Source organism: Zea mays, chromosome 1, assembly GCF_902167145.1.
Source record: "Zea mays cultivar B73 chromosome 1, Zm-B73-REFERENCE-NAM-5.0, whole genome shotgun sequence".
NCBI lineage: Eukaryota > Viridiplantae > Streptophyta > Magnoliopsida > Poales > Poaceae > Zea > Zea mays.
The window spans coordinates 221,291,050-221,363,138 of record NC_050096.1 but is presented as its reverse complement, the minus strand read 5'-3'; the positions used below and the strand labels follow the sequence as shown (position 1 = coordinate 221,363,138).

Below are 72,089 nucleotides of genomic sequence, written 5' to 3'. Positions count from 1 at the left end.
TGTTATTTGTTAATGATAAAACAAGGGTGCAAATGCTCAATTGAGTGTTTTATGTAGCGTCTTTTAATACCCCAAAATTCTTAACCACATGGTAACTCATATGGAAATGCCTTGCACCCAACGGGCAACAAGAGAGTATTTAGGGTTGGTTTGGTGACAAAGAAATTAGAGAGAATTGAGTGGGAGGAAATATCTTTCTATTTAATTTTAAATAGTAAAGAATTTTCTCTCCCCTCAATCTCCTCTAATTCCTTTGTCATCGAGAGTTCCAGGAGCAAGGGAAGGGAAGGGTGCCAAGGCCGAGAGCAGGGAAAGGTTGCCAGCAAGTTCGATCAAGAAAAGGAAGTTGTCCCACCTATAAAGTTGGATTAAGAAGAGGAAAATATATGCGACAGGAGAGTAGTAGAAGACAAGTAAGCTCAAATTTATTAGTGAAGTTGTTTTCGGTTATTTCATGAGAAAATTTATTAATAAAACTAAAATTATTTTAGGGACCTATTTAACAAAATAAATATGCATATAAGAGCAACTCCAATAGTTTTCTAAAAGACTCTCTAAATCAATAATTTAGGTAGCTAAACTAAAAACTCCTCTTCAACAACTCTCTAAATGAATTTTCTAAATTTAGCTACTTCTCATCTAACCTCATTTTCTCCCTACATTTATCAACCATTTACCAACTCCCTACACAAAACCTAACGGTAATTTTTTATATTTTGGTGTATTTTTCTACTTTGTAGTAATAAAGATATATTAATAAAGACCATACGTCGGACGCCGACGACGTACAATTGCAGTAGGTCAACTAGAGATTAAACAATTGCCAATGCAATAGCCACACGTGCACATGTCAAAAATAAACGAATAAACAATTGCGGCAGTAAATCAAAAGGCCAACACGGCTCACCAAGTTGAATCTGTCTCCCACTTAAACTGGTGACATATTAAATTTCAACGTTTTTAGAAAGTAATATATAGAGAACTATTGGAGGAGATGACTTTTTTGTTTCCTTTATTATTTGAGGACTTGCTAAATCTAGGATTTAGGTAGTATAATTATACATAACTGTTGGAGTTACTCTAAATTGTCTTAAAATATGTTCTCGTCGATAGGGGTGAAAACAGAGGCTTATTCAGATACCAATTTTTTGGTTGTTTTTTTTATTGTGAATAAATAGAATATAGGATTTTCTATGCAAATTTGTATTCTGTTTTTAGCATTCAGCTTGTAAATATTTATAAAAGGTAAACCTCAAATTTATCATATAGCTTATCAAATGATAGATATAAAATTCACATACAATTTATATATAGATAATTTTTATATTTTTTATTGTAGGGAGCAAATAATGTATAAAACAATTTATGCATAATGTTTATTCTTATTTGTAATAATGAGCTCGATAACATAAGAAAATATTAGCATCATATCTCTACTACTTATTAAGGCAGTAAGGGGTAGGCCGATTCCCCCTCCCCGCATAGTCCATTCTCACCATTCCCTGTTCTGCCTTTCCGACTTCCCTCCCACAAAGCTCATTCCCATTCCCAACCCCAACGGAATTCGAACCCATGACCCCTCAAGTAAATGTGCTCATAGCTACCACTACACCACATGTGTATTTATGTCTACATCTATTATAGTAAAAACATATACTACATCTCTCCCGAAGCCCACCTGCTACCCTTGCACAATGTGTAGTAGTAGATAAATATCACCGAGATTATTAAATTATATTTTTGGATTGAGAGAGTAGTATTTAAAAAAGAGCCTTGCATGCAATTTCTTTTGTTTGAATAATGTTTTTAACTTAAATTCCTTTTTTGCATGTGTGACATTTATTCTCCGTAATATTTTTTCCATGGATCTAACTTATAAGTCATTTTCATAAACCAATGCCAAAGATGAATCTAAGTTCTTACTTGGAAACCCCGAACAAACACCACTAGCACGAGGCGCTCGCGTTGGCGTCGCTCATCGATGACGAGAAAAAACTTGGCGACTGCCAGTTCGACCTCTAGAAGCAGTCCTACGTGGCCCATGCACCGCCGCTTGGACGCGGTCCAGAGCGGCTGCCCCGCGCTGTCCATCGTCAAACATGGGGACCTCATGGTCGTCGCCAATGCCAACGACTCTCGGATTGTTCTGGGCACCGCAACCGACGACAGCGCCATCACGCCGTCCAGCTCATCATCCACCTGAAGCCCAATCTGCCACATAAGTCGCTACTGACCGGCCATGAATTCTTGTGCGCTGGGATGACGACCATTGTTGCTGTTATGTGAGTGTCCTCGAACAAGATGTATGTAGAGGAGTAGCACATCCGGTGGTGCAAACGGCCAGGTGTACTACCTCGCTGATGAGCCCGGGGTGCACTTCATTTGCCAGCTCAGCCAAGAGTCATCGGTACTCATCATGTCACGCGCGTTCGACGACTACTATATCAAGGATTGTGGCATCATCTCGGCGCCAAAGGTGAGCAGAGGAGGACCAACAACAATGACCACACGCCATCGTCAGGGTAGCTTTTGTGCCGGCATGCCTTTAATTCTCTTCGCAAACACACACTTGCATTTTTCGTTTAAGCATGTGTGTATGGTGGTGCGTGCCTGATGACTAACGATGTACGACAAAACTTCTACCGGTGTGGCACGTGCTCTCCAATGATGAGACCATGCAAATCATGACATATATCGAAGTTTGTATGATACTGATGGTTGCAATGTAGTAGTGAAACAACTAAATTAAAATAACAAAATTTATATATGGCTAGGATCACAAATGGATTATGAAATATTTTCTTATAACAATATAAGACACATTTTGTATATAAGTTATCATGATATTATATGTTCCCGTTGCAACGCACGGGTACTCACCTAGTTTTATACATATTTATTCTAAACTATTAAATTTATTCTAACAATTCGGATATCCACTTTCATCCTTACTCATCATCGAATCTTACCCAAGGCCCACAAGTATAAAGTACAGCTATGAAAGACTACTATTTTCTCATCTTTATTTCACTCCATTTCCACGTAAGACTTTGTTCGGTTATTCCAATTCCATGTGGATTGGAGTGTATTAGAATGGATTAGGATGTATTTTGACTTGCTATAGATTTAAACCGACCCAATACCACTCAATCCACATGGATTAAAGGTGAAGCGAACAAGGCATAAGAGTATGATTTATGGATGGAGTTGTTTTTAAAAGACATGTTTGGCAAACAAAAAACAATTTATAACAACTCATAAAGATGTTGATAAAGTTATGGCAGCGAAAATATTTGTGTTCTATTGTTTTGATTGTTTATTTGTCGCTACTCAAGTCATTATGGTTATTGCTTTGTTATATTACGTGCTGGTTTATGTTTTTTTCAATATAATTGGCATCGCTTTTGTTCGGTTCATTTCCATAAAAGATCTTTGTTGGGGGTCTATATTGCTGAAGGTCCTTTGTTTTGTTATGTCACATTATTACCTTAAGGGTACAAGGAAAGGTTTTGCCGAAGATCACTTGGATCCCGAAAATTACTTGTCTAACATTAGGCTTTGGTGATTAACAAGTGCATTTCAGGAATGTCCTTACAGGCGTACGAAGCTAAGCTTCATCCACAAGCCGAAAGGAAGAAGTAGCTGGCTACCGAAGGTTGGAACTGGCGAAGTCAAGAATAAAGAAAAGTAAACTACTGCCTTGATACCATTTGTAAATGACTTATATAAAAATAGATGGGCATTATTGTAAATTCGTACAAGGTTGGTTCATGTCCCCTATAAATAGATGGACAGTACTCTGCATATAGTACCTTTAGCCAGGTGCTACAGCTTCGCATAGCTCAGCCTCTGAAACACCTTCGTGCTATCTTGCATCAAGAAGCTGAAGGTATGATTGTAAACTTGTTTTATATGAGAAGAGAAATAAAATGCTAAGGCACATGAGATGAGTTCTAATATCTTTCTTTGTCATACTGTTGTGTATTCCGTTCGATTACATCCTACCTTCGTTTCTTGAGTAGTTATCCCGAAGAGGTATCACTTCAAGGACAAAGGCTTCTACTTTCTAACATTGTGTTACCTTGTTTTTTATTCTATATAGCAATTGAAAACAAGTGACCAACATTCTGGTCTAGTGCCCATCGAGAGCTCATTTTTAGCGGGTTTTTGGAGGAAGTTCCAACGGCTTATAGCCGCCTTTGGGCTATAAAAGGACCACCATTTTGACCTCCAAGGACAACCAAGTCACTTAAGAGCATACACATAACTCCTACGCATTTGAGAACCACATCGAAGCGATTTAAGCGCCCGTTTCTGAGAGATAGTGTTGTGTTGCTGCAGCGCGCTTGTACTTGTGTTCTTTCGATGTTGTTCTTGGGTTTGTGCTATTGTTTGTGTTCCTGTTCTCTCTATTGTTGTTACTTTAGAGTTGTAACCCCCATTCATCTTGTGTACGGCTGCAAGAGACTCCAACTTGTGGAGATCCTTGCGAGGAGATTGATATTGAGATTAGGAAGACCGTGGCACTCGAGTTGATCATTGGATTACTTGAGAGGGGTTGAGTGCAACCCTTGTCCGTTGGAATACCACAACGTGAAGTAGGCAAACGTTTAGGCTTGACCAAACCACATGACAGAAATTGTCGTGTGTCTTGTATTTGATCTTTGCGATTTTACTTTCTCTTCTCTCTATGTTCTTCACTTGTGAATATTGCTCAAGTTAATTCCACATCTTGTGAGAGCAATCAAGTAGAAGGATCTATCCTCCTTCTCACTCTGACTTGATCTTATTTTGCACTAACACCTAATTTGGATCAAGTCTTTTGTTTAATTTATGTTTTTCGGGCATCACCTATTCACCCCCATTTTGTCACTATCAATTGGTATTGGAGTCCGGCTCCTTAAAGGGAAGGGAAGGTGGCTAATGACCACAACGAGAAGGAAACGATATAGATTACGGGCCTAAAGGTGAGAAGTCTGTCGATTCAAGAACAAAGGAGGGCAAAAAGAAGAATCACATCAAGAAGATTGTCTACTACGAGGGATGTTTCTAAAACATCCGACTTATATCATAAATCTAATATTTTAACATATATATATATATAGAATTTAAAGCTAATTTTTGGCAATGTTATTAAGAATATTATGAAGTATTTAAATAAATTTTTGTATATTTTTTATGTACATTATTTTCTCTCTACAACAAAAAGGTGAAAAAACATCCGAATCCGTATTCGTATAGACATCCGAATTTTATATCAATTATTTAAAAAGATATAGAACAGATTTAATGTTTATTTTTTGTGAAGATTAATAGCCTCAATGCTAAAAATAAGAATATAAATTTACATAGCAAATTCTATATGTTATTTGTTCACAATCGAAGAAAGAAGACCAAAAAATTGACACCCGAATAAGTATCCGGATCCATCCCTGACTTCTACCTCTTCAACCACTTCGCACAAGGACGACTTCTCCAAGAAAAATACGGTTAAAACAAACTACTCTAAAATGTATTTTAGTTATTCTCGCATTCCTTACATTTCAAATGTCCGAATTATATTAAATCAAGTTGCTCATTTTATCTTCGTACAATGCTTAAGCTAATGTCTATGTTGAGTCTAGTAATAAGAATTTTATAAAGCTCATCAAAAAATAATATTGAGGATAACCCAGGGATGATTCATGAGGTTTTATCACAAGCTCTATAGATAGATCATATATCCAGACATGGTTCCACTAAAATTACTCATTTTGAGTTAGTATATCGGCAAGAAGTCGTGTTGTCTGTTGAGGTAAATTTGGATGCATATATGCTTGATACAAAAAATGATCTATCCATTGTTATGTATCATAACTTGATGGTGTATAATATTGATGAGATGACAAATAATAAAATAAAGACAGTTGAGGATATGGACAAAGATAAGGCTTGAGTTACCCATGCATATAAAGAATGTTAAATGAAACTCGTTCTAAGTTAGAAATTTAGTGTGAAAAACCATACCACTCATCAAAACATATATCTACTATGTCTTTTATATCCTCTCTTCTTTCCATTGTATTGTTTGTTACGTCTTTCAATGAAATTTAATGAAAGTGTCCTTACTGATACTTTAATAACCTCCACGTTTTCCCCTCAATAGGTATTGTCAGTAGATGACTCTTTGATCGGTTTTAGGTGTCGTTTGGTTCGCGAAATGTAACGTAAATGATAATGGTAACGATTCACACTCGAATACCGACGGTAACAAATTTGAATAAGACGGTATCCATTTGTAGTGTGCTATCGGTTACAGTTGAACTTAAACAAACATGATTTAACGTTATCGATTACCCATTACGTTACTAATATGTGAACCAAACGGCACCTTAGTTGTCCATCATGTCCTTGCTACGATCAAGATCAAGACTACTTATAATCGTAAATGTGCTTGCCTTGTAGTGACGGCTAGTTTAGGAGCTCTATTTTTCAAGAGATTCATATTTTTCTAAAGAAAAATAAACTAATTTTACTTGAAAAATAGAAAATTCTTGAAAAATGAGGTTTCCAAACTAGTCTATTTAAACTAGCCCTAAATAGGCGTAAACACGGGGTGAACAACAGCCCGTCAATATTGTGAGATTACTTAATTAGGAGGTGTTTGGTTTCCATGTACTAATTTTTAATTTCTTTATTTTATTTTATTTTATTTTATTTTTGTCTCCTGAACGACAAATACAGAAATTAAAACTCTATTTTAATTTTTATATTTGATAATTTATATACTAAAATGGAATAAAAATATGGGGACTAAAAATTAGCCCACAGAAACCAAACACCTATTACAGTTTTACTGGCATATAATCTAATTCGGAGTAAACACGGGTAATAACAGTCCGTCAATATAGCGAGGGAGAAAGGTACTCTCTACTCCGTCCAGCATATTCTTAATCCGATCAACGCAAAGTGGACTGGGTGCTACAAGATCCAGTGTGATCTTGCTCAGGAGGTCAGATTCTGCCATCATTATCTCCGGAATGGATGATTAATCATCCCATTACACTCGGTAAACTGCTCTTTGATTTGAACATGGTAGCATCATCCAGTAGTGATCATATCGGGCGTAATCGCATCCTATCCTGAAAGCGAAAAGGAGCTAGAAAAGTGATCAGACAAAAGCAGCGAGCTTTACCAGATACTCCAGCCATGATAGGGTGCTTCGATGGAAAGTTTGAGAGCATGGTGATAAGAAACTACTAGGGAACAGGCCCACCTTCATATCAACTCTCTGCAACAGACCCGGTCACCTCCAACTCCAAGGAAGGAGCCTGCACCAGCAAAAAACGGCACAGGGTCTATCTTTCTGACTCTGAGGAGGGCAAATTGCACAAGGCTGCAATTGCAAATCAGCTAGGTCACTCAGGCAAGCACAAGGTAGCCTCCCTCCACTTCTCATAGCAGCTGAAACATGTAAAACCATTAAAAAAAGCACAAATTGAAGGCGCAAACTAAAAGTAGAATGTTCTCCTAAATTCCATTCTCTAAGACCTAGTTTGGAAACTCAAACCTCCTTCGAGATTGAAGGAGATTTAAAGAGAAATAAACTAATTTTACACTCAACCCCCTCAAATTCCGGAGGGGATTGGAGTTTCCAAACTAGCACTAATGGAATATTCTCTATTTTTTACAGAACTCTCTAAAAAATTCTGTAGTTTATGTCATCTTCAGTAACATACCTTAAATTTGACCCTCTATATGTACAATGTTAAAAGACTTCATATACTACCTAACTTCTTTTACCATCATGCGCCCGCTTACGATTTTTTCCGAAAATTTCCTCGGCCATCATTTTGGTGTACCTAGGATTCTCACGAATAAGATTCAAATGACCTTAGCATTAGTCGAACAACGTCGTGATCCGTCCATCTTGTGCTTTCATAGCTTCTAATCTTGTTCACCAGGGTCTTGAGCTTGTTGTATGTCTCGGTTGCCTCCTCTCCCCTTTTCATGGCAAATCTCCCAAGTTCACCTTCCACCAATTCCATTTTGGTGATCAACGTGACATTGTTTCCCTCATAAGAAATCTTGAGGGTGTCCCAAATTTGTTTGGCGTTGTCCAAACCACTGACTTTGTTATATTCATCCCTGCATAGAGATGCTAGCAAAACAGTAGTAGCTTGGCATTTTATGAATTTGTTCATTAATTAAAACAGGATTGTCACTACTACCGAAATGCATTCCATTTTTCACTACTTCCCAAATACTAGGATGGAGAGAAAATATATGACTACTCATTTTATGACTCCAAAAAGAATAGTCTTCTCCATCAAAGTGAGGGGGTTTACCGAGTGGAATAGATAATAAATGAGCATTTGTATTATAAGGGATGCGAGAATAATCAAAAGAGTAGTTCTAATTAACCGTTTTCTTTTGAATGAAGAGTCTTCATCGTCGTCATCCATTGGTGAAGAAGAGGAGGCGTCATTGTCGTAGTAGATGATCTTCTTAATGTGCCTCTTCTTTTTCCCGTCCTCTTTCTTGTGACTCGAGCCTGAGTCAGTGGGCTTGTCACCTTTTGCTTCGTCAATGTTGAGAGTCTCCTTCTCTTTGTCGTTGATCACTATCCCCTTGCCATTAGGATCCATCTCTTTGGCCGGTTAGTCCCTGAATGAAGAGTACAACTCTGATACCAATTGAGAGCACCTAGAGGGGGTGAATAGGTGATCCTGTAAAAATCAAGACTAAACAACACAAACTTGGACTAATATTATATTAGTGAAAGCTAATGCCAAATTAGAGAGAGAAGAATGAGTGGAGAAAACTTCTTTACTTAATTGTTTTTCACAAGATGAGTATTAAACTTAGAGTAATTATGAAGTGAATAGAAGTAGAGAGAATCACACATGAATAAAGACAAGTGACACAATGATTTTTATCCCGTGGTTCGGCCAAGTAGAACACTTACCTAGTCCACGTTGTGGCGTCCCAACGGACGAGGGTTGCACTCAACCCCTTTCAAATGATCCAACGATCAACTTGAATACCATGGTTCTCTTTATCTCAAGTATATCCCTTTGTGAGGAATCTCCACACTTTGGTGTCTCTCACGCCTTACACAAAAAGGTTTCGAATGAGCACATGAGTAAGGTGGGAATAGCAACACACACAAAAGCGAGAGTCGCAGCACTAACACGCACACAAGATGAGAGCGAGCACACAAAAGCAGCACAGTGGAGTTACAACTCAGAAAAGTGCTCGAATCTCTATCACAGTGAATCAAATGCGCGAATGCGAGGTCTCAACGTCTTAGGATGTTCAAGAGGTGCTTGGTGTACTGCTCCATGTGACTAGGGGTCCCTTTTATAGCCCCAAGGCAGCTAGGAGCTGTTGGAGCTCCATTTGGAAGGCAATAGTTGCCTTCTGTCCGTGGGCGCTCCGTACAGTCTGGTGCACCACCGGACAGTGAACAGTGCACGATTTCCTTCTTTCTTTGGCAAAGCCGACCGTTGCAGCCACGGGTGAAAGGGAAATATGCCCTTGGGCAATTTCTATAAATATTTTGGTGATTAAGTGCCCAACACATATTCTTTAAGTCCTAATGTGCCAAAGATTGAAAAGTGCAAATCAAGGCATGAGGTATGTTTCTAGACTTAGTACATTTGTTTTTGAATACTAATGAGGTTATCTAAGTGCTAGAAATAGTGCCGAAGAAAAGAGAATCGAATTGCAAAAGTCTTGGCTGTGTGCAGCCAAACTCCAGTTCGGCCTGGCACACCGGACTGTCCGGTGGTGCACCAGGCTGGTCCGCGTGAACTTGCCGCTCTCGGGATTCGACGGCGGCGTACGGCTAAAATTCACCGGACTGTCCGGTGAGCCAACAGTCGGCCGTGAAATCTATGGGCAACGCGTGGCAGCTCCAACGGTCGGCGGGGTGCACCGGACAGTGTCCGGTGCGCCAACGGGCCTCGAGGGGAAATGGTTGGATATGCCTATTTTGGAAGGAGATCGTGCACCGGACTGTCTACAGGACCTGTCCAGTGGCGCACCGGACTGTCCGGTGCGCCACTCGATAGAAGGCCAGGATGGCCTTCCAAGTTGGTCTCCAACGGCTCCTAGCTGCCTTGGGGCTATAAAAGGGACCCCTAGGCGCATGGAGGAGTACACCAAGCATTCTCGAAGCATTCTAAAGCATCCAGACTCCGCTCCCGCGCATTCGCTTCATTGTGTTAGTGATTTGAGCTCCATTTGAGTTGCGAACTCCGTGTGTTGTGTTTTGAGCTTAAGTCGTGACTTGTGTGCGTGGTTGTGCTACGGATTTGAGTCTTGCGTGTGTTGCTTTTCTTTGTGATCTCTATTGTAAGGGCGAGAGACTCCAAGTTGTGGAGATTCCTCGCAAACAGTATAAGACTCTAAAGGAAAAGACCGTGGTATTCAAGTTGATCATCGGATCACTTGAAAGGGGTTGAGTGCAACCCTCATCCATTGGGACGCCACAATGTGGAAGTAGGCAAGTGTTACTTGGCCGAACCACGAGATAAAATCTCGTGTCTCTTGTGTTACTTTCTCTATGATTGTGTTGTTCACAAGAACTCGCCTCAAGGCTACTTAGTCGCACTAACATTTTTAATAACTAAGTCTTGTGGCTATTTAGTCTTTGATTTTACAGGATCACCTATTCACCCTCCGGGACTTTGGCTACAATCTGAGCAAAGTCCCACTCCTATGTGACAATGAGAGTGCAATCCGCATGGCGGATAATCCTGTTGAACACAGCCGCACTAAGCACATAGACATCCGGCATCACTTCCTGAGAGACCACCAGCAAAAGGGAGATATCAAGGTGTACCATATTAACACCGAGAACCAGCTAGCTGATATCTTCACTAAGCCTTTAGATGAAAAAAGGTTTTGCAGGTTGCGTAGTGAGCTAAATGTCCTAGATTCGCGTAACTTGGATTGATCTATAGCATACATGTGTTTTATGCCTTTGATCATGTTACATTGTGCATTTCAATCAATTCGTGTTAGTTATGGTGCTCAAGTTGTACAAGTGATCCCTGGACCTCACAAGTCCATATGTGAATGATGCACATATTAAGGGGGAGATGTGCTACAACTTAACCCTTTGAGACTAACCTGTTTGTTTGAGTACTCTTGATGTAGTCTCAAAGGTGCATTGAAAGGGAAAATGGACTTGGACGATGCAAAGACTTCCATTGCACTCCGGTATTCGTGTATTTAATTCCAAGTTCATTCTTATGCTCTATTTGCCTTTTTGCTCCTAATTGACATTTTTGGTGAGGCAATGGGGTTAAAGGGCCAAAAATGATCCCATTTTGGTGCTTAATGCCAAAGGGGGAGAAATTAAGGCCAAAGCAAATGGATCAGCCAACCACTTGCGAATTTTGAAAACAATAGAGTTAGAACTCTTGATTTGTCCAAAATACTCTTATTGCAAAGTTTGGTCTCTTGTGGGGGAGAATTTTGATTATGGGAAAAGGGGGAGTTTTTGGCACTTGATCAATTTTTCTCTTGGAATATCTCTCGTTTTGCCCAAACAAGTGTGTTTGACTTAGAGATAGGAAAACGAATTTGATTTGCAAAAACAAACCAAGTGGTGGCAAAGAGTGATCAAAATATACCAAATTATAGTAAAAAACAATTGGATCTTCAAATTGAATTGATGTTGCACGTTTTTTGTTGCTTTTTGAGGTGTTGGCATAAATCACCAAAAAGGGGGAGATTGAAAGGGAAATATGCCCTTGGGCAATTTCTATAAGTATTTTGGTGATTAAGTGCCCAGCACATATTCTTTAAGTCATAATGTGCCAAAGATTGAAAAGTGCAAATCAAGGCATGAGGTATGTTTCTAGACTTAGTACATTTGTTTTTGAATACTAATGAGGTTATCTAAGTGCTAGAAACAGTGCTGAAGAAAAGAGAATCGAATTGCAAAAGACTTGGTTGTGTGCAGCCAAACTCCAATTCGGCCTGGCACACCAGACTGTCCGGTGGTGCACCGGACAGTGTCCGGTGTGCTAGGCTGGTCCGCGTGAACTTGCCGCTCTCGGGATTCAACGGCGGCGTATGGCTAAAATTCACCAGACTGTCCGGTGGTGCACCGGACTGTCCGGTGAGCAAACGGTCGCCAGCGCCAACGATCGGCAGGGTGCACCGGACTGTCCAGTGTGCACCGGACAGTGTCCGGTGCGCCAACGGGCCCCGAGGGGCAACGGTTAGATATGCCTATTTTGGAAGGAGATCGTGCACCGGACTGTCTACAGGATCTGCCCGGTGCGCCACTCGACAGAAGGCAAGGATGGCCTTCCAAGTTGGTCTCCGACGACTCCTAGCTGCCTTGGGGCTATAAAAGGGACCCCTAGGCGCATGGAGGAGTACACCAAGCATTCTCGAAGCATTCTAAAGCATCCAGACTCCGCTCCCGCGCATTCGCTTCATTGTGTTAGTGATTTGAGCTCCATTTGAGTTGCGAACTCCGTGTGTTGTGTTTCGAGCTCAAATCGTGACTTGTGTGCGTGGTTGTGCTACGGATTTGAGTCTTGCGTGTGTTGCTTCTCCCAACCTTACTCTGTGATTTCTTTGTGATCTCTATTGTAAGGGCGAGAGACTCCAAGTTGTGGAGATTCCTCGCAAACGGGATAAGACTCTAAAGGAAAAGACTGTGGTATTCAAGTTGATCATCGGATCACTTAAAAGGGGTTGAGTGCAACCCTCGTCTATTGGGACGCCACAACATGGAAGTAGGCAAGTGTTACTTGGCCGAACCACGGGATAAAATCGCTTGTCTCTTGTGTTGCTTTCTCTGTGATTGTGTTGTTCACAAGAACTCGCCTCAAGGCTACTTAGTCACACTAACATTTTTAATAACTAAGTCTTGTGGCTATTTAGTCTTTGATTTTACAGGATCAACTATTCACCCCCCCTCTAGGTGCTCTCAATGGGCCCTCTGGCACACCAGACAGTCTGGTGTGCCCTGGTGACCTTTGGCGCGGGCCACACGTCGCCTGCTGATTGTGCTGTCGACCGTTGGTGCGGACACAACTGGCTCACCGGACAGTCCGGTGCCACACCGGACAGTCCGATGAATTATAGCCTCGACTCCCCCAACTTTTCCCGAGAGCAGCGAGTTCGTCGAGCACGCTAGCCTGGGCACTGGACACTGTTCGGTGCACACCGGATAGGCCGGTGCAAGTCTGGCTGGACTTAGCCAAACTTCTCCAATCCAATCTCATTTGATTTGACAAGATTCCTAGCACTTAGAGAAATATGTTAGAACCAAAAACAATTCACTAAGTCTAGAGTCATACCTTGATTCTTGATTTGCATCTCTTTAGCACTTAGCACATATCAACCAAAACAATATGTGTTGGGCATCTAGTCACCAAAACATTTATAAAAATGGCCCAAGGGCACATTTCCCTTTCAGCCACCCACCTAAGGAAAGGCGATGATTAGATCCCGGACTAGGGGCGCACAGACCCAGTCTGGTGGTGCACTGGACAGGTTCGATGTGCCCATAAACAAGAAAGTTTTTGCTGCTCTCTATGGAAGGAGGTAATGGCTAGGGGCTATAAAAGGACCCCTAGGCACCTCCATTCTACACCAAAGTACTCCAAGAGCACACCAACACTCCAACTCTCTGCAACAACACATTCTAGTGATTTTAGTGATATTCGAGCGCTAGTTTCGAGCGGTTCTTGTGATATTGTGTTCTCGCGCTCGTGTCTTTGTTTTTCTTGTGTGTGTTGTCGTGATTTGCTCTTGTGTGTGTACTCTCTCTCCCAACCTTACTCTAAGTTGTAATTGTGATCTTTTGTAAGGCTGCAAGTGACTCCAAGTTATGGAGATTCCTTGCGAATAAGAATACTTGAGATATAAGGAAAAACAGTGGCACTCAAGTTTGATCTACGTGATGAGTTGAGAGGGGTTGATTGCAAGTCTTGTCCAAAGGAGGACACCACAACATGGATGTAGGATTAATTGTCGAACCATGGGATAAAATCGCGTGTCTCACTTGTCTCTTTACTTTATTGCAATTTTTCTTCTTCTTAAGTTCTCTGCTTCTCACTTGTGATGATGCTCTTAGTACAATTCATATCTTGGATGAGCAGACAAGTGAAGGGAACTTTTTTTCTCTCTTCTCCTCTCTCAAACTTGGTTTTAATTTACACTAACTTTTATTATTAGACCAAGTTTGTATTATTTTTAAGTCATTTTGCATGATCACCTATTCACCCCCCTCTAGGTGCTCTCAATTAGTATCAAAGCTGGTCTCTTCCGTTGTCTCTAACAACCCAAAGAGATGGTGGGCAACGACTCTAAAGGGAAGAGCAAGGTGAGCGACAAGAACGAGAGGGTCCCCGTCGATGGCAATCTCAAGGACGATGCACCTGTCGACTCGGGCTCAAACAAGAAGGACGAGAGGAACAAGAAGCGCATCAAGAAGATCATCTACCACGATAGTGACGCTTCTTCCTCTTACCAAAGAACAATGACGATTCCTTTTCTAAGGAAAAGACGGTCAAACAAAACTATACTCGAACATCTTTTAATTACTCTTGCATTCTGTATAATTCAAATGTGCATTTACTTTCTATACCTCTTGGCAAGCCTCCTCACTTTGATGGGGAGGCCTATTCATGGTGGAGTCATAAAATGTGTAGTCATTTATTTTCTCTTCATCCTAGTATTTGTGACGTAGTAGAAAATCGAATGCACGCACTAGATAGTGATGATGAACACCAAAATGGAGCTCATCGAGAATGAATTTGGGAGGTTTGCCATTAAGAGGGATGAATAGCCAACATAGACGTACAACAGGCTCAAGACCCTAGTGAACCAAATCTAGAACTACGTGTAGCATCCCAAAAATTCAAATCTTGAAATTTTCTCAAACTTGCTCTAAATTCAAAATGAATTTTAAATTTCATTTCAAAATGTTTGTTTGCGAGTTGATATCAACAAATAAAATGTAGTGGTCTATATTCTCTCCAAAATCCTCCTCAAAATATCCTACAAATATTTCCCCGGTGATCCCCCTCAAATTCTTTCCAGAAATATTGCCCGGATATTTGCCCAGTAATCCCCCTCAAGTTCTTTCCAGAAATACTGCCCAAATATTCCACCAATATATCTCCAAATATTTTCCTCCTCACAAATACCTTCATAATCATTTTTAAAGTCCCCACAAATATTTTCTTCATAACTTTTCTCATGCTCATACATATACGTATGCCTCCGGTGTCATACGGTGAGCTCTACAAGCTAATTACACTCATATAAGACAAATCCATGTTAATCTCCCACTAATCCTCTCATCCTCCCACTAATCCTCTCATCCCTCCCCCTAATCCCCCACCATGGCTATAAATAGAGGGGCAAAGGCCTCCTCTCATCCCACCCCAAGCCATTTCATGGCAACTCTTCCCCCCCTCCCCACACACACGCCCACTCCACTTCCCACACAAGCACACACTAGCACAAGGATCGTTCGGTCGTTCTTCGATCGTTCGTCCCCCTGTTCTTAGTTTGTTTGTTCGTTCGATCATTCGATCGTTCGTCCGTTCGTTCATAGTTCCTATTCATCGTTCATCGTTCGTTCATAGTCCCTATTCATCGTTCTTCCAGATAATCTTTGTCCTGCCGTTATGCTGCCGAAATTCTGATCGTTCGTTCGTTCGATCATTCGATCGTTCATAGTTCCTATTCATCGTTCTTCCAGATAATCTTTATCCTGTCGTTATACTACCGAAATTCCGATCGTTCGATCGTTCGTCCGTTCGTTCATAGTTCCTATTCATCATTCGTTCATCGTCACTATTCATCGTTCATCGTTCGCTCATACGAACCATTCACCATCACTATTCGGCATTACTATTCACCATTACTATTCATCGTTACTAGTCACAGTTACTATTCATCATCGTTACTATTCATCGACACTATTCACCTTCGTTACTATTCACCGACACTATTCATCATCGTTACTATTCATCGATGATATCTATGGTAACTTTTCCGTCGTCACTATTCATCATTACTATTCATCGATCATCCGATCACCCCAAATTTCAACTACTCATCCATCATGATGTCCAGTCTACCTAAGACCAGCTAGACCCATATTCCAGTCATACGAACTCCAGTGACTGTGATTTTCCTTCCAGTAGGGAACTTCCCATCTGGACACCCATCCCAGGTTTCTCCAAGTTGAGCACGCTTAACTTTGAGATTCCTTCGAACCAGGCTTCCAAACTCAGATTCTAATAATTCTTGTTTCTAAATTCTTATCAAACTATTCCCTATCCAACCATGTCATCCCTTAAGCATGGTTCGTATCCCAGAAAAACTCACAAAATACTCTTGTCCTATATTCTGCCTATAACTCTCCTGTTCATACTAAGTCAGACGATTCATTCGTCACTATTCTCACCAACAGTGAACTTCACTGTGCTACACCACATACACCCAGCTACCCTCTCCCTCTCCACACACTCAACACCCTCAGCCAAGGCAAACACCCCACCCACTCAGTTACTCTGGTCTGCCGGCTACACGCATAGTGTCGCTTCACCTCCAGTCCACCCTCCTGGTAAGCATCTCCGCTCCACCACTAGTAGTATCTCAACACCACATGACACAGATTCTACTCAAGACTCTACCCATCCATATATCGCTATTCTGACCATTATACTAAATATTTGTTGGTATACTTGCTGGTTTGTATGTTTGCTTGTTCATGTTGCATAGTTATCAGAGTGTTCGTGCCATCTCATGGAGGCCAGATCTGCAAGTCTATGCTAGGCAGTGGAGCTAGAAGCCAGTTCTGCGAGCTCCCCTTCCCCCTTCGCCGGATAAGCACGGTAATCTCACTGGATCCCTTTGATGCATAAATTACCTATGATTTTTCAACCACAACCCTCAGCCTATTATTTTATGCATGATATGATTTTGAGACAAGTTATTATGGCCACCCAGCCGCTTGCCGCAATCAATCCTTGATATATTTGTTACAAATGATTTGAGAAAAGGTGAGAGTTTTCAAAAGAAAATGCTTTTCAAAATGTGTATGATGAAGGGTTTTCACCCTTATCACCTTTGAGTAGGGATGATCAGGGACTCCCTGGTTTAGGGGAGGGCCTAAGGTGATGGCTCAGCTGGTTTAGGCGTGAGCAGAAGAATTGTCCCCTCATATAAGGACCGGTTTGTCATCCTTCACTACCTGTACTCATGATAAGTACAACCACTCGAGACTGTATGGGCAGTCACTCAATCTGAACTCGTACGATCCAAACCCCAGGGTTATTAAGGCTGGGGAGCACCGGGAGGATAAGGAGGGGGAATGTTTTGTCCGGTTTGGGCATGGCGGTGGCCTGACTCCTTCCAGTATAACCGTTAAGGTAAGGACGTGCGAGGAAAGAAAGAGATTCGGTTTCGGGTCTCACTAGCTATGAGATCGCAGAGCCGGACTAGTGGGTAAAGTGTACACCTCTACACAGAGTTTCAAACCTATTCGAATAATCTGTGTCCACAGGAATGGACGAGTCTGGTGTGGTATGACAATTAGTGTTTTGTTTTCGAAAAAGGTGCTTTTGAGAAAAGTGGTTTTTTAAAAGGTCCGGCGGTTGAGCCGTGAGCTATGGTGGACGGAAAGTCCAGTAGCTGTTTTTGAAAATGAAAACCAGTGGGAAACTGCTGAGATACCTGGATGGTTTAGTCCAGGGGAGTTTGTTCTATATTGAAAAAAAAACTTCCTGCTCCTTTGGGAGAGGATGCGCTTTGAAAAATACAAAATGTTTTACAAAACAACCCTACATAAAATATTGCTATTTCTGCAAAATATCCTGAGCTCCACATATTCCATGCATTATATCTGATTTCCCCATTCCGCGGGTGAAGGTGAGCTGTTGAGTACGTTTGTACTCACCCTTGTTTATTTGTTGTTTTTTAGAAAAAGGAGATCGGGTAAGAGTTACGACTGTTCCCAACCTTGCATGTGGTTGTTGGACCACTGATTTGCTTCGCTGCGTATATCAGGCTGCTTCGGCCCCACTCTGATGATATGTCCCGAGTTGTGGACCAACTCTTAAAATTGATCGCCACCTTTATAGGTTTGTCTCGTGTAAGCAGATCTGGAATCATCTGTTGTATAAATGTGTTTAGTAGCCTCCTGGGACTAGTAATTGTATCACATTTGAGTCCCAGAGGGTTGGGGCGCTTCACTACGAAAGTACAAGATGTATGGATCATGACGTCGTGTGACTAATGAAAAGGTCATTTACCATTCTTGATCCTAATCTTGTAAACTTGATCTGTGGGAGTTCTAGTTACACAAAGATGACGCCCAAGGACATCCTTAGAAAATTCATGAGCAAGCGAATGATGGCCAAGAAAGCGAGGTACATCGACGAGACGATGTCGCCAACATGAGCCTCCCCCACTACAACGAACCTCAACCTATCACTCTCAAAGCGACAAACAACAAGGAGGCGCTCTCTGATAAGGTGTCACAAATTGAGGTGGCTAGCCTCAAAGAAGAGATGGTGCTTGTGATCAACCGCTTCAAGACCGCTTTAAAGGGGCATAAGGTCTATTTCAACAAGAACAAATCAAGAGGAAAGCATGCTTGCTTAAAATGCGGCAAGTCTAGTCATTTTATTGCACAATGTTTTGATAATGATGACTAGGTATAAGACAAGAACGTCAAGGGGAAATAAATAAGAAATTCCATAAGAAGAAGAAGGGGAGGCGACGTTGGCAAGGAGTGGGACTTGGATTATGAAAGCTCCCTTGTGGGTTTTGGTGGTTAGGATGACAACCCAATTGAAAGATTAATAGGTGTGTTAAGTGTTGGACAGGTGCTTAGTGCATAGGTTGTAAAGTTCAACACAAGAGATCAAGTGTGATGGTCCATAGGCTGAGGTGGATATGGACAATGGACATCACAAGCTAAGTGAAGATAAAAATTGCTTATGTGAGATTCGGTGTGCATAACTTGGAGACAGCTGGTCAAGCCAAGGATGGAGGCAAGAAGAGCTCTGAGGCACTGAGTGCATGGGAGATGGTCTAGGAGGTGGAGGAACCCAAAGCTAGGGGTGAAGAAGAAGACTTGAAAAGTCAAGGTTGATAGAGTTGAGAAAAGCCATGGTGCATCAAAGATCATGACTTAAGGACGTGACATACAACCAATGAGGTAATACCTATGTTTATGTGGTGTAAGTCATAAGGCTCAAGATCAAACTCAAGAATAGGACAAGGTCACTAAAAACAAGGAGTAATGTCAAAGCTAGAACCTAGAAGCAACCCAAAAGAGCTAAGTTCATTCTGATTGGGGTAGTCCTTGCTTCCCTTTAAAGCGGCCTTGAAGCGCTTGATCACAACAAGAACAAATCAAGGGGAAAGCATGTATGCTTCAAATGCGATAAGTTTGGTCATTTTATTGCATAATGTCCTGATAATGACGACTAGGCACAAGACAAGAGCACTAAAGGGAAGGAGAAATTTTATAAGAAGAAGGGTGATGCACGTATTGGCAAGGAATAGGAGTCGAATTGCTCATCCTCTGACTCCAACGACGAAGGACTCGTCGTCTCGGCCTTCAACAATTCAACTCTCTTCCCCAATGAGTGACTGTCACACCCGATTTTAGGGGCAAAACTGAATGCATAGCATATGTGTGCTAGGATCTATTTCCACACATATATTGATGTCACAAGTGTAAAATATCATAAGACAATGCTTGAAACATAAATAAAAGTAGAGTACTTATTACAACTTAGTTGTCTTAAACATTATTCCATCACATCACAACAGTTCTCATGGGTGATCTCCCACAGGAAGATGACCGACGCATCGCTAGATCTAGAACTCATCAACGTCCTCCTCAAAGCCTTCTTCTTCACATCCTTCTGATCAAAATTAAGTAAGGGTGAGCACACTTATGGTGGGAGCTCAGCAAGAGGGGGAAAATGCAAAGCTTAGAAAGGATGGCTGAGGGGTTGTGTGTTCAACATTTTAGTTGGTCAAACTTTTATTAGCAACACCTATTTACTATGGGTGAGCAATTCCCAAAACCCAACTAATAAGTATCATTAATCATCATCTTAAAACCACTTAAGAAAAACACTTAAGTGAACCACTTGAATCCAAAAGGAAACACGATTTAATCTCCATCTTCAAGTTCGATTATCATGTGAGGGTCCATGCCGCTCTTAACCGTGAGGACGACTGATATATCAGTTTATACACTCTGCAGAGGTGGTACAACTTTACCCACAAGTAGTGTATCACTTCTAGCCTAGGTTCGCGCATCCCATATTCACTTCCAAGGAGAATGACTAGTGATCCACTATGAGGCTTTCACAAAACATACTTAGTACGAAGCAACCCGCAAGGATTCCAAGTCGGTGTGGAGGCCCTCTAGGCAATGTAGCTTAGACAAGACTACGTACCCATGTTAACATGAGCTGCCACCATCGACCGCTTCCCCATTTTCCCATATTTTAGGTAAGGTTACTAAGCACTAAGCATATCAGGTTACTTGCCAAAGCTAGAGCCATATGACACTTGTGGTTGCACTATTTTCCTAGGTGGTCACTCCATGTTCCAATTAACACACATGTTCTTGTTAATTATCCAAATTAACAATAATAATAGCATAAGCCTAATCTTTGGGACATTAATAGCATAAAAGGAGTGACATCATTAATCCGAGTTAAAGCAATAACAACTAATATGCGAAGCATAAACCTAAGTTTAATCAAGGTATGGGCTAGTAAAGACTGATCAATGCTAACTAGGTAATCCCATCAAGTTATGCATATCATAAAATGGTAAACTTAATTATCATGATGATTTGCGATCAAATAGAGATGCACGGGAGGAAGTCCACTTGCCTTCTTCACAATAGTCTTGAGGGTCTTCTTCAAACTATTTTTTATTCTCTAACACAGGAGTGTCTTCTAATAACACACATGCAAAATAAGAAAACAAGCACCATTCAATAAAACATACACCATTCATTAACAAAAGAGGGTACAAATAATTATCTGAAAATAACCTACATTTGGGTTGAAGTAGAAATACTACAAAAACACTCCTAAAAGTTTTGGGACGATTTTAGGAAATTATCAAAACAAGAACAAATTTATTTGCACCTAAATGATCAAGATATAAAGAAAACCATGCTACATGGACCTATTTGTAATAGAAAAATAGTTTGCAAGGGCTGCTGAGAGAAATACAAGGGCCTACAGGCTTTTATTTTGAAAATAAAGTGGCTTGGTTGCAAAAGGGACAGGGTGGACGACAGGTCCTATTATATAAAAGTGTAGGGGCTAAACCATAAGATTCAGGACCTATCAATAAAGATCTTCGAATTATGAGAAATGACGGGTATAAAGATAATAACTCAAGGGCTCTTTTACAAATTTAATGGCGTGGCTCAAGCAAAAGGGTATTGGCCAGTGGTGACCGTCCGATCAAGATCTAAGCGCTACGATTTAAAACAGGCGAGCGGCTCGGCTTGACTAACGTTAATTGGTTGATCTTGATCCAACGGACTAGATCGGGTGGCTTGGTACGCGTGCGCTGCTCCGTGGGCGGTGAGCCATGGTGAAGGGACGCAACGAGGGGGACGCACAGCGCGTGGCGGTGCATGGCCGGTGGGCTCACCAGAGTTGGCCAGAACGGCGCTTCGGGGCCTAACATGCTGGGAGAATCGCTCAGGAGGGAGCTAGAGTGAAGGCGAACATGATCGGAACCTCACTGAGGTGCTCGAGGTAGCGGAGAGGGTCGGCAACGAGCAGTGGCAGTGTGAGGAACTCTAGCGGGGTCGGGTGACGCGGCTGGGCTCGATAGAGTGCTGGGAGAGCTTGGAGAAGACCGAAGAAGCAGCAGCAAGCTCCCGGAAACACGATGGCAGCCTTGGCACGGACGGAGGGACACCAGGGCCCCCTGGCCACAGGCTATGGCAGGTCGGCAGCGAGCACGGACAGAGGCAGCGATGTTTGGGGAGAGGGCGCCAGCGCTTGGAATCGACGGTGGGGGTCCGAGTGATACCTATAGGGGCGAGATTGAGGCATGCCAGACACCAAATCGATGGGAATCGGCGAGGAGATCAACTCCGGTCGGTTTCAATAAACGGCGACCGCAAAAGGAAAGAAATACTCGGTGAGGGGAAGGGGAGATTGATCGAGATCGAGGGGAAAAGGAAGGGCATCACAGTGCGCTCCACATCGGGCTAGGAATCAGACAAGGGCGGGTTGACGTGGGCGGCACAATGGTGGCAAGCTCTGGACTCGAGCACGAGTGCGGGGAAGAAGAAAGGAAAGGGGCTAACACGCGGGGCTTGGCTAACACACACATACACAGAGAGAGGGAGAACTGGAGAAGGGAAGGGGAGGCACGCTGATAGGCCTCCTGGGCCGAAAGCAGGCACGGGCCGGGGCAAGGAGAAGATTTCCTTTTCTTTTTCTTTGTTTTTCCAAAACCTTTTCCTATTTTTCTTTTCAAATAAGGAGATACAAAGATACTTTTAATTATTTTCCTAAATCATGAAAACCTTGAAAATAAAAATACTCCTTTGGGGAATAATACTTTTTAGGGTAGACCCCAAAACTCATCTAAAATATTCTCCACGTAAGAGAAAAAATTAATGCACCAAGTAAATTCCTTTTTGGAAATTCTTAATCAAAGAAAAGAAATGCTCCAAAAGATGAATGCACCACAAAATTTTAGATTCCACTTTTGAAAATAACTATCCCCTTCTAAATAAAACAAATGTTCTAAATGAAGGAATGGATGTGTTCACAAAACCTACCCCCTAAAAAGAATCTCGTCCTCGAGATTAAGAGTCTTCTGCAAAGAGCTGGAGAAATTCTGCTCTGAGTTCATCTTCTCTTTCCAAAGTTGCTTCATCTTCTGAACGGTGGCTCCGTTGAACTTTACACATGTTGATTACTTTACTCTGGGTGATTGTGCAAAACGTTTCCAATATTTTCACTGGATTTTTGGAATATGTTAAATCTTCCTTAATATCTAGTTCCTCCAAGGGCAATTGTTCCTCTGGTACTCTTATGCACTTCTTAAGTTGCAATATGTGAAACGCATCATGCACATCTGATAGTTGTGCGAGCAATTCCAGTCGATACGCCACTTCACCTTTTCTTTCCAAGACCCAAAATGGTCCGATGTAACGAGGTGATAGTTTTCCCTTAACCTTGAATCTTCTCATGCCTCTCATAGGTGAAACCTTGAGATACACATAGTCTCCAATTTCAAATACCAAATCTCTTCTCCAATTGTCGGCATAACTCTTTTGTCTCGACTGGGCTATTTTGAGATTTTCTCTCATGATTTGCACTTGCTTTTCTACCGCTTGCAGGATTTTTGGTCCGAACACTTGACTTTCTCCTATTTGATTCCAATACAAAGGTGTCCTGCACTTCCTTCCATAAAGGGCTTCAAATGGGGCCATTTTGAGACTTGATTGATAACTGTTATTATAAGAGAATTCTACATATGGAAAACTCTTGTCCCAACTTCCACCATGCTTAAGGGGACAAGCTCGTAACATGTCCTCCAGAATCTGGTTTGTTCTCTCAATCTGGCCATCTGTCTGTGGATGGTATGTAGAGTTGAAGTTGAGCTTGGTATCCATTGACTCGTGCAACTTCTGTCAAAAGCGCAAGGTAAACTGAGTTCCTCCGTCTGACACAATCTTTTTAGGGACTCCGTGTAAACACGCGATCCTGGCCATATACAGTTCTGCTAGTTTGGCTCTGGAATAGGTGGTCTTAACTGGTATAAAGTGTGCCACCTTTGTCAGTCTGTCTATAATAACCCATATAGAATCTGAGCCATCTCTGGTATGGGGTAATCCAACTATGAAATCCATATCAGTTTCCTACCATTTCCATTCGGGCACCTTCAAGGGTTGAAGCAAACCTACTGGCCTCTGATGCTCGACTTTCACTCTTTGGCATATGTCACAAAGAGCTATGTGAGTGGCCACATCTCTTTTTAAACCAAACCACCAGTACTTTTCCTTTAATGCTCGACTTTCACTCTTTGATACATCTTGGTACTTTCGTGATGCTCGACTTTCACTCTACTAGCCTTTGAAGCAAACCTACTAGCCTTTGATGCTCGACTTTCACTCTTTGATACATCTTGGTACTTCCGGGATGTATAGAATAAGTGGAGTCATGTGCTTCCTTCAAGATCATCTTCCGAAGGTGATCGCTTTCTGGTACACAGATTCTACTTTTGAACCAAACAGTACCTTGATCAACCTCTGTAATTTCTAGAGCTTTTCCCATTTTAATCAGGGTTTTGATTTTCTTAATCCTTTTGTTCGACTCCTGACCTTTGCGGATTTCTTGCTCCAAGGTCAAATCTATCTCCATAATGTCGCTTCTATGTGGGCGATCATACCAAGGTTAAGTCATTCCATCTCCCAACATAACTCTTTGGGCATCAAGTGAGCAATAACCATGTTGGCCTGACCTTTACAACTTAACACGTCGGCCACAACATTTGCTTTACTAGGATGTTACTGAAGATCCAAATCGTAATGCTTGATTAACTCAAGCCATCACCATTGCCTTAAGTTGAGATCCTTTTATGTGAATATATACTTCAGACTCTTATGATCCGTGAAGACGTTGCACTTATTCCCAATCATATAGTGCCTCCAAATTTTCAGAGCGTGCACTATGGCAGCAAACTCTAGAGATGGCCAAACGGGCCGGCCCGGGCCGGCCCGGCCCGGCCCGGCCCGGCCCGGGCCCGGTGAAGCCCGGCCAAAACCGGGCCGGGCCTGCTGAGCCAGCGGGCTTAAGTTTCTGTCCAAGCCCGGCCCGCAGCGGGCCTAAACGGGCCGGGCCGGCCCGTTTAGCACGAAAAAACGGGCCGAAAACCGGGCTAAACGGGCCGGTAAGCACGTTTTAGTGTAAAAAAACGGGCTTAACGGGCTTAGAGGTAAACAGGCCGTGCCGGGCTAGCCCGCCGTGCCTAGTTTCCTGTCCAAGCCCGCCCGCTTATTCTACCGTGTCGGGCTCGGACCGGGCCCAAAAAGCGGGCTTCGTGCCGGGCTCACGGGCCTCGTGCTTTTTGGCCATCTATAGCAAACTCCAAGTCATGTGTTGGGTAGTTCTTCTCATGCTTCCTTAGTTGCCTTGATGCATAAGCTATCACTTTGCCTTTTTGCATTAGAACACATCCAAGTCCCAAATGTGATGCATCACAATACACATTGAATCCCTTGTGGATGTTTGGCATGACCAATACAAGTGCGGTAGTTAGCCTCTCCTTAAGTTCCTCGAAGCATTTCTGACAAGCTTCCGTCCATTTGAACTCTTTACCTTTCTCTAGAGGTGAGGTAAGGGGTTTCACCAACTTGGATAATCCTTCAATAAATCTTCTGTAATAGCCTACTAATCCGAGGAAACTCCTAACTTTTAACACATCCTTTGGTTGCTCCCAATTCAGTATTTCACTGATCTTGCTTGGGTTTACCTTTATTCCACTATTAGTGATGATATGCCCTAGGAAAGCAACTTCCTTTAGCTGAAAGTCGCACTTTGAGAGTTTTGCATATAGCTAGTGGTCATAAAGTTTCTAAAGAACTAGCCTTAGGTGTTCCTCATGTATCTCTTCATTTGGTGAATACACTAGTATATCATCGATGGACACAACCACGAACTTGTCGAGATATTCCATGAATACTTTATTCATCAGGTTCATAAAATATGTGGGCGCATTTGTCAATCCAAATGACATAATGAGAAACTCGTATAGTCCATATCTGGTGGTGAAGGTTGTCTTAGAGACATCTCCAGCTCGAATCTTCAGCTGATGGTAACCAGATCTCAGATCCACCTTAGAGAATACTTTGGCTCCTCTCATTTGATCAAATAGATCTTCAATCCAAGGTAATGGGTATTTGTTCTTAATGGTCACTTCATTTGGATCTTTATAGTCGATACACATCCTTCTAGAGCCATCCTTTTTATCCACAAAAAGTACGGGGGTCCCCATGGTGATGAACTAGGCTGGATAAAACCTTTGTCTAGAAGTTCTGCTATCTACTTCTTTAGCTCACCTAAATCCTTAACATCCATCCTATGAGGCCTTTTAGAAATAGATGTGGTGCCAGGTTTTAACTCAATGGAGAATAATTCTATATCTCGACCGGGCGCATACCCGATAGCTTCCAACTTTTATTTAGATGGAAGGATGTTGTCTTGAAGAAAATGCTAGACTAGATTCAGTTGTTGATATAGATGCACATGTCGAGGATGGGAAGGTTTATTTTAGCTGGTTCTTTTGTGCTTTTGGCCCTTGCTTTCAAGGATTTTGTGAGGGATGCGGACCGTACATTAGCATAGACTCCATAACTTTGAATGGCAAGTATAATGGTCAGATGCCTTCGACTACCAGTGTGGATGGCCACAATTGGATGTATCTAGTTGCATTTGGGTCCTTTGAAGTCGAAACCAAAGAAAGTTGGATTTGGTTTATGGAACAACTAAACAAAGCTATTGGAGAGCCTGATCCTCTAGCTGTGTGCTCTGATGCTTGCAAAGGATTGACTCTAGCTGTGCAAGCAGTGTTCCCTAATGCTGAGAAGAGAGAATGTTTCACGCATCTGGTGCAAAACATCACTAATACTAAGCATTTTGGTGGATCCGAGCACATGTACCTCACAACAAGAGCTTACAGGACCGAAGTCTTCGAGCACCATCACTCCAATGCAGTAGCAATACCTGGAGTGGACAAGTGGTTAAAAGGCTGACATGGTTTGTTGTGGTAGAGGAGTCATTTCAACATTGCCATCAAATGCGACAACATCACTAATAATATTGTAGAAGTATTCAACAACTGGATCAAAGATTACAAGGACCTGCCTGTATGTCAACTTGCTGACAAGATAAGGAATATAATCATGGACCTATTTTTTAGGCGAAGGAGGATCAGTGTGAGGATGTATGGCAAGATTCTTCCAAGTATAGTAAATGTGCTGAAAGCAAGGGCTCGAGGACTAGGTCATTTGTCTCTAGTAATTTTTTTTGAAGCTACTTGTAGTTCCTTCAACTCGTATACGTTCATCGCATTTCTCGATTCAAGCTTCTCCTTGCAGACACACATGAGATGCTTCGCAGTGCTCTACATCATCTCAATGGCCTTGTTGGCGACTTAGTTTGGCTCCATCATCTGCAAAAATGTTCAATCATATGCGAAGCATAACTCCTAACTGAATGTACATAAACAACTAACTGAAAAATATTAAATCTATAAGAATCTACAAACTAAAAAGTAAATGCTAATTGAATCTACAAACTAGAAAACAAATGCTAACTAAATGTACAAACATAATGCTAATCTACAGACTTAAAACTAACTAGACAAAATCAATTACATTATTTATTGACTAAACACAGTTTGTAGATTCTTATAGATTCACTAAACACAAAACCATTTACATTGTTAATCTATACACTATAAGCTAACCCTAAACACACATAACAAACACACATGAATGATCCTGATGCATAGGCTAATGATAACCCTAAATAAACCAGGCCACATGATCTAGGACCGCCCCTTGGGTCGGGCTGATGCGTACCAGGTGCCGAGCCTGCTATCGATGCAAAGGGAACTGTGGATGCGACACTAGCGAATTGCGATGTTGGCGAAATTATAATGACAATAATTCCTCCTTCGTTCCCCATTTACAGTGTAAAACAATGCAAAAGGTGTTTTTGATGACCATATGGGTGAACTACTGTATATTACACCTATGGCCTTGTTTGGGTACACTCGTATTCACCTTAGTCCACATGTATTGAAATGGATTGGAGTGTAAATTAGTTTAAGTTACACTCCAATCCACCTCAATACATGTGGACTGAGGTGAATACGAAAGTACCCAAACAATGCCTATATGGTCACTAAGAATACTGTTTTGTATCGTTTTGTGTTGTAGATTGTACTGTTTATAGAGTAATTTGGATATGAGTATGAATATGGATAAATGAAGATGGTCTTATGCCAAAAGAACAACTTCAACGAGTCCCATTTTGGCAAGGCTTCGGAGTACCAAACTGGCGAATTGCGACGTTGGCGGAATTGTAATGGCAATAATTCCTTCCTCCTTCGTTCCCCATTTCTCCTCTTTCTAGGTTTCTACCCCTCATCGGTCCTCGCTCCACGGCCATGGTGAGGATGAAGCAGGTAAAGATCTCGGTAAAGAAGGACGTGGATTCGTACACAATCCGCGGCACTAACAAGGTCGTCCATGGTAATTCCCCGCATCCCCGATCCGGTTGTATCTTTTCCTGTGAGAGGTATCTGATGCTGTTGCAATGCCTGTGCTGGGAAGTGGGCGACTGCGTGCTGATGCGGGCGTCGGACTCGGACAAGCAGCCGTATGTGGCGCGGGTGGAGAAGATGGAGGCCGACGGACGCGGCAGCGTGCGGGTGCAGGTGCGCTGGTACTACCGCCCTGAGGAATCCAAGGGCGGTCGCCGGCAGTTCCACGGCGCCAAGGAGCTTTTCCTTTCCGATCATTTCGACCTACAGAGCGCCCACACCATCGAGGGGAAATGTGTTGTCCACTCTTTCAAGAACTACACCAAGCTTGATAATGTCGGGCCTGAGGACTTCTTCTCCCGATTTGAGTACAAGGCGGCCACCGGTTCGTTCACCCCTGACCGCGTGGCAGTGTACGGAGCTCCTCAATCCTTTCATTGTTGACTTTTTCTTCTCTGTGCATGCGTTTTGAGCCTGCTTGTGATAATTTGGGTGTGTGTATTTTTCTCTAAAGGTATTGCAAATGTGAGATGCCATACAACCCGGATGACCTCATGGTGCAGTGCGAAGCTTGCAAGGACTGGTACATTTGTCTCAATGATTTTCAATTTACATTTCACTGATATTTGCCTTTGTTCAGTCTATTTTATGCTTCTACAAAGCAAATGCTTTAAATCTCTGGATATTTAGTTTAGTTTCATCATCACTGAGCCACCATAGCTGGTAATCGCCACTATCATCCCCGCTACAACAGTGTGCTCAAGTTCACATATTTAAGTGCACTCTGCCTCTCTCTCACTTCCCACTACTCACTCTGCTGCAAAACGGCCTCTGATGCACCTCAGCTGGGGACGGCGTTGCGCCCTCCGTTGCACATGCTCATGGTCACGGTTGCACTCAGGGAAAGTGTCGTGGGGTCAGATGGCCATGACGCAGCAGGGACCATAGGGGCCCAGGGACACAGGTGGTGAGCCAGCAAGCGCCAGAGGAAGGACAGGAGGCACACTGCCAGTGGTCGGAGCACCTCATTGAGCAAAGCTTGGCGCTTTTGCGTGCAGAGGGGGGGAGCTGGCAACGAGTGGAGCTATTGTTGCTGCTGTTGTGCGCCGAGGTGGAGAGCTGGAATTAGACGATGCTGGATAAGGAGGTTCTCTTGTAGCTGTGGCAGGCAGTAGAGAAGGCCTTAGCCTGCTGCTAGAAGCGTTCCAACCGGAGTCATGTGAGGAACAATGAGTTTCAACAAAGTAAGTGGTGCTAAATCTAACTATTAGCACCTTTGATCACATAGTGCTAACAGTCAACTATCCTAGCCGCAATGTCTGGCTGTAGCGACCGTTATTGCCAGAGGTTTAGGTAATGTTTTTCCAGGGATGGGATGGTTCTAGGTGCGATGTCCCACCTTGTGTTCTGTTTGGTTCAGAGTCATCCAGAGACAGGACGATCCCACTAGGGAATACTCCTTTCAAATTTGTTGGTTGGTAGATGTTAGGAAAAATCTCTCTCGCCCTATATGGTCCCAAATAGGATAGTTTAGGAATTGAACTTTTGCTTTTGTCTTGAAGGATAACCTTTTCATCTAAAATTCAGTCTTATACATGACACTATACAATTGGGTGCTAGAGGATTCAAGATTGTGTGCCAGTATATTTATATTTTTATAGATGTATGAAGAGAATTATTATAACTTGTAGATTTCATGTTGCATTGGATTTGTGGCCACACAAGAAGGGATCGAATCCGGAATGATGATATACGTGAAAGTCTATGGGTAGTACCATTTGAAGAAAAACTTGTCCAATATTAGTTGAGATGGTTTGGATATGTCCAACGGAGACCTCGAAAGGCACCAGTGCGGAGTGGGATCCTAAGGCGCAATATCAATGGGAAGAGAGGGAGGGGAAGACCGAAGTTGACATGTGAAGAGGCAGCAAAAGGAGACTTCAAAGGATGGTATACACCTAAAGATTTAGCCTTGAATAGGAGTGCATGGAAAACATCTATCTATGTGCCCGGACCTTGACTTGTAGTTTCTGTTGGGTTTCACTCTAGCCTACCCCCAACTTACTTGGGACTAAAAATGTGTTATTATTGTTGATGTAGATTTTTCATGTTTCATTCATGATGCTTATGACGTTGCTTGTCATATCAGATAACCTTTTTAAAATAAAATTGAAATACCTGGGGCTTCCTCTCTCGGTCAAGAAGCTCCCTAGAAGTGTGTTCATGGAGCTTATAGATAAGATTGCTAGTAAGTTGCCAGGCTGGAAGGCTGCTGTAATCAATCAGGCAGGAAGATTGACTCTGGTTAGATCAGTTCTTACTGCTATCCCTATATATCATCTTATAGCATCCTCAACCTGAGACCGAGAAAATGTCTTTCTTAACAGAGCTGCGCAATATTCGAAATTTGATGAAGCCGGAATGGTTGATCCTAGGTGATTTTAACATGATAAGGAGAGCAAGGGAGAAAAACAAAGGTCCAATAAATAGACGAGTGTTAAGACAATTCAATCACACAATCGACTACCTTCAGCTTTTAGAGATTGATCTCAATGGTAAATTATTCACCTGGTCAAACGAACAAGACGACCCTTCGATGTCTAGAATTGACAGATTTTTGGCGACTACGGAGTGGCATGATAAGTTTCCTCAGGCCAATCTGCAAGCTATTGGGTCCATGACCTCGGATCATTGCCCTCTAGTTATGCAAGGTTGCTCGGATTTTGGTTTCTACAGGGGATTTCGTTTTGAGGTTTTTTGGACAAAATTAGATGGGTTCAGTGAGGTGGTTCAGCGAGCGTGGGCGTCTAGTGTTAGTTCCTCAGACGCCATTCTTCGGCTGCATGTGAAAATGGCCCGTACGGCTAAAGCTCTAAAGACCTGGAGTCGAAAGACTGTCGGCAATTTTAAAGTGCAACTAGCAATCATTCAGACTGTCCTTACTTTCCTTGAGAAAGCACAGGAATCCAGACAGCTCTCTGGGGATGAGCTTGAATTCAGGAGAAGTCTTAAATTGAAAATCCTCGGATTAGTGTCAGTTCAAAAGGCAAGAGCTAAGCAACATTCAAGACTCGTTTGGATGCGCCTGGGGGATGCAAACACAAAATTTTTTCACTTAATGGCAAATAATAGAAGGAGAAAAAACTTTATCAGATTGCTGGTTCGAGACGGCAGACTGCTCACTAGTCAGGAAGATAAAGTACTCGAGGCCCATAATCATTTCTCCCAAGTTATTGGCACGACGGGTGCTAGACAATGTGCTGTTCGTTGGGACAACTTAGGCTATAGCCCTTTTGAGTTATCAGATCTGGACTCTGCGATCAACGTTGATGAGATTAAAAATGTGGTTATGGGGATGCACTCTGAAAAGGCGCCTGGTCCAGATGGGTTCATAGGGTTATTCTATAAGTGTTGCTTTGAGCTGATTAAGGATGATCTATCCAATGCTATTCATGATTTCTATAATCATAGATGCAAAAGCCTGCATCTTGTTAATGAGGCAAATATCACGCTTTTGCAAAAGAGGGAAGGGGCTGACAGGATTGACATGTTTAGACCGATCAGTCTCATCAACAGTTTTATGAAAATCTTAACCAAGATTTTAGCAAATAGACTTGCGCCAAGAATGAACGAGATCGTCTCCACAACCCAAAACGCTTTCATTAAGAAACGTTCAATTCACGATAATTTCCTCTACGTTCAAAAAGTTGTTCAGAAACTCCATAAGAGCAAACAATCAGCGTTTTTTGTCAAGCTTGACATCTCTAAAGCGTTTGACTCCGTCAACTGGGCATATCTGTTAGAGGTTTTAAGAGCCTTGGGTTTTTCTCAGAAGTGGAGGAATTGGATCGCCACAATTTTGGGCTCTTCCTCCTCCAAAATCCTTATCAATGGTCAACAAACAAATGCAATCAGGCACATGCGTGGTGTTCGTCAAGGAGATCCGCTATCCCCGTTCCTGTTTATTTTAGCTATGGACCCGCTACAGAGGATGATTGAGATGGCGGCAGATGCTGGGGTTATGGGGCGGGTTCTACCATGAGCGGCAAAGCTTCACTGTTCTCTTTATGTTGATGATGCAGGAGTGTTTGTTAAAGCAGATAAAGAGGATTTGAAAGTTCTGAAAAGGATCCTGGAAGTTTTTGAAGGATGTTCTGGGCTGAAGATCAATTTTGATAAAACTGAAATTTTCCCAATTCGTTATCCCGAGACTCTTTGGCCAGATCTGATGGAGGTGTTTCCCGGCAAATACTCAAAATTTCCTGGGAAGTATCTTGGACTGCCTCTTCATTTCAGGACTGTTAGAAGAGTGGATTTTCAACCTTTAATTGATAAAATTACTAACAGGCTAGCAGGATGGAAAGGCAGGTTGCTCTCTAAGCCAGGCAGGGAAACTTTGGTTAAAGCGGTGCTTTCTGCTCAGCCTATTTACCATCTGACGATTTTTCCGGCGCAAAAATGGCTTCTTAAAAGAATTGACAAATTAAGAAGAAGCTTTCTTTGGAAAGGGAATAGTCCAGACTTTTGCAGCGGGGGTCATTGCTTGATTAATTGGCCCACAACTTGTTTGCCAAAGAATAGGGGGGGTCTAGGAGTATTGGACCTGGAGCGTTTTGCGAGAGCGCTGAGACTAAGATGGCTGTGGTTACGGTGGATGGTTAAAGAAAAGGCATGGGCTGGCATGCCATTACCGTGCGACAAGGTGGATGTAGATCTTTTCAACGCTTCAACAATTGTGACTATTGGTAATGGGAAGATGGCGGATTTTTGGGGTTCCAGTTGGATTGAAGGGCAGGCTCCAAAGAATATGGCACCAAATCTATACAAGAAAGCAAGAAGGAAAAACATCACGGTGTTCAAGGCTCTTCGAAATAATTACTGGATACAGTTCTGTGCACCGTTCACTCGGGATGAGGAAGTGAGAGAATTCGTCTCACTTTGGCATTCAATCAGCAGCACTCACAGCCTCAACGATCTCGACGACACCATTTCTTGGAGATGGTCGGCAGATGGGAAATACAGTTCAAGTAGTGCTTACAAAATTCAGTTCTCAACAATTTTCTGTAAAATTAATTTCAATCCCATTTGGAAAGCAAAAATAGAACCTAAGTGTCGTTTCTTTGTTTGGACTTTATTGCACAACAAAATCTTAACCGCTGACAATTTGCAAAAAAAGGGATGGCCCTGCAATCTTAATTGTTCTCTTTGTAACTTGTCTTTGGAGACAGTGTCGCATCTCTGTAAGGATTGCCCTTTCGCTATGGAAGTGTGGAGCAGGATTTTGTCTTGGGCTAATCTCCGGTTCCTTGTCGGGATTTCAAAGACGGGAACTATTAGCGATTGGTGGTTCAGGCTGAGGTTGCGCTCTGTAACAAGCATTCAAGAAAAAGTTTTGATGGCCTTCTATTTTATTTCTGGTGGAGCTTATGGTTGGAGAGAAACAACAGAATTTTCAAGGGTCAATAGAGAACGTCAGATCAAGTGGTGCAGATGGTGAAAGATCTTGTGGGTAGTGGTCTGGCCTACTAGTAGTGTCTGAGGGCCTGGCCAGAGGGTTAGAATTTTATTCAGTGGTGCTAGATAGGTGTTTGATTGTCTAGTGTTTTTTGGTGTTGGCGCCTTTTTTTGTGCCAGTTTTTGTACAGTGTTTTCTCCTTTTATCTAATATATTGGAAGGCAACTCTTTTGCCTCTCCCTTTCAAAAAAAAGCAACTCAATGCCCTAAATGGGTGCTCAAGGCAATAGACAAGATCAGGAGAGGTTTTCTGTGGAAGGGCACAAAGGATGTTAAAGGGGGTCATTGTGTTGTGAGTTGGACAAGGGTCTGTAGACCTTTGTGTCTGGGTGGCTTGGGCATTCATAATCTGGAAATTCTTGGTTGGGCGCTAAGTTTAAGATGGCTTTGGCTCTATAAAACGCAGCCAGACAAGCCCTGAGCCGAATTTGATATTCAGGTACACCCCAATGTGGTTGCTTTGTTCTCAGCCTCAGTTTGCTCTATAGTGGGTGATGGTTCTACAACTCTTTTCTGGTCTGACCGCTGGCTTCATGGTCAATGCATCTCTGATCTGGCCCCTTCTCTGGTGAGTAGAGTTCCTAAAAGAATAAAGAGAAGGAGACTTGTGTAGGAAGCTCTTATGGATAACAAATGGGTCGAAGACATTTCTGGTAGCTTGCCAGCTGATGTGATTATGGAATTCTTGATTATTTGGGATCTAACGCAGAACTTTCAGTTGCAGCCAGGAATCCCTGATGCTTGCCGCTGGCTTCCAACTGCTTCTGGGGAGTATTCGGTTAATTCAGCTTATCACCGTTTTATGGCTGGATCGGTGACCTTTGAGCCGACCGAGCGGATATGGAACAGTTGGGCACCCTCTAGGTGCAAACTCTTCATCTGGCTCACCCCCCTCAATAGGTGTTGGACGGCTGATCATTTAGCTCGTCGTGGTCTAAACCATCCAGAGAAATGCCTCCTTTGTGATCAGCAGGAGGAGACAGCCCAACACATCTTGATCTCGTGTCTTCTCTAGAAGCATATGGTGGCAGATCCTGAATAGGGTGCAGCTGCAACATTTGTCACCTGGATTGAATGAAGTTGTGTTCCAAGAGTGGTGGAGTATGGCTGAACGTCAGGTGCCAGCACCCCATAGGAAGGGTTTCAATTCCCTGGTCATTCTGGTGGCATGGTGGATCTGGAAGCATAGAAACACTTGTGTTTTCGATGGTGCATCTCCTAGTACCACCTCTATCCTCCAACATATTCAGGAGGATGTCAGATTTTGGGGCATGCCTGGTGCTAAGGCCCTTGCAAGGCTTTGGCCTTAGTTGGTGTTTTTTCTTGTGTTTCCTTCCTCGTTCTCTTTTCTTTTCTTCTGTCTTCTTTCTGTTTATTGTGTTCCTTGTTTTTTGTAATCTGTTTTGGTCTTCTTTAGACCTTCTCTTCTTGATATAATGATACGTAGCTCTCCTACGTATTCGAAAAAATGAAAATATGTCTGGATTTCCTTCCAGAGGATATTTGAGGTGTCAGGAACTCAGGATCCAGGAACATGCAAATGAACCTAAAGATATCAATTTTGTGAATGTAAAACATTTACTTTTTATGTACCTTTTATGCTGCCATTGCTGTTCTATTAACATATATTACTGTGTTCCTACCTCTTTCATGTCCTATGATACACAGGTTCCATCCATCTTGCATGGCTATGACCATTGAACAGGCCAAAAAACTAGATCACTTTGTTTGCTCAGACTGTTTGAAAGAAAATGGTTCAAAGAGACTTTCAAATGTATATGCCACTTCATCAAATTCTTAGCCCAAGGTAAGTTAATTGTTTGTTCTTTATATACTTTTAGGCATTTTCTTTTCTCTAGTTAATTTTGATCTTTTCTATCTCTAGATTATTTGATTCATTTTTGGAGTTTTTGAGATGTCGCCATTGTTTCCCAACAATTTCATATTCATACTATTGTAATGACTTAGCAAGCATTCAATAAGGCATTTCTCATTTCTCTATTTGCTTTGTTGAAAGCACCCGAAACATAATCTTTTGTTTATACCATGCATGCAACTTTTAGAAAGATGCATAGTATTCAAGGCGTCGCCTAGGCGGTAAGGCGAGCTGGGGAGGTAAGGCGTCCTCCTCGCCTTGGTCTGGAACCTAAGGCGGGGGGGGGGGGGGGGGGGGCGAAGGACGGCGCGACAAAGGGCGGCGTGGTGGAGGGCAGCGGCGGGGAGTGTGGCGCGACAGAGGGTGGCACGATGGAGGGTGGCTGGGAGAGAGAGGGAGGTAGCGGCTGGGAGAGAGGGAGGTCGGTGGTGGTTGGGTCTCGGACTTGGGTGAGGGAGGCGACTGGTGTTGGGAGAGATGGCTGGGGGGAGAGAGGGTTAGTTGGGCTTAACCTAATATTAATGTTCTAGTTGGGTTGAGTTGGGCTGGCTAGACTGTTCTTTTTGTTTTCTTTCTCTTTTTATCAATATTTTCTCTATTTATTTATATATATATATATATATATATATATATATATATATATATATATATATATATATATATATATAAGGCGTCGTGTCGCCTTAGCCTTACGCTTTACCGCTTAGACAATCTCCAGCAGCTTACCCATCCCCATACCCATATTTAAACTCCACTCTGTAAACAGTGCACTGTACAGTCCAGAACAATACAAAAACAATGTTTTGGGTAAACTATAGCTAATCTGTTGATGTGGGGTCTTAAAAGATAAAAAGGAGGCCAGTTGCCTTACCGCCTTAATAACTATGGAAATATGTTTTAAATATCTAGGCTGCTTATGCCTCAAGAAAGTTGATGTATTCCGACATTGTTCAACCTTGCTTCATAATTTCTATGGATGCATGCTTATTCTTGGGCCTTCATTGATTAGTTTGTTATGGATTTTTTGAAGATGCACTAGATATGTAGGTTGTTGTTGCTTGTACATCATGAATATTTCTTACTCCCTAATTTCTACCATTTTTTGATGTATGCTTATTTCTAAGCTTTCATAGGTTGGAGCTTTATGCATTTTTTGGAAGATCTTTTAGATTGTTAGATATCTTGTTTGCTCCTTGTCATGAATCCTTGGTTCATAACGGGATAAACAACGCTGGGAAGATAGCCGAGTGGAGTCGACTTGGGGGGACTAGACTATTAGAGAGATTTTGGACTAATTTTTCTTGATTGATTGATTGATTCCCCCTTAAGAGCTTGTTCGGTTATTTTCAATCCATATGGATTGAAGGGGATTGATACAGATTGGTAGGAATTTTGACTTACTAGGGATCAAAACCCCCTCAATCCATATGGATTGGGGTAGAACCGAACAAGCCCTAAGGAGGTACAACCCATCCTTATATAGATAGAAAGACTTGACCCTCAAGTAATAACACAATCTTATCTAATGTAATCTCAAGTAATAAATCAACCTTATCTAATCTAATCCCAAGTAACTAACTCAATCTTATCTAATCTAATCCCAAGTAACTAACTCAATCTTATCTAATCTAATCTTTATCCACTATTCCTAACCCTGAGCCTATCCCTATGGCCTCCATGCCCTAGGCTGCACGCCATGACATTCCCCCACACTTCGAAGACAGCTCGTCCTCGAGCTGTAATGGGGTGCATGGCAACACCCTTGCTGTCTAACTTGATTTGCACCTGAAAGTGCAACCCTAACTAGAAGCCTGTTACATCTCGGCTTTAATTTATTTGCAAATAAAATAAAGAACCTAACATATGCCAAGGTTGGTCCTCCTAGATCCCATGGGAACAACCTCGTCCAGGCTGCAAAGGCCAAGACGTGGCAGCTCACCAGTCCTACGGCCTGAGCTGCCGCGAGTTCCAGTGGATACAACGCCATCCAACCAGATGTGTTCTTGCTGTCCACATGGCTATGGATCAGGATGGTGAACTGGAGTGGAGGATCGGCCAACCCTGCCAAAGGCCTTGCCGCCCCATGTGCCGCGTGTTGTTCAACACACAATATCGATGCAAGTCGTCGTGCCATGGAACAGCGGACCGCAGCCTGTAGCCGGGTTGCCGCTACCACTTGCCGTGCTTGACGCCGCGTCAGGAAGCCACATGCCGTAGCCTTAAGACGACAAGCCGTTGCCTGCAGCCGCCGCTGTCGCAACTTGCCGCGCTAGACGCCGCATTAGGAAGCCACGTGCAGTCGTGTTGCCGCCGCTGATCGGCGGTCAGACTCCACCTTTGCCGCGGGTAGATCACGGAGCTGGAGGATAGCAGATCGGGCCTGCTCTAGATCTGCCCTGGCACGAGCAAGCTCCTCACGCCAGGTGTGGAGATCGTCCGCAACAGAAATCATGGTAAAGGATCCCTGACTCATGATACCAGATGTTATGAATCCTTGGTTTATAACGGGATAAACAATGCTGTGAAGATAGCCGGACGGAGTCGGCATGGGGGGACTAGACTATTAGAGAGATTTGGGACTAATTCTTCTTGATGGATTCCCCCTTAAGGAGGTACAACTCATCCTTATATAGATAGAAAGACTTGACCCTCCAAGTAACTAACTCAATCTTATCTAATGTAATCTCAAGTAACTAACTTAATCTTATCTAATCTAATCCCAAGTAACTAACTCAATATTATCAAATCTAATCCCAAGTAACTAACTCAATCTTATCAAATCTAATCCCAAGTAACTAACTCAATCTTATCTAATCTAATCTTTATCCACTATTCCTAACCTTGAGCCTATCCCTATAGCCTCCATGCCCTGGGCTGCTGACCCATGACGCTCCCCATGAATATTGATGTATTCAGACACTAATCAACAATTTCACCCCATGATTTGCACCAAAACCTTCACTATGTTTATTTCTGAGCCTTCATGGACTGGAACTTCATGCTATTTTTAGAAGATTATATATCTAGGCTGATGTTGCTTGTACCTCATGAATATAAACACTATTCAACTTAACTCCATAATTTGGACCTAAACTTTATGTATGGTTGGTGTAGGTGTGCCTGATTATTGGGCTGATACTAGAGCAACTTCGATTATTTTTCCTTTAAGCTATAGTGTCCATAAAAGAAAAAAAATGCAGTGAATCGATAATTTGCTGTCAGGCACCAACCAGCCTATATAACTAGATTAACACAGCAATATAATTATATTTTGTTTACTATAATTTTAGGGAACGTATCGGGTGCAAACCAACCCCTCCGTGCAACCGTGCAAACTTCTAATCTAGGCCACATGATGTTGATCCAAGGGACACAGAGGCGTGGATAATTTTACACTTAACCACCCACTGCTAATCACACTTTTTCAAATCTCCCCTCCCACCCCCGCACGCCACCTTGGATCAACATCATGTGGTTCAGATTAAAAGTTTGCACGATTGCACGGAGAGGTTGGTTTGCACCAGATACGATCCCATAATTTTATTAGGCACTGGCGCAAGGGACATATTATTAGTTGAACCACAAAGAAAATACGTGGCTTTCTATCACCGTTCTGCTGATGTATGTGTTGTTCCCTTGTGGCCGCTTGCCAATTGCAGGATGAATCAATAAGGCAGACGAGGTGAAAACTGAGTGCCAACATCCAGGGGAGATGTGCTGCTTCTGTGGCGAATCAGCCCTTGCACTGGCGAGAGCAGAGGTGTACAGTGCACTAGAAACCAGTGTTTGCTGTGGTTTGTTCGATGTAACTAGCCAGTGTGGCATGTCATGCAGTTGTTGGTAGATCAGTCATTGTGTTGACTTGGTCAGCTTAACTCAATACCCCCTTCGTTGATTACTTTGTTGCTATGGCGGTGCGGCATGATCGATTACTGTTCTATTAACATATGACTTTTATATGTTGATATAATTAAATTATTTTGATACTATAGAAGCATATACGATCCGATTTTAACAATCTTGTGATTGCGACACAGCAGCAGATTGGACTAGTGGCCCCTGGGCCCATGGAGTTGCGCGGGCCATCCGAGCCCGGCACTTCCCTGACTGTCCGCAGCCTAGTCTCGTTCCGCTGCCTGCCCCGCCCGAAGGCCGAAGCCACGTTGAATGCATATTTCCGTAAAGCGGCCTCCTTCGCGGAGCCGTGCTTTGGCGCGCATGAGTCACAGACACTAGCGAGTGGGTCTCACTTGCCAGCTGTCTTTCTCGTCTGAAGCAAACTCGTCTTTGAGTTCGACGTTGATCCGGCGACCGAGCGAGCTCCACGCTGCCTAGACTCGTCCCCCTTGCACCTATATCAGCCATCGCGAACCCCCCTCGATCCATCAAAGCTTAGAAGCCACTGCTGCCGAGATCGTGTGCCCCGAGATCGTGTGCCGGCGTTCCCGTGAACTCGACAAACTAGGCTCTTCAGTTTTCTGCTATCGGATTAGATACGTGTCGGGGACCATAATTAGGGGTACCCTCAAAACTCCTAAATCTCAGCTGGTAACTCCCATCAGCACAAAGCTGCAAAGGCCTAATGAGTGCGATTAAGTCAAGGATCGGTCCATTCGAGGGACGCGATCATGCCTCGTCCGAGCCCAGCCTCGGGCAAGGGCAGCCGACCCCGGAGGATCTACGTCTCGCCTGAGGACCCCCTCCAGCAACGGACACACCTTCGGCTCGCCCGAGGCCCAGTCTTCACCAAGAAGCAACCTTGGCCAAATCGCCACGCCAACCGACCAAATCGCAGGGGCATTTAATGCAAAGGTGGCCTGACACCTTTATCCTGACGCACGCCCTCCAGTCGACAGAGCCGAAGTGACCGCAGTCACTTCGCCGCTCCACTGACCGGTCTCACAAGAGGACAGCGCCGCCTGCGCCGCTCCGACTGCTGAGCCACTCGACAGAGTGAGGCTGACAGCAGCCAAGTCCGGCCCTAGGCGCCATGGGAAACTCCGCTTCGCCCGACCCCAGGGCTCGGACTCGGGCTCAGCCCCGGAAGACGACGAACTCCGCTTCGCCCGACCCCAGGGCTCGGACTCGGGCTCAGCCCCGGAAGACGACGAACTCCGCTTCGCCCGACCCCAGGGCTCGGACTCGGGCTCAGCCCCGGAAGACGACGAACTCCGCTTCGCCCGACCCCAGGGCTCGGACTCGAGCTCAGCCCCGGAAGACGACGAACTCCGCTCCGCCCGACCCCAGGGCTCGGACTCAGCCCTGGCCTCAGCCGACGGTCTCCGCCTTGTCCGACCCGGGGGCTCGGACTCGACCTCGACCTTGGAAGACAGACTCGACCTCGACCTCGGAGGAGCTTCCACCTCGCCCAACCTAGGGCACGGACCGACCACGTCGACAGGAGGCGCCATCATTACCCTACCCCGAGCTGACTCAGGCTACGGGGAACAAGACCGGCGTCCCATCTGGCTCGCTCCACTATACGAGTAATGATGGCGCCCCGCATGCCCTGTGATGACGGCGGCTCTCAGCCCCCTTACGGAAGCAAGAGGACGTCAGCAAGGACTCGACAGCCCCGACAGCTGTCCTTCCGCCAGGCTCCAGCGCTCCTCCGACGGCCACGACATCACACGAACTGGGTGCCAAAACCTCTCCGACTGCCACGATGGCATGTACTTAGGGCGCTAGCTCTCCTCCGCTAGACACGTTAGCACACTGCTACACCCCCCATTGTACACCTGGATCCTCTCCTTACGCCTATAAAAGGGAGGTCCAGGGCCCTCTTACAGAGGGTTGGCCGCGCGGGGAAGGACGGGACGGCGCTCACGCAAGGCCGCTCCCTCCCTCCCGCGTGGACGCTTGTAACCCCCTACTGCAAGCGCGCACCCGACCTGGGCGCGGGGCTAACACGAAGGCCGCGGGTTCCACCTCCCACGCCTGTCTCCCTCCGGCTGCTCTCCCCCCTTCGCGTTCCGCCTCGCGCCGACCCATCTGGGCTGGGGCACGCGACGACAATTTACTCGTCGGTCCAGGGACCCCCCGGGTTTCGAAACGCCGACAGTTGACGCGCCAGGTAGGGGCCTGCTGCGTGTTGACGAACAGCTTCCCGTCAAGCTCCAGATGGGCAGTCTCCAGCAACCTCTCCAGCCCAGGACGGTGCTCCGTTTCGGGAGTCTTGAGTTCATGTCCCTCGATGCCAGCTACGACATGATACTCCTTCCCCCGCCGCGCGACAGCGACAATGGCGGTCGACAACCCGCCCGCCGGCGGGGAAATCGACGACGCCTTCCCCACGTGGTGGAAGGACGACATTCGGGCTTGTCCCGTCCCCTCCCCCACCGACGGAGGAGGAGGCGGGGCAACCAAGGCCAAGCAGGAGGCGGCACCTCGTTGGCTATCGAGCGAGTCGATGGCGCCGACGACCCAACGGAGAGCGCGTCGGGCATCGGCCTCGCGTCTGAGACGAAGACGAGCGCCGTCTCCCCGCAACACACCAACCTCAAGCAAACGGATGACGCCAGCACGCTCGCGAAGGACTTGCTGGGCATCACCCTCGTACCTGAGACGACGGTGCAGTCAGTCCTTGACGCGACTTCGTCACCGCCCGTCGACCAAAAGGTACCGATCGATTCCCATCTCGCGCCTTTTGGATTCGGCCTCGACCCGCCAAGCAACTCCGCTTCGGTGGACATTCTCGTAGAGGCGAGTCCAAACCCTCTGGGGTATCGTGTGCGGTCACCCTGGGACCGGCTGACGGCCGTCTCGACCTACGGGCCCTCGGGGTCCGAGGAAGATAGCGAGCCCGACCTCTGTTGGGATTTCTCCGGACTTGGTAACCCCAGTGTCGTGCGGGACTTCATGACCGCATGCGACTACTGCCTTTCCGACTGTTCCGACGGTAGCCGCAGCCTTGACGACGAGGATTGCGGACCAAGTCGCGAATGTTTCCACGTCGATCTAGGGGGTCCCGGCGAAGGCAACCATCTTGGTATACCGGAGAACGGTGATCCCCCTAGGCCCGTGCCTCGTGTTGACATCCTTCAGGAGCTAGCTGTGGTCCCCGTCCCGGCGGGGGGTCATGGCCCACAGCTCGAGCAAATCCGTGAGATGCAGGCCAGGCTCGACGAGGGAGCAGGAACACTTGAGCCGATCCGCCGGGACATCGGGCAGGAATGGGCGGGCCAACCTCCGGCCGGAGAAGCGCGTCATCTCCCCCAGGGCATCCAGCACCGCATCACCGACGACGTCAGGGTAAGGCCGCCACCGGTTTCTAGTGGAGTCAGCCAGAACCTGGTTGCAGCGGCAATGCTTCTCTGCGCGATGCCGGAGCCATCAACCACCGAGGGGCGGCGTATCCAGGGAGAGCTCAAGAATCTCCTAGAGGACGCTGTGGTCCGACGGGCCGAGAGCTCCGCCTCCCGAAGGCAGGGGTACCCCTCGGAACCTCGCGCCGCGACTTCCCGATTCATGCGGGAAGCCTCGGTCCACACCGGGCGCACGCGCAACACAGCGCCTGCGGCCCCGGGTCGCCTCGGCAACGAGCACCATCACCACAACCGTCGGGTCCACCTCGACGAGAGGGTGCGCCGAGGCTACCACCCTAGGCGTGGGGGACGCTACGACAGCGGGGAGGATCAGAGTCCTTCGCCCGAACCACTCGGTCCGCAGGCTTTCAGCCGTGCCATACGACGGGCGCCGTTCCCGACCCGGTTCCGAACCCCGACTACTATCACAAAGTACTCGGGGGAGACGAGACCGGAACTGTGGCTCGCGGACTATCGGCTGGCCTGCCAGCTGGGTGGAACGGACGATGATAATCTCATCATCCGCAACCTCCCCCTGTTCCTCTCCGACACCACTCGAGCCTGGCTGGAGCACCTGCCTCTGAGGCAGATCTCCAACTGGGATGACCTGGTCCAAGCCTTCGCCGACAATTTCCAAGGCACGTACGTGCGCCCTGGAAACTCCTGGGATCTCCGAAGCTGCCGCCAGCAGCCGGGAGAGTCTCTCCGGGACTACATCCGGCGATTCTCGAAGCAGCGCACCGAGCTGCCCAACGTCACCGATTCGGATGTCATCGACGCGTTCCTCGTCGGCACCACCTGCCGCGACCTGGTGAGCAAGCTGGGTCGCAAGACCCCCACCAGGGCGAGCGAGCTGATGGACATCGCCACCAAGTTCGCCTCTGGCCAGGAGGCGGTCGAGGCCATCTTCTGGAAGGACAAGCAGCCCCAGGGCCGCCCACCGGAAGATGTCCCCGAGGCGTCAACTCAGCGCGGCACCAAGAAGAAAGGCAAGAAGAAGTCGCAAGTGAAACGCGACGCCGCTGACGCGGACCTTGTCGCCACCGCCGAGTACAAGAACCCTCGAAAACCTCCCGGGGGTGCCAACCTCTTCGACAAGATGCTCAAGGAGCCGTGCCCCTATCATCAGGGGCCCGTCAAGCACACCCTTGAGGAGTGTGCCATGCTCCGACGCCACTTTCACAAGGCCGGGCCACCCGCGGAGGGTGGCAAGGCTCTCGACGACGCTAAGAAGGAAGATCACAAGGCAGGAGAGTTCCCCGAGGTCCGCGACTGCTTCATGATCTACGGTGGGCAAGTGGCAAACGCCTTGGCTCGGCACCACAAGCAAGAGCGTCGGGAGGTCTACTCGGTAAAGGTGGCGGCGCCAGTCTACCTAGACTGGTCCGACAAGCCCATCACCTTCGACCAGGCCGACCATCTCGACCATGTGCCGAGCCCGGGGAAATACCCGCTCGTTGTCGACCCCATCATCGACAACATCAGGCTCACCAAGGTTCTCATGGACGGAGGCAGTAGCCTCAACATCATCTACGCCGAGACCCTCGGGCTCCTGCGGATCGATCTGTCCTCGGTCCGGACGGGCGCTGCGCCTTTCCACGGGATCATCCCCGAGAAGCGCGTCCAACCCCTCGGACAACTCGATCTACCCGTCTGCTTTGGGACGCCCTCCAACTTTCGAAGGGAGACCCTCACGTTCGAAGTGGTCGGGTTTCGAGGAACCTACGACGCAGTGTTGGGGAGGCTATGCTACGCCAAGTTCATGGCCATCCCCAACTACACCTACCTCAAGCTCAAGATGCTGGGCCCCAATGGGGTCATCACCGTCGGGCCCACGTACCGACACGCGTACAAATGCGACGTGGAGTGCGTGGAGTACGCCGAGGCCCTCGCCGAGTCCGAGGCCCTCATCGCCGACCTGGAGAGCCTCCCTAGGGAGGCGCCAGACGTGAAGCGCCACGCCGGCAACTTCGAGCCAGCGGAGACGGTTAAGTCCGTCCCTCTCGACCCCTGCAACGACGCCTCCAAGCAGATCCGGATCGGCTTCGAGCTCGACCCCAAATAGGAAGCAGTGCTCGTCGACTTTCTCCGCGCAAACGCCGACGTTTTCGCGTGGAGTCCCTCGGACATGCCCGACATACCGAGGGAAGTCGCCGAGCACTCGCTGGATATCCGAGCTGGAGCCCGACCCGTGAAGCAGCCTCTGCGCCGATTCGACGAAGAAAAGCGCAGAGCCATAGGCGAGGAGATCCACAAGCTAATGGCGGCAGGGTTCATCAAAGAGGTATTCCATCCCGAATGGCTTGCCAACCCTGTGCTTGTGAGAAAGAAAGGGGGGAAATGGCGGATGTGTGTAGACTACACTGGTCTAAACAAAGCATGTCCGAAAGTTCCCTACCCTCTGCCTCGCATCGATCAAATCATGGATTCCACTGCTGGGTGCGAAACCCTGTCTTTCCTCGATGCCTACTCAGGGTATCACCAGATCAGGATGAAAGAGTCCGACCAGCTCGCGACTTCTTTCATCACACCCTTCGGCATGTACTGCTATGTTACCATGCCGTTTGGTTTGAGGAATGCGGGTGCAACGTACCAGCGATGCATGAACCATGTGTTCGGCGAACACATCGGCCGAAAGGTCGAGGCCTACGTCGATGACATTGTAGTCAAGATGAGGAAAGCCTCTGACCTCCTTTCTGACCTTGAAGTGACATTCCGATGTCTCAAGGCGAAAGGCGTGAAGCTCAATCCCAAAAAGTGTGTCTTCGAGGTCCCCCGAGGCATGCTCTTGGGGTTCATCGTCTCCGAGCGGGGCATCGAGGCCAACCCGGAGAAGATCGCGGTCATCACCAGCATGGGGCCCATCAAGGACTTGAAAGGCGTACAGAGGGTCATGGGATGCCTCGCGGCTCTGAGCCGTTTCATCTCGCGCCTCGGCGAAAGAGGCCTGCCTCTGTACCGCCTCTTAAGGAAGGTCGAGTGCTTCGCTTGGACCCCTGAGGCCGAGGAAGCCCTCGGGAACCTGAAGGCGGTCCTCACGAACGCGCCCATCTTGGTGCCCCCCGCTGCCGGAGAAGCCCTCTTGATCTACGTCGCCGCTACCACTCAGGTGGTTAGCGCCACGATTGTGGTTGAGAGACGAGAAGAGGGGCATGCATTGCCCGTCCAGAGGCCAGTCTACTTCATCAGTGAGGTACTGTCCGAGACCAAGATCCGCTACCCACAAATTCAGAAGCTGCTGTACGCGATGATCCTGACGCGGCGGAAGTTGCGACACTACTTCGAGTCTCATCCGGTAACTGTGGTGTCATCCTTCCCCCTGGGGGAGATCATCCAGTGCCGAGAGGCCTCGGGTAGAATTGCAAAGTGGGCGGTGGAAATCATGGGCGAGACGATCTCGTTCGCCCCTCGAAAAGCCATCAAGTCCCAGGTCTTGGCGGACTTTATGGCCGAATGGGTCGACACCTAGCTCCCAACAGCTCCGATCCAACCGGAACTCTGGACCATGTTTTTTGACTGGTCGCTGATGAAGACGGGGGCCGGCGCGGGCCTGCTCTTCATCTCGCCCCTCGGGAAGCACCTACGCTACGTGCTACGCCTCCACTTCCCGGCGTCCAACAACGTGGCTGAGTACGAGGCTCTGGTAAATGGGTTGCGAATCGCCATCGAGCTAGGGGTCCGACGCCTCGACGCTCGCGGTGACTCGCAGCTCGTCATCGACCAAGTCATGAAGAACGCCCACTGCCGCGACCCGAAGATGGAAGCCTACTGCGATGAGGTTCGGCGCCTGGAAGACAAGTTCTACGGGCTCGAGCTCAACCACATCGCCCGATGCTACAACGAGACTGCGGACGAGCTGGCTAAAATAGCCTCGGGACGAACAACGGTTCCCCCGGACGTATTCTCCCGAGACCTGCATCAACCCTCCGTCAAGACCGACGACACGCCCGAGCCCAAGAAGGCCTTGGCCTAGCCTGAGACACCCTCGGCTCAGTCCGAGGTACCCTCGGCTCGGCCCGAGGCACCCTCGGCTCAGCCCGAGGTACTCTCGGCCCCCGAGGGTGAGGCAGTACGCGTCGAGGGGGAGCGGAGCGAGGTCACGCCTAATCGAGACTGGCAGACCCCGTACCTGCAATATCTCCACCGAGGAGAGCTACCCCCCGACCGAGCCGAAGCTCGGCGGTTGGCGTGGCGCGCCAAGTCTTTCGTCTTGCTGGGAGATGGGAAGGAGCTCTACCACCGCAGCCCCTCGGGCATCCTCCAACGATGCATTTCCATCATCGAAGGCCAGGAGCTCTTACAAGAGATACACTCGGGGGCTTGCGGCCATCACGCAGCACCTCGAACCCTTGTTGGAAACGCCTTCCGACAAGGTTTCTACTGGCCGACGGCGGTGGCCGACGCCACTAGAATTGTCCGCACCTGCGAAGGGTGTCAGTTCTACGCGAGGCAGACCCACCTGCCCGCTCAGGCACTGCAGACCATACCCATCACCTGGCCGTTTGCTGTGTGGGGTCTGGACCTCGTCGGCCCCTTGCAGAAGGCAACCGGGGGCTACACGCACCTGTTGGTTGCCATCGACAAATTCTCCAAGTGGATCGAGGTCCGACCCCTAAACAACATCAGGTCCGAACAGGCGGTGGCGTTCTTCACCAACATCATCCATCGCTTTGGGGTCCCGAACTCCATCATCACCGACAACGGCACCCAGTTCACCGGCAGAAAGTTCCTGGACTTCTGCGAGGATCACCACGTCCGGGTGGACTGGGCCGCCGTGGCTCACCCCATGACGAATGGGCAAGTAGAGCGGGCTAACGGCATGATCCTGCAAGGGCTCAAGCCGCGGATCTACAACGACCTCAACAAGTTCGGCAAGCGATGGATGAAGGAGCTCCCCTCGGTGGTCTGGAGTCTGAGGACAACGTCGAGCCGAGCCACGGGCTTCACACCGTTCTTTCTAGTCTATGGGGCCGAGGCCATCTTGCCCACAGACTTAGAATACGGTTCCCCGAGGACGAGGGCCTACACGACCAAAGCAATCAAGCTAATCGAGAAGACTCACTGGACCAGCTGGAAGAGGCTCGGGACATGGCCTTACTACACTCGGCGCGGTACCAGCAGTCCCTGCGACGCTACCACGCCCGAGGGGTTCGGTCCTGAGACCTCCAGGTGGGCGACCTGGTGCTTCGGCTGCGACAAGACGTCCGAGGGCGGCACAAACTCACGCCTCCCTAGGAAGGGCCGTTCGTCGTCGCCAAAATTCTGAAGCCCGGAACATACAAGCTGGCCAACAGTCAAGGCGAGGTCTACAGCAATGCTTGGAACATCCAACAGCTACGTCGCTTCTACCCTTAAGATGCTTCCAAGTTATTCGTACACCCCGTTCACACACAAAGTCTGGTCATCAAGGAAGGGTCAGCCTTGCCTCGGCAAAGCCCGACCCTCCCTCGGGGGCTAGAAGGGGGGAACCCCCTCTGCGTCGAAATTTTCCTCGAAAAAAGAAAAAAAATCTTTTCTGCCAGAATGCCTTTCGTGCTTTTCGACTACTTCGAAAGTGGATCCTGAAAACGACGGAGTACACGTAAGCAGCCAAGGCTGACCGAGCCGAGGGACTCCTACGCCTCCGGGATACGGATACCTCACTCATCACCTTCTGCGATAAGTAACTCGCGCTCGGATAAGTGATTCCGCGCACCGAACAAGTCTTCACGCTCGAAAGCTCCTCTGCCGGAACGATTTTTCGGGCCTTCTCGACTGCGTCGGTGATAGAACCCTATGGACGAGTAAGAGTGCGCGTAAGCGGCAAGGCCGACCGAGCCGAGGGATTCCTACGCCTCCGGGATACGGATACCTCACTCATCACCTTCCGTGAAAAGCAACTCTCGCCCGCACAAATAATTCTGTTACCAACAAATAAGTCCGGATACTCGAAACAAGAGGAAAAGAAACGCAGCTTTACAACACGACGATGGTATGTTTGGGCCTCGGCGGCCGCAGAAAACATACACACACTACAAGACAACCCGATCCTGCAGGCTCGGACGTCGACAGTTGAAGGGGGCAGCAGCACCCTCGGCGTCAACTACACCTTCGGCGGGGTCTGACCTAGCCTCGGACGGCGACGCGGTTGGAGGATCTCCACCCCGAAGGACGACATCAGCACCACACCTGGGCCGTCGCCGCCAGGGTCTTCTCTAGGAATCCGGCTCGAGCAGACGGCTCGGCCGGCCACCCCGAGGCCTCGGCCAGCTGTTCCCCGAAGACATCAGCCCGGCTTGTGGCCTCGGCAGCTCAACTCCGGCGTCGGTCCCGCCAGTGGACGACCCGGCCAGGCTCCGGCCGACCAAATCTTCTTTTCGAGCCAACTCTGCCTCTGTCCGTGCTGACGCCGCTACCTCCGGCTTCGGCTCATCGAAGAGCGGCCGAGGGGTCCCTTTAACTAAGCGAGAGAAGCCTCGGACAACAAGGCCGACCGAGCCGAGGGACTCCTACGCCTCTGGGATACGGATACCTCACTCGTCACCTTCGCACGAGGCGACTCACGCTTGGTGAAGCGGTTCAGATAACTAACAGACGAGTCTTAGTGCTTGAAATGAAGGAAAAACACGGCTCCGCGCCGAAGATACATGCATGTTCAGGCCCCGACAGCCGTAATGAACAAAGACACCGGCATTCAAGGTGCCAATGCAAACGGAACTCCGGTTCCGTCCCCACAGCAGCAGCTATGGTCCCAGGGCGGACGCGGCCACCGGAAGGCTCTCGTTCGCGTCCCCACTCAAGGGACGTGAACCAGACATTAAAGCCAAAGAGCCGGGGGCCGGTCCGTAGGCGGCGCCGACGGCCTCGACGGGGGGGGGGGGGGGGAAGCTTCCTCCAGCTGCCACCACGTCAGCACAGACGGCGGCGTCCGCCTCTCCACCAATGCCGACAGTTGGCAAGGCGCATCGGCAGGTCCTCACTCCCGTCCTCGCCACGAAAGCGAGGAGAAGGACGGAATGTTGCATCCTAGCTGGACAGCAACAGTTCGCCTTCCCCGGCATGGCTGGAGGACGCCTCCTCCGCAGGGCCGGAGGATGGTTTCCACCACCAGAAGCTGGAAGAAGAGGTGACCGGCCGGCCTGCACGGGGGAAGAGCTCCGGCTCAGCCCGGCCTCCGCCCCAGCAAGGATGACGAACATCCTTGAAGCTGAGGGCGGGACCAAGATCGCAGCCCGGCTTGCTTCTCCCCACCCAGGGGCTGGTGGTCACCGTCTTGGGTGACCACCGGCGAGGGGATGCAGTCGGGCTGCATGATGAAAATCCTTGAAGCCAAACGATGGCTAAAAGGTACCAACTTCCACAAAGTTGCGTTCCTCCGACGACAAGGCGGAAGGATTGCGGGCGTCCCCCATCCGGGGGCTCGGAAGGTGGAAAGACACGACGCATAAGGGAACGCGAAGACATGGTCGTCTTTCAAGGGGGTCACCCTCCTTTTAAAAAGGCAACTCTCCCCACTTGCGTCCTCAGCCGTCGTGGGCTGAGTCTTCTCCAACACGCTCCAAGGTCCTCCCCCTACGGTGCGGGGCTGGGCCCCACGCGTCATGCAAGCTGGTCCAGGGCAGAAGGAGCCAAACCGCCCGACGGTTACAAGCATTCCTCCACTTTCGCCCAGACCAGCGGGTGAAAGGGCGGACAGCCATGCAGGCGGCATGCAACCGTGCCAAGTGGGCGCACCCCTTTGACTCCAACGCGCCCAACATGGAGGCCCAGGCCCACACGTCATGCAACCGGCGCGCCGATTGCTACGTGCGAGCAACTGCACCGCCACTCGCACCACTACCGTGCCTCCTCGACTGCGGAACCAGTACCGCGACTCGAGGCAACCCTGCATATGACCCATCTGTGCCAGCCAGGCGTGACGGTCAATACGGCCAAAAATGGGCCGGCAGTAATGGCGGTGGCAGGTGAGCAGGAGCAGCGGTCACGTCGTCAGCCAAGCTTACGTCCCATCCAGGGGCAGCGAGAGAACCCTCTCTCACGGCGTGAAGACGACGCGCCCGTGTTCCGTTCCTCGAACGGCTCGCACACGCGCAACGACCGCCTCGCGAACCACTCGCCCCGTCGCATTAACTCCGCGGCGGGACAGGCGGCACCTCAGGCAGGAGAAGCAAGCGACGCTTCGCCTTCGCCATAATGACCGCGTCGAAAAAGGTACGCCACGTCGATTTCGTATCCTTTTCCTTTTCCTCTTTCTCTCTCTTGCAACAGGGACCGGGAAAGGGGGATACCCCGAAAAGGATCCTTCTCCGCGAAGGAAACAGGCCCCAAGCCTCCCTACTGATCAGAGGTTCAAAGGCTGGCCCCTCGGAGGGGTTCAATGGCCGCCTCAGAGCGCTTGGGTTCTGCGCCCACTACTGGTTAGAGGTTCGATGGCCGGCCCCTCGGAAGGGTTCAACGGCCGCCTCAGGCCACTTGGGCTCCGCGCCCACTACTGATCAGGGGTTCGTAGGCTAGCCCTCGAAGGGTTCACAGTCGCCTCAGACACAGAGCGAGGGATGACCCTGGGTACGTTCAATACATAACCAAGGCTCGGGCTACGCTCCCGAGGTACCCTAGGACATTTCCGAGACTAGCGGGAACGATCTTGTAACGGAATCCCATCAGAGGGAGGCATCGAGCCCTTGGACCCCGTCAAAAGGGGACCGGGTCCGGCAGATCACCTGCAGGTACTTTGGGAGCGTGCCTCCGGGCCTCTAGCCGACCCCTAACAAATGGGGCACGGGCGTCCACTCGGATTACCCACCAGCAGCTCACCGGAGACACCATGTTCGACGCCCTCCGAGGGCAACATGGCGCTTTCCCCCCCCTCCTCCTTGTGGAAAGGCGACACAGGGGCGTATGTAAAAAAGTCGAGTCTGTTCTTGACCGTCCTCTCGCCCTGTGCAGAGGCTCGGGGGCTGCTCTCGCAAACCCGGCTCCGGCCAAACCGTTGACAGCGTCAACATACCAGCCCGAGAACTTAGGACCCGACCGTGCACCCGGGCTATGGCCAGCTCGCATGAGGGAACAACCAGACCAGCCGAAGTGTTGCGAAACGCACTAAGACCTCGAAGGAGTCAAACTACTCCTCCGAGGCCTCGGGGGCTACACCCGGCGGGTGCGCTCGCGCGCACCCACCGGAACAAAATGCAACAAAAAAGGGCTGGTCCCCTTGCAAAAAAGTGCGGCAAAAGCCTCCAAGCGAGTATTAACACTCCCTTCGAGGCTCGGGGGCTACTTTCGGGGACCATAATTAGGGGTACCCTCAAAACTCCTAAATCTCAGCTGGTAACCCCCATCAGCACAAAGCTGCAAAGGCCTGATGGGTGCGATTAAGTCAAGGATCGGTCCATTCGAGGGACGCGATCACGCCTCACCCGAGCCCAGCCTCGGCCAAGGGCAGCCGACCCCGGAGGATCTACGTCTCGCCCGAGGACCCCCTCCAGCAACGGACACACCTTCGGCTCGCCCGAGGCCCAGTCTTCACCAAGAAGCAACCTTGGCCAAATCGCCACGCCAACCGACCAAATCGCAGGGGCATTTAATGCAAAGGTGGCCTGACACCTTTATCCTGACGCACGCCCTCCAGTCGACAGAGCCGAAGTGACTGCAGTCACTTCGCCGCTCCACTGACCGGTCTGACAAGAGGACAGCGCCGCCTGCGTCGCTCCGACTGCTGAGCCACTCGACAGAGTGAGGCTGACAGCAGCCAAGTCCGGCCCTAGGCGCCATGGGAAACTCCGCTTCGCCCGACCCCAGGGCTCGGACTCGGGCTCAGCCCCGGAAGACGACGAACTCCGCTTTGCCCGACCCTAGGGCTCGGACTCGGGCTCAGCCCCGGAAGACGACGAACTCCGCTTCGCCCGACCCTAGGGCTCGAACTCGGGCTCAGCCCCGGAAGACGACGAACTCCGCTCCGCCCGACCCCAGGGCTCGGACTCGGGCTCAGCCCCGGAAGACGACGAACTCCGCTTCGCCCGACCCCAGGGCTCGGACTCGGGCTCAGCCCCGGAAGACGACGAACTCCGCTCCGCCCGACCCCAGGGCTCAGACTCAGCCCTGGCCTCAGCCGACGGTCTCCGCCTTGTCCGACCCGGGGGCTCGGACTCGACCTCGACCTTGGAAGACAGACTCGACCTCGACTTCGGAGGAGCTTCCACCTCGCCCAACCTAGGGCACGGACCGACCACGTCGACAGGAGGCGCCATCATTACCCTACCCCGAGCTGACTCAGGCTACGGGGAACAAGACCGGCGTCCCATCTGGCTCGCTCCACTATACGAGTAATGATGGCGCCCCGCATGCCCTGTGACGACGGCGGCTCTCAGCCCCCTTACGGAAGCAAGAGGACGTCAGCAAGGACTCGACAGCCCCGACAGCTGTCCTTCCGCCAGGCTCCAGCGCTCCTCCGACGGCCACGACATCACACGAACTGGGTGCCAAAACCTCTCCGGCTGCCACGATGGCATGTACTTAGGGCGCTAGCTCTCCTCCGCTAGACACGTTAGCACACTGCTACACCCCCCATTGTACACCTGGATCCTCTCCTTACGCCTATAAAAGGGAGGTCCAGGGCCCTCTTACAGAGGGTTGGCCGCGCGGGGAAGGACGGGACGGCGCTCGCGCAAGACCGCTCGCTCCCTCCCGCGTGGACGCTTGTAACCCCCTACTGCAAGCGCACCCGACCTGGGCGCGGGGCTAACACGAAGGCCGCGGGTTCCACCTCCCACGCCTGTCTCCCTCCGGCTGCTCTCCCCCCTTCGCGTTCCGCCTCGCGCCGACCCATCTGGGCTGGGGCACGCGACGACAATTTACTCGTCGGTCCAGGGACCCCCCGGGTTTCGAAACGCCGACAATATGGATGGCCCAACCTTAGCCCACCTCTTCAGTCGAGCTGACTTTGCAAAGGGAAATTTTCTATTTTCGCGCTTCAGTTTTCTATTGTTCAAAAAAAATGTTAGAAGTAGGTCATGTTTTTATCAGTTTAGATCGCGAGCTTTTGAAAATAGAACCTGCCATCCGGTGTAGTTATTTTTACACCAAGCCCCTCATATTTGTAAGTATAACTATGTTGAGACGCCTAGTTTGCTCAAATAAGCCCCTACAACTATGTTTTTATCTAAAAACATACCTGTAACACCCTGAATATAGGGGTATAAAATTTCTTTTCTAATATACACCTGAATACCTCTCTTTTTCTTGCTTTTCTTTTCTTTTTCCTAAATAGTGAAGAGTTATTTTGCTTTATATCTATGCATAAGCCTAGTAAAATAAAATCTTAGAGGAACTTTGATTGTTGCATTCATGATGATGCATACTACGTGATTGGTTGGTTGGCCGGCGGCCTCCAGACCCGCCACGTCCCGTTGACCTTGCGCAGCGCCTGTTTGGTTAACCGGAGATGAGGGTAGCAGCCTGCACCCGCACATGCAGCATAGGCATTTTTTTGTTTGATTGCCTGCATGCGCCGAAACACACCTATCCTGCGTACCCAGCGGTCCGGGCTAGCTGGAGACCGGCGCTCGTCGCCCAATCAACCAATCACACAGATAGTGTTTATGAGTGTAAAATATTATCGCAACAGATTAAAATATCTCGAGGATGTTCCCAAGAGTTTTTGGAATCTTCGGAATGTTTCTTCGAGTATGAAATTTCGAGTATGAAATATAAATTTCAGTTTTTCTAATATTAATTAAATACTTAAAATTTAGTATTTGCGAAAACTATAAAATTTTGGAAACTCAATTATATATATATACATACATACATATATATATATATATATATATATATATATATATATATATATATATATATATATATATATATATTGTATATTAGGAGCCCTGGGCTTCCAATAACTAAAGGAAGCCCAGGCCAGACAGTGCAATCCGGTCGAGCCGGACCAGGTCCAGACGTCTATAAAAGAAAATCCGTAGTGCTATGGATCAGTTTTACACGCCCCATCTCGATTCATTAGCGACGGCGGTTGCCCGATAGCGCGCGCGGCGGTGGATCGGCTGCGGTGGCCGTGGCTCCCCGACCTCGACATGCGGTGGCGGCGGTTCCCAGGCCGGCGGCGACGACCCCTGATCCAAAGGGCGAGCGACGGCAGTATCCTTGTGCGGTGGCGGCGGTTCCCAGCCGGTGGCCGCAACTTCATTACCTCGACGCGCGGTGGCGGAGGTTCCTCGATCTGGAGTAGTGGCGGTAGTTTCCCGATCCAGAGGGCGAGCGACAGCGGAGCCCTTGGCGGGCAAGCGGTGGCGTCCCCGAAGCCTCGAGGAGGCGGCACTTCCAAGGCCGGCGAGCAAGCGACGCTCGTCGACGTGCGAGTAGCGACAGCGACGCATGAGGCGCGATGTTTGAGCGAGCGACGTCACGGAAGGCGCGAGATGCGCGCAGCGATGATCGCGCGTGACATCCTCCGATCCGGCGCAGTTTTCTTTTCGATTATTGTGTTTTATGCCTACCACATGTATTATTTACGCTAAAAACTGTACGATTTTATGCTTGAACATGGAGTTCGTATATCAGTTTACTGCATGCACATTGGAAAGGCAATTCCTTGATTTATGATGTTCGTATTTTGCGCGCATGCAATGGAAACTCCCACGATTTTGCCATAATTTTTGGATCTGTATAAAAATAGAAACCGCATGGATGCGGCTGCCATTTTTTCGGATCTGTCCTAAAAATAGGATCGTAATAACAATCTACTGAGCTATCAACCTCTCATTGACTCGGTATTTACGCTTATAATTGAGGGATTTTATGCTCAAAACTTAAGGTTTTTATGCTCCACCCGGAGATGCATCCACCAGTGAACAACATGCCAGATTTTTTACGCAGTGTAAGGAATTGCATAAATACCTACACCGTATAGTATAATTTATTTCAGTATACATCATAAACTAGTTTTTAATGCGTTTAGCTGTATGACTTTTGAGGGATCCTATATTTATGAAGGAAATAAACCATTAAATTCAATTTTTTGTTTCTACGTATATGCATGCAATTCATTCCCTTTCATTGCATATTCTTTCCATCATAAATTCGTGTGCATGCAGTTGGTAACAGATTTTTACGTAGTATACCGAATTACATAATTATCTACACAGTGTAGCATATTTAGTATCAGTATATATATCATAAAATGGTCATTACGAGTCTAGCTGCATGACTGTTGCAGCGATCCTAAATTTATGGAGAAAATAAAGCATTTAAAATAAAAACTGTCACACATATCTTTTCTAAATTTACGCGCATGCAAGGGAACTTGTTTGACTCATGCATGCATTTTGCCATAATTTTTGGATCTGTATAACCGCATGCATGCAGCTGCCATATTTTTCGGATCTGCCATAAAAATAGGATCGTAATAATAACCTACTAGATCTATCAACCTCTCACATTGGCTCGGTATATACACTTATAATTGAGGGATTTTATGCTCAAAATTTAAGGTTATTACGCTCCAACCCGGAGATGCGTCCACCAGTGAACAACATGCCAGATTTTTTACGCAGTGTAAAGAATTGCATAAATACTTACATCGTGTAGTATAATTAGTATAAATATATATCATAAACTAGATCTAATGTGTTTAGCTGCATGGCTGTTGGAGGGATCCTATCACTACCGGAATCCGAGGCTTTGCCGAGTGTTGTATTCTTTGCCGAGTGTTTTTTGTCGGGCACTCGGCAAAGAAGCCTTTGCCGAGTGCCGCCCTCGGTAAAGTTAGGATCTCGGCAAAGAGCCCCTTTACCGAGTGCTGAACACTCGGCACAGGTAGGCACTCGGCAAAGACAAGTTTGCCGAGTGTCACACACTCGGCAAACGGGGCTCTCGGCAAAGGGCCGTCAGCGGCCGTCCCAGAGCTGACGGCCGTCAGTCTTTGCCGAGAGCCAACGGCTGGCACTCGGCAAAGATGCACCTTTGCCGAGTGCCACGTAATAGACACTCGGCAAAGACGACTTTGCCGAGTGTCATCGCCAGACACTCGGCAAAATCTATTTTTATTTTTTTTATTTTGTCTCCCAAACTTTTTGTGGTATGTTCCTACACTATGTAGACGTACATGTATCATTTGTGGACAATTATAACATAGTTTGCATAGTTAGTAGATTTAGTTCGTTTATTTGAATTTCTTCGGAAAATTCAAATTTGAACTGCAGGTCACTCGAAACTTGGAAAACCGTGCATGAAAAAATGATATTCATGTTACTTAGCATAAGTTACGACCGATTGCAGAAGCGTACCGGAAACTTCGAGCAACATGCTCACTAAACATGGCCGTGAACTTGGCATCCACATGTTTAAAAATTGTATAAAACACAAACAAAGTCAGAAAATCATGAAACTTGTCCACGTGTCATGATATCATATGTATAGGTTGTGATAAAAATTTTAGAATGTTTGGAGAAAGTTGTGAGACACTATGTGTAGAAACCTAAGAGATCCACATGAAATAACTCTTAGATTTCATGTGGATCTCTTAGGTTTCTACACATAGTGTCTCACAACTTTCTCCAAACATTCTAAAATTTTTATCACAGCCTATACATATGATATCATGACACGTGGACAAGTTTCATGATTTTCTGACTTTGTTTGTGTTTTATACAATTTTTAAACATGTGGATACCAAGTTCACGGCCATGTTTAGTGAGCATGTTGCTCGAAGTTTCCGGTACGCTTCTGCAATCGGTCGTAACTTATGCTAAGTAACATGAATATCATTTTTTCATGCACGGTTTTCCAAGTTTCGAGTGACCTGCAGTTCAAATTTGAATTTTCCGAAGAAATTCAAATAAACGAACTAAATCTACTAACTATGCAAACTATGTTATAATTGTCCACAAATGATACATGTAGGTCTACATAGTGTAGGAACATACCACAAAAAGTTTGGGAGACAAAATAAAAAAAATGAAAATATACTTTGCCGAGTGTCTAGAGATGACACTCGGCAAAGATGGCTTTGCCGAGTGTCAAAAGGGTGACACTCGGCAAAGTGTTATGACAGAATCTTTGTCGAGTGTCTCCCGGATGACACTCGGCAAAGGCGCCTTTGCCGAGTGCCGCATCTAGGGCACTCGGCAAAACATATTTTAAAATTAAAAAAAATCTTTGCCGAGTGCCAGATCGCGGGCACTCGGCAAAGAGGAGAAATAAACGCCCCGCGCGACTTCTCCTTTCTCCTTCCTCTCCTCTCACTCGTCTCTGTCACCGGTGCTCGCCGTGCGCCGCCGCCTCGCCCGCCGTGCGCCGCCCCTCGCCGCCCCTCGCCTCGCCGTGCGCCGCCGACGCCGCCCCTCGTCCGCCGTGCGCCGTGCGCCGCCCCTCGCCCCTCGCCCCTCGCCGCCCCTCGCCGTGCGCCGTGCGCCGCCCCTCGCCGTGCGCCGTGCGCCGCCCCTCGCCCCTCGCCGCCCCTCGCCCCTCGCCGACGCCGCCCCTCGCCTCGCCAAAGCCGCCCGCCCGCCGACGCCGCCGCGCCCCTCTCCCTCTCCCTCGCCCGCCCACCCTCCGACACCGTCGCTGCGCCCCGTCACCGCCACCGCTGCGCCCCGTCACCGCTACCGCCGCGACCCGGCCTCAACCGTCGTCCCCACACCTCGCCCTCAACCGCCGTCGCGCCCGGCACCACGCCGCCGTTTGGTAAATCATTCTTTATTTTTGTTGAGCATGTGATTGATAATGTGATGGATAGTTAGAGCTATATTATATCTAACCATTCTGTACTTAGAATTTCCATTGTGTGGATAACCTTTTTTCTAGTAGATTAAAAAAAGAATGCCAAACTCTAAAACATGCATAGATTGAATATATATATATATGTGTGATTGCTGGCCATCGTGCCGTTGAATTATGCGTGGAAGACAGCCATCGTGCTGATAGTTTTATTTGCAGGATTTCGAAACCTCCCCGTGCAGGGGAGGTGCTGCCGAAATTTTCTGTTGCTAGGCTTCTGTTAGGGGATGGAGGACCGTGAGTGGATGTACACGGGCCGTAGAGGAAGGAACGATGTCACCACTGAATGGATTAGAAAGACCGATGATTTCGTGGAACGGGCATATGGCGAAGCTGCTAAAGGAGCGAGTTTAGTCCCATGCCCGTGCAGCAAATGTGATAACCGGAAAAGAAAACCAAAGAAGACCATGGTAGAACATATTTGGAAGAATGGATTTACGTCGGGCTATACTCGGTGGATATTTCATGGTGAAGCGCATCGTACGAGAGAGGAGGTGCTGAGACAACGTGTCGAGGATTATGACGCGGATGCGGGGGTAGCGGATATGTTGAACGACTATCAGGAGGCACAGTACACGGGAGGATGTATGGATGAAGAGCCAGAGCCGACTGCAAAGGCGTTCTACGACATGTTCGACGCGGCACAGAAGCCCCTTCACGGCCAGACAAAGGTTTCTCAACTGGATGCCATTGGGCGTGTAATGGCGTTCAAGTCGCAGTACAGCATGAGTAGAGACGCATTCGATGGCTTGTTGACGGTTATTGGGAGTCTGCTTCCGGATGATCACGTTCTGCCAAAGAGCATGTACGAGGCACAGAAACTACTTCGTGCACTCAAGATGACGTATGAGCAGATTCATGCTTGTCCGAAGGGCTGCGTGCTATTTAGGAAAGAATACGCGGAGGCAAAGTACTGTCCCAAGTGTAATTCGTCTAGGTTTATGGAGGTAGACTCTGGTGATGGACAAAAGAGGCAGCTCAACATCCCCTTGACAATCCTACGACACCTTCCGTTCGTACCGAGGATCCAGCGTCTGTACATGACAGAGGAATCCGCGAAACAGATGACTTGGCACAAAAATGGAAAACGATACAATCCTGACAAGATGGTGCACGCATCAGATGGTGAAGCATGGAAACACTTTGATGACATTCACCGTGAGAAAGCCGAAGAGGCCCGTAATGTACGTGTTGCATTGGCCACAGATGGGTTCAATCCCTATGGAATGAGCGCTGCCCCGTACACATGTTGGCCCGTGTTTGTTATCCCAATCAATCTCCCCCCTGGTGTGTGCTTTCAAAGGCAGAATATATTCGTGTCGTTGATAATTCCCGGACACCCGGGGAACAAAATGGGCGTGTACATGGAGCCTTTGATCGATGAATTGGTACGTGCCTGGGAGGAAGGGGTATGGACGTTTGACCGAGCTACGAAGACAAACTTCAGAATGCATGTTTGGTACCAGTACTCCATGCATGACTTACCGGCCTATGGGCTATTCTGTGCCTGGTGTGTTCACGGTAAGTTCCCATGCCCAGTTTGCAAGGAAGCTCTCAGGTTCATTTGGCTGAAAAAGGGTGGCAAATATTCGTCCTTCGATAAACATCGACAATTTCTTCCTGCTGACCATCCATTCCGCCTAGACATCAAGAACTTTACGAAAGGTGTCGTAGTGACAGACCGCCCACCTGCAACGATGACTGGTGCCGAAATTCGTCAACAGATAGATGGGCTCGTGGCCAATACAGAAGGTGGTTTTGTGGGATATGGTGAGCAGCATATGTGGACACATAAGTCTGGCTTGACTCGGCTCCCCTATTATGACGACCTGCTCCTTCCACACAACATTGACGTGATGCACACTGAAAAAAATGTTGCCGAGGCACTGTGGGCAACAATTATGGACATTCCTGATAAGTCAAAGGATAATGTGAAGGCAAGAGTGGATCTGGCAGCGTTATGTGATAGACCAAAACTAGAGATGAAGCCGCCAAGTGGCGGAAAGACATGGAGAAGGCCTAAGGCCGATTTCGTCCTAAGCAGGGCCCAGAGGAAGGAAGTACTTCAGTGGATCAAGATGTTGATGTTCCCTGATGGGTATGCAACTAACCTGAGTAGGGGGGTGAACTTATCTACTATGCGAGTCTTAGGGATGAAGAGTCATGACTTCCACATATGGATTGAACGGATTCTTCCTGCGATGGTTCGAGGCTATGTCCCTGAGCATGTCTGGCTAACGCTTTCAGAGTTGAGCTATTTCTTCCGTCAGCTTTGTGCAAAAGAGTTATCTCGGACCGTGGTTGCAGACTTGGAAAGATTGGCCCCCATGTTACTGTGTAAGCTTGAGAAGATATTTCCACCCGGCTTCTTCAATCCAATGCAGCATTTGATTCTTCATCTCCCCTATGAGGCACGAATGGGGGGCCCCGTGCAGGGACGTTGGTGCTATCCAATCGAGAGATGTCTAAAGACTATTCGAAAGAAATGTAGAAATAAATGCAAAATCGAGGCTTCCATTGCAGAGGCATACATTCTAGAGGAGGTCTCAAACTTCACAACAACTTATTATGGTGACAAACTGCCGAGCGTGCATAATCCACCCCCTCGTTACAATGATGGCGACAATGAATCGAACCTTAGCATATTTCGAGGCCAACTCGGAAGCGCAAGTGGCTCGACCACGAAGACCCTGACACATGAAGAGTGGCGACATATCATGCTATACGTATTGACCAACCTTGAAGAGGTGACGCCATACATGGAACAATTTCTTCATGAATTCTGGCGTCGATCAAGGGACCCCACTCCACAGGAATATGACGCTCTTCTTAGAAAGGGTGCGAGAAATGGGTTGCCCGATTTCATTTCCTGGTTCAAACGTAAGGTACGTGCTTAGTTTGTAAAAGAGATACGTCTTTGAACTCAATTTAGCGTCTTTTAACTTGCGAATACTTGCAGGGCCAAAGAGATCCGTCTATGAGTGCCGAGTTGAGACAAGTAGCCAACGGCTTTGCTTATAGGGTCAAGAAATATTCTGGGTATGACGTCAATGGATACCGTTTTCGCACAACACACTACGACCAAAGTCGGCCCAATCGGAAAACAACGTGTTCTGGAGTCTTTACGCTGGGCCTTGACAATGTCGATTATTTTGGACGAATTGAAGAAATATATGAGCTCAATTTTTATGGTTCCAAACCTCTTACTCCAGTGATATTCAAATGTCATTGGTTTGACCCTCAAGTGACGAGACGGACACATTCTAATCTTGGGATAGTCGAAATTCGACAAGATTCCACCTTAGCAGGAGACGATGTCTATATCGTGGCCCAACAGGCCACACAAGTGTATTATCTCCCATATGCGTGTCAAACGAAAGAACATCTTAAGGGTTGGGATGTTGTGTATAAGGTATCGCCGCATGGGAGGTTACCTGTTCCTAACGATGAAGATTACAACTTAGACCCGGACACATATGATGGAGAGTTCTTCCAAGAAGATGGGCTAGAAGGGCGATTTGAGATAGACTTAACTGAAGCTATCGGAATGGACGTAGATATTGAAATGGTTGTTGATGAGGAGGATGATGAGGTGCAAAATGATAATGACTTAGTAATCCTTGAAGGCAATGATGAGGTTGCGTCTTCCGATGGTGTTGAGATTGAAATGCTTGATAGTGATGATGAGAGTTATGATCCGGCTAACCCCGACACATATGAAGATTATTTTTAATCGATGTAATGCTATATGACTTTTTATTTCGCACCTGTTTTTAAATACATCTTTTTATATGTGCTTATTTGTTTACTCTTAATTGCAGGTTGTTGAACAAATATGGTGGGCGGTTTCCTGAGGAGGAGGAGGGGGAGGAGGAGTAGGACGGCGGACGATGCAGAGCAGGCAGCGCAGCAGCACGAGGCAGAGCAGGCAGCGCAGCAGCAGGCGGCGCCTCAGGACGACGACGACCAGCAGCAGGACGACGACGACCAGCAGCAGGACGCCTCAGGTTCAGGCGGCTCTAGTTCGAGGAGCATCTACCTGCGAGGCCCCGCGAGTCTCCCGCCGCGTCCCATACTTCGGGACAGACGACCGTTGATTCGGCCGGAAGGGGAGAGGTATGTAACTTTATGTTCTTCATTCTTGTTCATATTATGTGTTCAAAATCATAATATAAACTAATACTTTTTATTTATCACTTGGACAGGTCTTGGACGGTTTTGGATTATGCTGGGGGTCATCGTCGCCCCCCAACAACATCCTCGGCCTGCTGTGCAGGGAACACTTCCCTGGACTTGTGGAGTACGCCGGAGTGACGGGCCCAGCCTTCACCTTCGACCACTACGCCGTCGCCCCCGATGCAGTAGACCGGGACGACAGGGAATTCAATAACAAGGCGGAGCGGGTGAAGCAAGAGCTGTGGGTAAGTCTTAGTATAATATAAAATATGTCGCATTCGTTGCAAATTCTTGAAATAATGTATGGATACATCGTTTTTGTATGCAGGATTTCTTCAGATGCGATGCTGGATACGAGGCTAGGGCGGATGTGGTGGCCACCACGTGCTGTAAGAAGCTCGTCGTGGACATGCACTATGAGGCCCGCATCCAGGCCATCATCACCTACCACGGCTCCGTCCTTGGGGAGAAGGTGACCAAACCTCAAGCCCGAACCATGTCGTTGACCAGGGAGCAGTACCTGCAGGTAAAGTCATGCATGTTTGGTACCAGTACTCCATGCATGAATTTTATTTTATCTTCTGATATGCACTTTATGTGTTTACTTTGCAGGTGATTCCACATTGGTGCGCCGCACATCCTCTGTGCTGGGAGCAGATGGTGGATAGGTGGTGTTCGGCTGAGTGGGACGAGGTGCACACAGCTAGCCGGGAACGGCGTTTGCAGATGCAAGGCCCCTCGCACCACCAAGGCAGCCGGAGCCTGGGCCAATATGCCGAAGCATGGGTACGCCACCTTTTTTATTTAGATATATAGCACTAAGTTAGATATTATTTCTAACTATCTCGTTGGTTTTCGTTGCAGTCGGCGTCACATGGTGGCAGGCCTTGTTCCACCTTCTCGGCCTATGCTATGGCCCATAAGGGTAAGGCGACGTCCGACGTCACCTACAACCCGGATGACGGGCCCGAGGCCTACACCAACCCCGCCATCTACAGCCGCCTCCATGACTACACCGCCATGGCGCAGGAGGTCCATGGCCCAGACTATGATCCGAGCACCGAGCCTATCGACCCCGAGGTGCTCATGAGGGTCGGAGGAGGCAAGAGACATGGGCGGTACTGGATTGCCGACGGGGCAATCGACTCGTCCTCCACTCCCACTCTGTCTCAGGTGAGAGCAAGGAGCACGGGCTCGAGCCCAGCCATTCGACCTCGGCACGACAGCTCACAGCATCGCATACATCAACTCGAGGTTAGTGCTTCTGTAACTCGTCCTTCCTTTAGTTATATACCTAGTCTTTGAGTTACTATAACGTTGGCTTGTAATATTACAGACCCAACTAGAAGAGATGGAGGCGAGGATAATGGCGGAGCGGGCGGCGGCTGATCAGAGGATGGCGGAGATGTTCCAGTACATGCAGAGCCTTGGCGCCGCACAGGGCATCGCTCCGCCACCTCCATTGTTCCCCCCAGTTGACCCTACTCTCTTCCACACTCCTGTGAGTATCAAAATTGTAGTTAGATGTTTGTAATGCATCTGGTATAACACATGCTATCTCTTCTCTGTGCAGGGCCAATCTGGGGCGGCATCCAACAACCCTCCGGAAGGGTTCAGCCCAACGCAACCCCGGCCAAACCGCCCACCTCCATGAGTCATTGTTTTAGACTTCAGAACTTATGTATAATACTTATGTTTCTGTTTGATACTTATGTGAGAGCTTGCGACGTTTGAGACTTATGTTTGTGTTCAACACTTATGTTTGTGATGGATATTTATGTTTGTGGTCACGGTTTTATGTTTGTGTTGGCTATTTATGTTTGTGATGATATCTGTGATGTATATATGTGATATATATGTGATATCTTCTGTTTGTGTGGATGGAAAACAAAAAACAAATAAAAAAGGTACATACTGGTCACTTTGCCGAGTGTAACACTCGGCAAAGAGGCTCTTTGCCGAGTGTCTGGGTCATAACACTCGGCAAAGAGCACAGACCTGGGCACCGGCTTAGGTTCTTTGCCGAGTGTTATGTCACTGGCACTCGGCAAAGAGATCGTCTTTGCCGAGTGCCAATTGGGACACTCGGCAAAGAGCCTGACATGGGGACCCTCCCTGGCGGGCTCTTTGCCGAGTGTCCCAAGCGGCACTCGGCACAGAAGGCGGCTTTGCCGAGTGCTGCCAGGCGGACACTCGACAAAGATATCTTCGTTGCCGAGTGTCACCGTTGACACTCGGCAAAGCCGCCGTCTCCGTCAACCGGCGCCGTAACGGTCGCTTTTCTTTGCCGAGTGCACCCTGACACTCGGCAAAGATCTTTGCCGAGTGCCCGAGAAAAAGTACTCGGCAAAGAAGTCTTTGCCGATGCACAGTTTGCCGAGCCTTCTTTGCCGAGTGTTACACTCGGCAAAGGCTTTGCCGAGTGTTTTTAAGGCTTCGCCGAGTGCTTCCGGCACTCGGCGAAGAGGTTGATTCCGGTAGTGTATATTTATGAAGGAAATAAAACATTAAATATGATTTTTTGTTTCTATGCGTGTAATTCATTTCTTTTCATTGCACATTATTTGCATCATAAATTCGTGTGCATGCAGCTGGTAACAGATTTTTACGCAGTATACCGAATTGCATAATTATCTACACAGGGTAGCATATTTAGTCTCATTATATATCATAAAATGGTCCTTACGAGTTTAGCTGCATGGCTGTTACAGCGATCCTAAATTTATGGAGAAACTAAAGCATTTAAAAATAGAAACCGCAACACATATCTTTCCTAAATTTATGCGCATGCATTGGATCGTGTTTGACTCATGCATGCATTCCTTTTTTTGCGCTAACAAACGTGGGCAGGTGGCACACCCGACAGCCTGGTTGGGCGCGTTGGGTTGAACCAGGTTGCAGGAGTGGTCGGCCTGGGCTTCCTTTAACTATTGGAAGCCCAGGGCTCCCGTTATATATATATCCTCTCGTCGAACCTGTTCTGGATCGTGTGTTCTTTTTCACGAGATCACTGAACCGCTTCTCCTCGCGAGCAGCAAGTCGCTTGCATCTGCTACCCCCGACTACCTCGTGGACCTTTCGTCTATTCCCTCTGTCTACCCTCCATCAATCTTACCTCACGTCATCTCGTCACGCAACGCTCGTGCGTGCAACCTTTTCCCCGCCCTCGCCGTATCACGCAGACTCAACCGCCTCACATGCTCCTCTCGCTGACACCTTAGGCCCATGAGTTAAATTCGTTGTTCCTAAATTGTTATCTATTTCACACACGAGCATCAACTCAGAATCAGACAATCAGTCGCGGCCACCTCGTTTTGCCTCGCCTCGTCGCGTAGCGTCTTACGCGTTGTACGCACAACCACCTCGCCACACCTCACCTCTATTTATATACACAGACGTTCCTTCTTCTATTTCTCTATTGCTAAAACTCCTTCCCTCTACACAGATATGAACTTCTCCCCTGGATCCGGATCTCACGAGCAGCAGTTACTAGGTACGCAGTTCCCTCATCCTCCCTTCGTCCGTTATACCGATGCCTAGATCTGTAGAGCCGCCGTGGCGGTCGCCGTCTCCAACGCCGCCCATCGCTTGCACTCCCGGTGGACGCTTGCCCACCCAGCACAGTGCCGCGGCATCATAGCACGCGTGCGCGCTTCTCCCTTGCGTGCCCCTGCAGCTCCGCGCGGCGCCCAGCCCCGGCCACCCACGCAGCGTGCCTGGCCTTTGCCTCGCCGCCGCTGGCGCGCGACTGAGCCTCCTAGGCGGCGTGCTCGCGTGCCTGCGCGCGCGGCCTAGCGCAGCTCGCGGCCAGCCACCTATGCCCCTAGCGCGTGTCTCCCTTGCTAGCGTGGCCTCTGTCCGGCGAAGCCCCACCACTGTCCAGCCCTAGCCACGGCTTCCCGGCTCTTGCGTGCGCCCATGGCGACTCTCCAGCCGCGGCTGCGCGTCCGGCCCGCAGCCCCGTCCCTACGTAGGAAGCCCAGAGCCGTTGTTCCAACGAAGAAGACTCCCGTGCGTGCGTGCGTGATGAGAAAGACGAAATAACCGTCTCGTGGGCCCGCATGCATGTCTTCTACACATCTCTAACGCCATGCGCATAATTAGCTCCCTAGAAACCGCCTGGCCCCATCCCATGCCATGCATGCCTGTACATCTCCTTTTAGCATGCATATATTGCGTAATCTTCAAATTCGCATGCAGGCATGCTGTGAGTCTTGGGAATTGCCTCGTGTTGGATCTTCTGTGCCCGCGACTTTGTAGGCCTTTGTGTGGCTTGGCTCTGGCCAGTTATATTGCACCACCGCATTAAATCCGCGTGTTATTAAATACGAGTTACCATTTGTGTTAGACGTCCGATTTATTTATTTTCAGTTTTATTAACTTCATAATAATATCGTGTACATGTTAAAAATATTATTTCATCATGATACATGTTTTATTTATTTATTTACTTGTTAGTTTGTCCAAGGGTTATTGAAATAACAAACTGGTTAAAATTTATTTGTAGTTTTAATTTGCACTTTCATATATAAATATTAACATAATTAATACCGATGTAAATGTTTTTCATTTAATACTTACTTGGTGTAGTCGTGACGTGTGTTTAGCGGTTTTCATATGTCGCATTGTATAATCCGTAAATTGTTATTTATTCGATATATTATCCGTAGTAAATCTGTTTTGACTCGTTTCGGTCGCGTCCACTCTATGGCAACACCAATTTCATGTTAGTAACATTATTTTATCACGACACAAGTTTTAATTAATTGGTTAATTTTTTGTCCATCTGATATTTATTAGAATAACAATTTAAATAAAACTAATTTATAGTTTTATTTGCGTTTTTATAAATGCAGAGTAACGTGATTAATACCAACTGAAATACTTTTCATTAATCATTTGTTTGTTGTTCGCGCGCGACATCGTTTGCGCGTCATCGTGCTATCCGCGCGCGTCGTCTTTTGTGTAAATTGTTATTTGCACGCTTTAGTAAAATCATTTCGCTAAATCATCCATGTTAAATAATTGATTACTTGTTTAGTTGTGTATTATTAAAATAACAATTCGTATATCCGCGCGTGTATATTTGGCTAATATAAGAACGACATAATTTAGCAGTACTCGTATGTCGTGTTGTTCACACGTGTGGTGCTCGTCGTCGTCGCGTTGTTCGCGTATTGTTCATGTTGTTTCGCGTGTCGCGCGTGCTGTTTCACGCGTCGCTCACGCACGTCGCGCATTTTCCGTGCACGTAATTAAACTGTGTCACTTATAATCGTTCGTGTTAATTAATTAATTACTTGTTTAATCCGACAACTATTAGAGTAGGAGATTAATCGAAACTAAATAGTAGTTTTAATCTACATTTAATAAAGGTATATTAATATAATTATGTCGAACTAAATGTTATAGTTAATACCTGTTTGGCGTAAACGCAATAACTTCTCGACCGTAGCTTCGACTATCGTGGTTCTTTTCCTCGCATAACTGTAGAAGCGCTTTCTATTTTTATATTGCTCGTTTCGATAATATTTTATCTTGTATGGTGTAATGTTCTTATACAAGTATATGTTTGCATGTGCCTGTTTGTATTTGTTGCGCGTCGCGAATAGATAATGATATGTCCCTGAGCTTCAAGGAATCGACGATCAAGATTTGGTGAACCACTGGTCCTAAGATCAAGCTCTTCGAGTTCTACGAGATTAAAGACCTTGAGCATTTGTTTGGTGAAGACAAGTGTCCTCTGCCCTATTATGTCCCATTTACTTTATAATTCATCAACCCGCATACCATGATCAACCTAAGGATTGACTAGTATTATGTTTTCCTGTCCTTGTTTAACCTTTATGAATTGATTATTATGATTAGTTCTATGCTAGCACTTTACTTTAATCAATAAACATGATGAGATATAACGATGATACTATAATTTTATTCTGGATATGATGATATACTTGTGGCATTTTAGGGGACTCGAGCGGTTTCTCGAGTGTCTCTCCGTAAGGACCTGTTCATTGGATGATCACCCATGAAAACAACGCAACCATAAGGGTGATATGGGACGCCCTTAGCTAATTAATTAGAGGAACTGAGGTGTAGCTCGCTTCGACGTCGTGCCGTCAATGGGGCTCGGTGTATGCGGCTCGCTCTGCCGAGGGTGGTTTGCCCCTTGGGGAGGAGTGCGGTACATTTAGGAAACCTAACGGGCGGCTACAACCTCAGAGGATTTTTGTAAAGGCTTCGTAGTGAATCCTTGGCCATTCACCTTGGGAGTGAATAAGGGTCTTGCAAGCCCGGGCTAAAAAGGGAATCACGGCTTGTGGGTAAAGTGCGCAACCTCTGTAGAGTGTTATGAAACTGATATATCAGCCGTGCTCGCGCGGTTATGAGCGGCCAAGGGAGCTCCATTGATTAGAGACACATTGATCAGAGATGTTTTGGTTACATATGATGATGAGGATAATGTTGGTTTCTATTATGATTATGATTATGATTTCATGTATTCTTTCTGTTTGGAAGGAGTACTTTTGGGTTAACAACTTGGCTTAATGTTAAAACCTGGCTCTCTACTAGTGATAATTACCTGACCAACTAAAAGCAACAGCTTGACCTTAACCCCACATAAAGCTAGTCCACTACAGCCAAGCGAGACATTTGCTGAGTACATTGATGTGTACTCACCCTTGCTTTCACAAAACACCAGGTTGCCTTTGGTGCAATCTATGCTCAGGTAAAGAAGAAGGTGTCGAGGCGGATCTCCAGGAGTTCTAGGACTTCAACGAGTTCGAGGATTAGGCTAGCGACCTCCCCCAGTCAGCTGCCTATGGTGGGTTAATTTACGTTGGCTACGTTTCGATTCTGTGTACTTTGATTTATATTATGTAAATGACTCTAGTCTTTAATATTATTACTTACTCTTTATTGTAATTTGAAGCATTGTGCTATGATGAGTCATTTATGTAATCGCTGTGTACGTGAATTTATGATCCTGGCACGCACATGGTTCGCATTCGGTTTGCCTTCTAAAACCGGGTGTGACATAAGTGGTATCAGAGCTTTTGAAAATAGAACCTGCCATCCGGTTTAGTTATTTTTACACCAAGCCCCTCGTATTTATAAGTATAACTATGTTGAGACCCCCTAGTTTGCTCAAATAAGCCCCTACAACTATGTTTTTATCTAAAAACATACCTAAAACTTATTTTATTCATAACTTCTTTGTTTTAACTCCGATTTCAGTGGTTCTTGAGTCTGTAGATTCATCTTGATGCATAGATTTATTTCATGCTTCTATTTTTTATTGTTTGGTGTACTATTATTTTATTTAGTTTCTCGTTTGCTTGTATGTGTGATGTGCTTAGAAGAACCTTTTAATGAGGTGTACTATTATTTTATTTAGTTTCTCGTTTGCTTGTATGTGCGATGTGCTTAGAAGAGCATTTTAATGAGGATCGGAAGGCCGAGCCTGTGAAGACTCCGAGCAGTAGGATCCTTCTTTAGAAGGAAAGTTGTGTCCTTGAGCATGTTTCTTTTGTCCTATCAACATCTATTTTTTCATTTTATCACCAATGCAATGCACATTTAGGTTTAAATTGATGGGACCTATTAAGTGATGACTAGTATTACTTTCCCTATACCTTGTTTACACTTGATTTACTTTATGTTGGGTAGACATGCTAGTTGCTCTATTTGATTTATAGGGTGATGTTATACAGGAAACATGGTTATTGCTTTATTCTTGTGATATATTATTTGTTGGTACAAGAACACTATATTTAATTGGAACATGGAGCGACACCCGAGAAAATAGTACCACCACAAGAACTGTTATGGCTCTAGTCTTGGCTGATTAATTAGGGAATCTAGTTATGGGTTAACCTTACTAAAGGGCAAGAGGGGGGCATTGCTGCAGTATGGACCTGCTCATGGACTGATATGCTTTGTGGTATCTTTTCAGCCGTGGGAGCTCTGTGCTTTACCTGGTCCTGAAACCTTAGTGGGTTATTGACATACTAGTGAATATTTATGAAGGCCTCGTAGTGGACCCCTAGCCATTCACTTCGAAACTAAATACTGGTCTAGCTAACCTAGGTTAGAGAGGTAAAGTTGTACAACCTCTACAGAGTGTAAAACTGATATATCAACCATGCTCATGGTCAAGAGCGACTCAGATCCTCACATGATTAAACTATTGGAAGTAAATTAACTGGACATGCATGTCATTTGTTGTTGGGTATTTCATTTATGATCTTTTATTTGGTACCAACTTATACTTAGTAATTGCTAATAAATTGTTTACCAACATAAATAAAATGTGGAATGCTATACCTAGCCTTATTCTTGGTTGGCCTTACACTATACCTTTCTTACACACTTGCTGATTATTAACCATAAGTGTACTCATTATTGCTCAATTTGCTACTCAGACGAAGGTCAACAGGAGGACTATTATGAAGACTTTGAGGAGTCCTAGGCCTTCGTTGATCTAGTCGACTACCTATGGATCGTCGTCGTGATTGTCATGCTATCATCATCATTTAGTTTCTTTTGTTTAGTTATTCAATTCATGTAATAATGTTATGACACTTGTTGATATACGCTGAAGTCGTCATCATATGTGTGTTAATTGATCCTAGCGCACATATGAGATGCACCTGGCTTTGTCTTTGAAATCCGAGTGTGACAGAAGTGGTATCAAAGCTGTGTTGGTCATAGGACTTTAGCCTAGTTAGATTTGGTCAAACTTAAGGAAACTACTACTTATTGGTCTACTCAGTTTTTGAGAGCACCTAGAGGGGGGGGGGGTGAATAGGTGATCCTGCAAAATTCAACACTAATAGCACAAACTTGGTTTATAAAATGTTAGTTAGATTAAACCAAGTTGCTATAGCGAGAGCTCTTGAGAAGAATTTGATCACAGAGAAAAGCAACACAAGAGACACAATGTTTTATCCCGTGGTTCGGCCAAGTATAACACTTGCCTACTTTCATGTTGTGGCGTCCCAATGGACTAGGGTTGCACTCAACCCCTTTCAAGTGATCCAATGATCAACTTGAATACCATGGTTTTCTTCCTTATACTTGTTTTCCTGTTTGTGAGGAATCTCCACAAGTTGGAGCCTCTCACCCT

General features: G+C 47.0%; 1 protein-coding gene across 1 annotated transcript; it reads left to right on the top strand.

The window, feature by feature from the left end:
* Positions 1-28,066: 28,066 nt before the first annotated feature.
* Positions 28,067-39,745, top strand: LOC100193016 (uncharacterized). The gene is made up of 5 exons (NM_001138184.2): positions 28,067-28,306; positions 28,388-28,730; positions 28,832-28,900; positions 35,501-35,639; positions 39,368-39,745. Exons 1-4 carry the CDS (start codon positions 28,222-28,224, stop codon positions 35,631-35,633), a joined length of 630 nt encoding a protein of 209 aa, NP_001131656.1. The 5' UTR covers positions 28,067-28,221; the 3' UTR covers positions 35,634-35,639; positions 39,368-39,745.
* The last annotated feature ends 32,344 nt before the right edge of the window (positions 39,746-72,089 follow it).

What these genes read in the sequence shown, in the direction of transcription:
- LOC100193016 (NM_001138184.2), top strand. Translation starts at nt 28,222, where the DNA reads ATGGTGAGGATGAAGCAGGTAAAGATCTCGGTAAAGAAGGACGTGGAT. An exon ending in CACTAACAAGGTCGTCCATG is followed by an intron (nt 28,307 to 28,387) that starts GTAATTCCCCGC and finishes TGTGCTGGGAAG; the next exon opens with TGGGCGACTGCGTGCTGATG. An exon ending in TGCGAAGCTTGCAAGGACTG is followed by an intron (nt 28,901 to 35,500) that starts GTACATTTGTCT and finishes TATGATACACAG; the next exon opens with GTTCCATCCATCTTGCATGG.